Below are 55,270 nucleotides of genomic sequence, written 5' to 3'. Positions count from 1 at the left end.
AACTTTCAGAACTAAAGCCAGAAAATGCCTGAGGAAACCAAGAAAATTGGTCACCCTAGTCATATTTTCTGGGCCAATTCAAGAGCGTTCTGTGTCTCCCTGGCCGCAAGACCCCTGCCTTCCTGCAACAACCAAGTTTACTCTTCCATCTCCTGGGAGCACCCGGAGACCCCCTCTACTCCCTCGGGCCCATAAAAGAAGTCAAAGCCGGAGAAAGTCAAGACGGTGGCTGAACTCCCACGCCTGCTTAATGCGGAGGCTGAGGTCTGGGCTCAGATGACAGGTCCTTTTGAAGAACTGATGGGGACTTGGTCTTGCCAGTGATGTGGGGTGGTGGAGGTGAGTCTTGACATAGCAACGGGGCTCCCATTTTATGAGGCTGGTAAATTTTCACAGGAAACTAAATAACAGGTTAATGAGGGGTTTTAAAAGAAAGTGGTGTTAACTTTAATGGGGAGAAAACACTTTGTAAAGGCCAACCAACGCCCACTGGGGCAGAGATATAAATCTGGGGTAAGGAGCTGCTTCTCTGCTTTGGGGTGTCTGGTCTCAGAGACCTATCAATTGCATCTGAGTTGCAGGGGCCATGGCTTCCAAATGCCTCAAGGCGGGCTTCTCTTCTGGGTCTCTCAAGAGCCCAGGAGGGGCCAGTGGGGGCTCCACTCGTGTGTCTGCAATGTACTCCAGCAGCTCTTGCAAGCTCCCGAGTCTGTCCCGTGGGGCCAGAAGTTTCTCTGCCTGCTCAGCGGGTCTGGGCAGAAGCAGCTACAGGGCTACCAGTTGCCTCCCTACTCTCTGCCTCCCCGCCGGAGGCTTCACTACCAGCTACAGCGTGGGTGGGGGCTGGTTTGGGGAGGGCATCCTCACTGGCAATGAGAAGGAGACCATGCAATCCCTGAACGACCGCTTGGCCAGCTACCTGGAGAAGGTGCGTCAGCTGGAGCAGGACAATGCCAGCCTGGAGAGCCGCATCCGTGAGTGGTGTGAGCAGCAGGTCCCCTACATGTGCCCCGACTACCAGTCCTACTTCCGGACCATTGAGGAACTCCAGAAGAAGGTAAGAGGTTCAGAGTGGCTTTGGATTCCCAGGAACTTGGTGTCACCAGTATTCATTGATAGTTCTGTTCCCACAGGACATGTTGGAAGTCACCAAGCATGTTCACCTCTGTGGCCTCATTTGCTCCTCCCAATAACCTTTTGAGGGAGGTATCATTAGCCCATTATACAGATGAGAACACTGAGGTTCAGGCTGGGTAAGTGACCCAGATGGCAGTTACTGGAGCCAGAGCTTGAACATCGGGTCTATGAATGAACTTTGTGACCTTTGGTACTATTGCCCACCCCTCTGAGTCTTCATTTCCTCTTTTATTTAAAGTCAGGAGATTGGGTTTGATGTATTTAGTGCAGTTCAGGCTTCCCATAAGTAACTCAGGGATGAAAATGCCTGCCAGAGAAATTTCCTTCTTGCCAAGGGCCCATATCTGCTTCTTGCCTGGCCCAGAGTTACAGCTGGCTCCTGTGAGGGACCATTTATGACCACAGAATCCTGGAATACATTGTTGGCAATGAACTTCCCTGGGCCCTGAGTAGGCCTGGGAGACAGGGAGATAGGAAGAAGCTTCATTTCATCATGCCAGGCCTTTCCTGTTGCATTTTCTTTTTCTTTTTTTTTTGAGATGGAGTCTCGCTCTGCCGCCCAGGCTGGAGTGCAGTGGCTGGATCTCAGCTCACTGCAAGCTCCACCTCCCGAGTTTACGCCATTCTTCTGCCTCAGCCTCCCAAGTAGCTGGGACTACAGGCGCCTGCCACGTCGCCCGGCTAGTTTTTTGTATTTTTTAGTAGAGACAGGGTTTCACCGTGTTAGCCAGGATGGTCTCGATCTCCTGACCTTGGGATCCGCCCGCCTCGGCCTCCCAAAGTGCTGGGATTATAGGCTTGAGCCACCGCGCCCGGCTCCTGTTGCATTTTCATGCAGCTATCTAACCTGGGTCACAGGTCACAGACACAGTGCATTGGAAGAAACCCTGGACTTTCCATAGTTGATCCCTAGAGGCTGCCCACAACCCTCCAATACCCATGGACTAGCAGAGGTCGAGGATGGGTGACTTCCTCTCTCCAGAGGCAGCCCTTGTCAGCCTTAGGGAGCTCCAACAAATGAAATGTCCTTTCTTGCAATGAAATAACTTCTTTATATCCCCAGACCCTGTGCAGCAAGGCTGAGAATGCCAGGCTGGTGGTGGAGATTGACAATGCCAAATTGGCCGCAGATGACTTCAGGACCAAGTGAGTTGTCCTGCTTGTCCTGTGGTTGGGGGCCGCTAGAACTGGACACAGGTGATGCCTGGGCTCAGGGTTTTGGCTGTACTCTGTCCCCGAGGCATAAAAGCAAGACTCACAGCACCTGGCCAGTCTGAGGGCAGGCCTGATTTAGATGCAAAAAGGAAACGCGGATGCAGGTGCCCTGTTCTATGCCTGCAGGTATGAGACAGAGGTGTCCCTGCGGCAGCTGGTGGAGTCGGACATCAATGGCCTGCGCAGGATCCTAGATGACCTGACCCTGTGCAAGTCTGACCTGGAGGCCCAGGTGGAGTCCCTGAAGGAGGAGCTGCTCTGCCTGAAAAAGAACCATGAGGAGGTGAGCATGTGGGAGGAGATAAGCATGGTGGAGCAGGTGAGCCTGGGGGAGGAGGTGAACATGGGGAGGAGGTGAACATGGGGAGGAGGTGAGCATGGGGGGAGGTGAGAAAGGGGGGAGGTGAACATGAGGGTGCAGGTGTGCATGGGGAGGAAGAGGTGAGCATGGGGAGGAGGAGGTGAGCATGGGGAGCAGGTGGGCATGTTGAGGAGGTAAGCATGGAGGAGAGGTGAACATGGAGAGGAGGTGAACATGGGGAGCAGGTGAGAATGGGGAATGGGTGAGCATGGGGAAGCAGGTGAGCATGGGGAGGAGGTGAGCATGGGGGAGAGCTGAGCATGGGGGAGAGATGAACGTGGGGAACAGGTGAGCATGGGGAGGAGGTAAACATAGGGGAGGAGGTGAGCATGGGGGAGAGGTGAACATGGGGAGGAGGTGAACATGAGGAGGAGGTGAGCTTGGGAGGCAGCCCTCTGGGAATTAGTACTGACCCTGGTCTGTGCCATAGGAAGTGAACTCACTGCGCTGCCAGCTTGGTGACCGGCTCAATGTTGAGGTGGACGCTGCCCCACCTGTTGACCTGAACCGGGTTCTGGATGAGATGAGGTGCCAGTACGAAACCCTCGTGGAGAATAACCGCCGGGATGCCGAAGACTGGTTTGACACCCAGGTAGGTAAAAACAGTCTGTGCAACAGGAGTACATGGTGGCTCACACGGAGGTGACCCTGGGGCTCTGAATCAAGAAACCTAACTTTGAGTCTCATCTCTGTTTTGACCTTGTTGTGCCACTTGGGCAGGTTGCTGTCCTCTGAGCAACAATGTCCTCCAGTATAAAATAAATGAGTGGGACTAGGGGATTGGGAAGGTCCTTCTTGGCTCATGATTCTAACTGGCCTCGGTAGCTCTCTGAAGCCAAGTCCCCAGTGTTGCTGACCAGGTCCTGTGTATGTATGTTTCAGACTGAGGAGCTGAACCAGCAGGTGGTTTCCAGCGCAGAGCAGGTGCAGTCCTGCCAGGCAGAGATCATCGAGCTGAGACGGACAGTCAACACCCTAGAGATTGAGCTGCAGGCCCAGCACAGCATGGTGAGTCCCAAGGCAGGGTGGAGCTGCCTCTGGACTAAGCCGAGGAGAACACAAGCTCCCCAGCTTCCATGCTTTGACCACACAGGCAGGCTCCAGGGGTCCATGTTCTTGAGCACCAGGGGTTCTCCATGCAGAAAAGACGGAATGAGGGACCAGCCCCAATCATGAATCCCCTAGTGGTAAAAGACAAGAGACCTGTAGCAACTGACATGTCCAGGCAGTAGGTCCCATATTTGTGTAAGCAGATACATCTTCTGAGTAATTATCAGTTACTCAGAGATGACACTAACAGGGAGATACTCTCTAGATCAAAGAAGCCACAGGTGCTAATTAGCTCATCTCAAGTGAGATGTCTGATTGTGGTTCATCCTAGCTCAAACCCTGATTCTCCGAGCCTCTGTTCTTGGATTCTGAGGCCTCACTGAGACCCAGTTGAATCCTCCTTGCTCCTTCTCTGACCTCTAGCCTTTTTCCTCCCTATACAACCCTTGCCCTCACAGAGAGATGCTTTGGAATCCACCCTGGCAGAGACGGAGGCCCGCTATAGCTCCCAACTGGCCCAGATGCAGTGCATGATTACCAACGTGGAGACCCAGCTGGCCGAGATCCGGGCTGACCTGGAGCGGCAGAACCAGGAGTACCAGGTGCTGCTGGACGTCCGGGCCCGGCTAGAGTGTGAGATCAACACATACCGGGGCCTGCTGGAGAGTGAGGACAGCAAGTGAGTATCACTGCATGTGCTCTAGTCTTCTCACTGCAACCTACCAAGTTCTGGGAAGACAGCGCGGTGCCTAGAAAGAGCCTGGCATCCGGAGTCTGGAGTCCTGGTCTTTTAGTTCTGGTCTTGCTGCAAACTCATCACGTGACTCCAGCAAGCCCCCTTTCCTCTCAGGGCCTGTTTCCCTTTTGGTAAAACAAGGGGGCAGGATCAGGTGATTTTTAAGGTGCTTCCCAGTTTGCATAGTCTAGGATCTACGTTGAGTTACTGCAAACAGCAACTGGAAAATCATAGTAATCTGACTGTTTTCTTTTTTCTAGGCTCCCCTGTAACTCATGTGCACCTGACTACTCACCCTCCAAGTCATGCCTTCCCTGTCTTCCTGCGGCCTCCTGCGGTCCTAGTGCAGCCCGCCTAACCTGCAGCCCCCGCCCCATTTGTGTGCCCTGCCCAGGGGGCCGGTTCTGAGAGTGGGTGACCCAGAAGGGCATAGCCATCGTCTCTAGGGCTTGAACTTGGCCTCTACCCAACCTTAACCCTTGTAGCCCAATCCCCTCTCTTCATGCAGAGCCCAGGCCCAGGGTCTGGCCCTGAAAAGGCTCACTGCAAATACGTGCCTTAGTTTCTCAGAGCCTGTCACAAAGGCTGGCTGATCCCAAAGGTCTCAACTCCTCATCATTTCAATGGTGTCTCTGTTCTCAGGCTGCCTCCTGGGTCAGCTTTTCCTTCTGGGTGCTGTTACAGTGGATTCTGAAATGCAGTAGAGGGCTTTTGTTGGCAGAACAATAAAGTGCATTTGCTAAGGCCCCTGATGCCTAACTTGCACCATTCTGGTGGTGTTGGCTTTTGTCTCTGCTGTGTTCAGGGGGTGACTGTTGGGCAGACTCATGGGAGAGGTGTGACCAAGTTTGATCCTTTGGATGACAGGGTCACTGTGCACCTGTTTGGGCAGACTCGTGGGAGAGGTGTGACCAAGTTTGATCCTTTGGATGACAGGGTCACTGTGCACCTGTTTGGGCAGACTCATGGGAGAGGTGTGACCAAGTTTGATCCTTTGGATGACAGGGTCACTGTGCACCTGTTTGGGGTGGGTAGAGGCCTACAGTGAGAGCTTTTGCTTGGCTTCCCCAGTGAAGACCTTTCTCCACAATTCCAGTGTGGTGCCAGGTGTTTCCAGACCTCTCTGTAATCCCTCTTGGTATACGTGGTCACCTGGGGATCCCAGAGTGGGATGGACAGAACTGAGATGGAAACTGAGATCAGCATAATGGGGAGGGTTTTAGGCCACTTTATCAGCCTTTTGTCTGTGGTCCCTGTAAGACCGGTGACAGGGTGTCTCCCTCCCAGGGTACTTTTAGGGGTGCATTTACATCAGCCCCCTTCCATTGCAGCCCTTTCATGCAGCCCTCCAAGTTCAGCAACCCCCTTAACAACCCACAGCCCGTCATAAGCAGATGGAGAGTGCACTCGCCTTTAGGGCTTCCATCCTGAATGCTAAGGCTCTTGTCCTTAGGAGGCTCATGCATGTGCTCCTGTGCTCTTGGCGTCTGGCGAGGTGTACAACGAGCCCTCCTCAGACGGGTGTGAGAGCTCCCAGCAGCTTGACCCAAAGGCTCTCATCTGTGTCCAGAATGTCGTCCCCAGACAGGCAAGGCAAATAGCAAGTTCCATTAATCCCAGTGGGAAAGGGAGAAGGGCCAAGACCAAAGTTTCTAAACTAAAAACGAAGATGTGCGTTCCCAGTTGGCATGTGCTCCTCATAAGATGCTGAGAGTACCTGCTAAGGAGCTTCAGTGATGTTAAGAGAGCTGTAGCCATGTCCAAGGGGAGAGCAGGTGGCTGGAAGATGCTGACCAAGGCAAGCCGGAGACCCTCGTCCCTTAAGGACATCTGATATAGTTCATTCTGATTTGAACACAGAATCCTCTCCTTTCTAGCCCCCTGCAAAGAGGGCCTGGGCCTTTGGTTGCTCCCAGCCACACCTTGCTCCTGGCATCTGGTACCACATCCATGTTGGTCTTTTTGGAATCCCTTGGCTAATTTTGGTGAGGCTTAGGCACCTGAAAGGGGTAGTCACCTGAGGATCATTCACTTAATTCAACGAACCCTTACAAAGCATCCCCCTGTGCCAGGAGGTGTGTTAGCTACCAGGGGAGGACTGGTCTGTGTGGGAGGGGGCCTTGAGATGGGACAGGATGATGCTCACTTGCCACTTTTTTTCTTTTCTATCTCAGTGGTGTCAGGAGACGGGCTGAAGGGGACTTTGACATTAGTGCAATAAACATGGGCTCCAAATGTGGATTCAGATGGACCTGGGTTCAAATCCCCACCCACCACTAACTACATGTGGGAGTTTTAGCAGGTCATTGTCCCTTTCTGAGCCTCAGTAAAATAGAGAACATGACACTGATGCTGTGAAGTGAGACCGAGAATGTTTTGCCCAGCACATGCAGGGCATTTGAAGATGGGTCATCACTACTGACTCTCTCTTCCAGCTGGATGGCTGGATCGCTGCGAGGCTGGCCATCCACATTTCCCTGGCCAGGGTTTCATTTCTGACGTGTCCTTCCCAGTAAACCAAGCCAGCTACAGTGAATATGCAGTTACATGCTTCATTATCTAATTCTAACTCTAAGCAAAGTCAGCGGGGAGCCTTGCGGCCAGCAGCACGTGGATGCTGTCTGGAGCACATGGGCTCCAGTTAACTCTGCTGTGTATAGGCCACGCTGTTCTTTATGGCGTTCTCTGTGGCACACATCCTTTCCAAACCCATCCTAGCTTCCTCCAAGATGTAGCCAACTAAATCATGTGTAATCCTACTTCTAATTATTATTTACTTCATTTGCTTGTGCTTTTAATTATAACGCTGTTTCCATTCAACCACAAGTTCTCAACCTTGCCTGTACATTGGAATGACCTGGAGGGCTTTAAAAAATACCGATGTCTGCTCTGAGCCCCAGAAATTCTGCTCTACCTGGTCTGGGATATGACTTGGTACTGGGATTTTTGAAAGCTCTCTGGGCGATTTGAACATGCAGCCAGGGTTGAGAGGTCATTTGTCTGGTGGAGGACCTTTTGGCAACACAGTTGGGAGTGCAGGGGGCTCAGGGCAGCTCTGACATAGACCCTAGCACCACCAGGTCTGGTCCCTATTATGCTTTTGACTTTCTCAGTTCTGCCATTTATCTCTCTTTCAATTTCAAATTTTTGAACTAAATTTTAAATTTGTTATATTTTTTTCCCAAAAAGTTATTTTTTTTCTTCTCTGTTTGTTCTTGTTTTATAACATTTAGTTCTTGTTTCAAGGCTATAACTGCTATATGGATATACATCTCTCCCACTCTGAGGTTATTTAAAAAAAAAAATATATATATATAGTTTTGGATTCTGCATTGTTTCTGTTTTCTTCAATTTCCTTTTTTACTGTTTTGTTTGTTTGCTTGTTTTACTTTGTCTTTAATATCGGAAACTTCCTTCAAGTATCTGGTCATCCTTTTGTTTATATTTTATGACGAGACACTAAAAAGCTGATAGAAGGTGCTATGTGGATGGGCAGGTTGGCAAACTGGCTTTTTGCATGGTACAACCACCTCAGTTCAGTTTCTGTAAGTCTTTTCTCTGGAGTTTTTTTTTTTTTTTCCCCCAAAGAAGGAGCCTCTGGTTTTCTGCGGGGGAATGAATGGAGGGAGACAGTGCTGGGCCAGGCTGTGACATGCATCCTATCTGCTTTTGTTCAAACAGGCCCTTCCTCCTGGATTCTTTGCATCCCTTTCTCTTCTCTTCCTAAACCTGTTTTCCTGATAGTTTGCTCTGGCCCCAGAGAGGTTGGGGTACTGTGGAAAGTCTTCGAATCAGCCAGACCTGGGTCTGAGAACTGACAGTGCCCCACTTTCTCTGTGGCTAACTTTCCCAGACCCTACTTCTCCATCTGCACGACACACCCCAGATCTGGCATATTGCCTGGAACTGTGGTCTTCTGTGACTTTGGATGCTGCTGCTACTACCTTTATCATTCCGCTGTTATATGAAACCCGGTCCTTCCTTCACAACGGAAAACTCTGCTCATGCGGGCATTTGGGACCTCACCTCACAGTGACAACCTCTCATCATCATCCTGGAGCCCCTGCTCTTGGCTCCTATCTCTCTCCTCCTCATTCCTTCCTTCCAGGATTGTCCTGTGAACTTCAAATCCTTCTCTCCTTTCTCCCTGTGATGTCTTACCAGCCAAATCAGGGCATTGGGGTCCCACCTTTTAACCCAAGATCTTCTTAATGTAGTTTTCTAAGTAAAGACAGCTATTTTTTTCCTGCAAGATGAATTCTGGTGACAGCTGTTAAAATGTATGCAGGCACACTTCGATTTATTGAGTTTCAATTTATTGTACTTCCCAGATATTGTGTTTTTTTAAACAAATTAAAGTTTTGTGGCAATCCTGATTCCAGCAAGTCTATTGGTGCTAATTTTTCCAACAGCATGTGCTTATATGTCTCTGTGTCACATTTTGGTAATTCTTACAATACAAATTTTTTTCTTTTCCTTTTTTCTTTTTTTTGAGACACAGTCTTGCTCTTTCTGCCCAGGCTGGAGTGCAATGGCGTGATCTCGGCTCGTTGCAACCTCTGCCTCCCGGGTTCAAGCGATTCTTGTGCCTCAACTTCCCAAGTAGCTGGGATTACAGGCACACGATGCCTGGCTAATTTTTGTAATTTTAGTAGAGATGGGGTTTCATCATGTTGGCCAGGCTGGTCTCAAACTCCTGACTTCAAGTGATCCACCTGCCTCAGCCTCCCAAAGTGCTGGGAATACAGGTGTGAGCCTCCGTGGCTGGCCAAACTTTTTCCATTATCATATGTGTTATGGTGATCTGTGATGAGTAATCTTTGATGTTACTATTGTAATTGTTCTGGGAAACCCCAAACCATGCCCAGATAAGATGGGGAACTTAATAGATAAATGTTGCCTGTGTTCCGATGGCTCCACCAACCGGCCATTCCCCCATCTCTCTCCCTATTTTGGGTCTACTTATTTTCTGAGACACAGCAATATTGAAATTAGGCCAGTTGATAACCCTATCATGGCTTCTAAGAGTTCAAGTGAAAGGAAAAGGTGCAGGTCTCTCCTTTTAAATAAAAAGCTAGAAATGATGAAGTTTAGTGGGGAGGCAGCTTTCATAGCTAGACAGGAGGAGTCTGCCTTCAAAGGATAGGCTGACTCTTTTGCTAGGAGCTAATGCAGTTGATGACTTCAAGTGGGAAGTCAATGCTCATTCATCATTCCGAATACCCTAGGGCACTTAAGAATGATGCTAAATCTATTCTGCCTGTTCACTACAAATGGAATGACAAAGCCTGGATAACAGTGCATCTGTTTATAACATGGTTTCTTGAATACTTTAAGCCCACTGTTGAGACCTACTGCTTAGAATAAAAGATTCCTTTCAAAATATTACTGCTCATTGACAATGCATTTGATCACCCAAGAGCCCTGATGGAGCTGTCCAAGCAGATTAATGTTTTTGTGCTTGCCAACACAACATCCATTCTACAGCCCATGGATCAAAAAGTAATTTTGACTTTCAAGTCTTATTACCTAAGAAATATATTTCATAAGGCTATAGTTGCCATAGAGAGTGATTCTTCTGATGGATCTGGGCAAAGTAAATTGAAAACCTTCTGAAGAGGATTCAGTATTCTAAATGTCAATATTTGTGATTCAAGGGAGGAGGTCAAAATATTGACATTAACAGGAGTTTAGAAGAAGTTGATTTCAACCCTTAGGGATGATGTTGAGGGGCTTCAGCAGAGGAAGTAACTATAGATGTGTTGGAAACAGCAAGAGAATTGAAATTAGAATTGGAGCCTGAAGATGTGACTGAATTGCTGCCATGTTATGGCAAAACGAATGGATGAGGAGTTGCTTCTTTTTCATGAATAAAGAAAGTGGTTTCTTGAGATGGAAACTACTCCTGGTGAAGATGCTGTGAACATCACTGAAATGGCAATAAAGGATTTGGAATACTACATCAATTTAGTTAATAAGGTAGTGGCAGGATTTGAGAGAACTGACCCCAGTTTTGAAAGAAGTTCTACTGTTAAAATGCTATCAAACAGCATCACATACTACAGGGAAATCTTTTGTGAAAGGAAGAGTCAATTGATGCAGCAAACTTCACTGACGTCTCATTTTAAGAAATTGCCACAGCCATCCTAACTTCCAGCAATCACCACCCTGATCAGTCCTCAGCCATCAACATTGAGGCAAGACCTTTCACCAGCAAAAAGATTACAACTTGCTGAAGGCTCAGATGATCATTTGCATTTTTAGCAATAAAGTATTTTTAAATTAAGTTATATACATTGTTTTTAGACATAATGCTATTATACCCTTAATAGACTACAGTATAGTGTAAATATAACATTTATATGCACAGAAAAACCAAAAAGTTTGTGTGACTCACTTTATGGTGACATTTGCTTTATTCTGGTGGTCTAGAACTGAACCTGCACTATCTCTGAGGTATGCCTGTATCTTCCTCTATCTCAGTGGGTCTCCAAACCACCAGGAGGACATGCTAAACACAGATTGCTGCACCTTAGCCCCAGCCTCAGAGTTTCTGATTCAGCCTGTCTGGGATAAGCCTGAAAAACTGCATTTCTTTTCTTTTTTTTTTTAATTTTACTTTAAGTTCTGGGATACATTTGCAGAATGTGCAGGTTTATTGCATAGGTATACATGTGCCATGGTGGTTTGTTGCACCCATCAACCCATCATCTAGGTTTCAAGCCCCGCATGCATTAGGTATTTGTCCTAGTGCTTTCCCTCCCCTTGCACCCCATCCCCTGACAGGCCCTGATGTGTGATGTTCCCCTCCCTGTATCCATGTGTTCTCATTGTTCAACTCCCACTTATGAATGAGAACATGTGGTGTTTGGTTTTCTGTTCCTGTGTTAGTGTGCTAAGAATGATGGTTTCCAGCTTTATCCATGTCCCTGCAAAGGACATGAGCTCATTCTTTTTCATGGCTGCGTAGTATTTCATGGTGTATATGTGCCACATTTTCTTTATCCAGTCTATCATTGATGGGCATTTGGGTTGGTTCCAAGTCTTTGCTATTATGAATAGTGCTGCAATAAACATGTGTGTGCATGTGTCTTTATAGTAGAAAGATTTATAATCCTTTGGGTATATACCCAGTAATTGGATTGCTGGGTCAAATGGTATTTCTGGTTTTAGATTACTGAGGAATCACCATGCTGTCTTCCACAGTGGTTGAACTAATTTACACTCCCACCAACAGTGTAAAAGTTTTCCTATTTCTCCACAGCCTTGCCAGCATCTGTTGTTACCAGACTTCTTAATGATCACCATTGTAACTGGCATGAGATGGTATCTCATTGTGGTTTTGATTTGCATTTCTCTAATGACCAGTTATGATGAGCTTTCTTTCATATGTTTGTTGGTAACATAAATGTCTTCTTTTGAGAAGTGCCTGTTCATATCCTTTGCCCACTTTTTGATGGGGTTGTTTGCTCTTTTCTTGTAAATTTGTTTAAGCTCCTTGTAGATTCTGGATATTAGACCTTTGTCAGATGGGTAGATTGCAAAAATTTTCTCCAATTCTGTAGGTTGCCTGCTGACTCTGATAGTAGTTTCTTTTGTAGTGCAGAAGCTCTTTAGTTTAATTAGATCCCATTTGCCAACTTCGGTTTTTGTTGCAATTGCTTTTGGTGTTTTATTCATGAAGTCTTTGCCCATGCTTATGTCTTGAATGGTATTGCCTAAGCTTTCTTCTAGGGTGAAAACTTGCATTTCTAACATGTTCCTGAGTCAGGTTGATGCTGCTGGTCTATGAACTACAGTTTGAGAACCACTGATAACACCTTATTATAATAATTATAGTTTTTGGGTGAGAGGATTAAATGGGCAAATTAATGCCAAGTACTCAGCACCATACCTGGTATTCGTATACATTCCACAAGTGCTGGCTACGATTCTGAAGGGTGGCCTGATGAGTCTCATCCCTTGTAGTTGGTATTGCAATCACACTTCCTTCCATCTCATGCTATAATCTTCTCTAAACAGGTAATCCAGACAAGGTACTGGAATTTATAGTTGTCACAGAGAATCAAATTGTGAGAGTATTCAATCTGACCTTTCAATTGGCATGAGGAAACTGAGGTCTGAAGAGACAAAATGACTTTCCCAAGGCCACATGGCAAGTCAGAGGCAGCGTCTCTATGCTCTCCTTTTCTTATGTAATGAATGGGCTGGGTGGCATTTTCCCTTTCCCGTTCTTGTACTGACATTTCTGGGAATATGTGAAACATAAGGCAAGTACTTATACCCCGAAATTATATCAGGAAGATTACTGAATAAAAAAGTGGCTACATAGCACACACATACTAAATGTGAAGCTCACAGGTTTTGCAGCCAGGACTGAAAAACCACTGCTGTAGCACGTTGCCTTCTGAAGTGAATGCCCAAGGCTTCTATAGTTGGGCACATCTGCTCCCTGTCTCCTGGCTTACCTCATTCCAGGGCTACAGAACGTGCTTTCCCAAGGGAGCAGATTCATACTGCTTCCAAGGTCTGAGATCCTGAAGTGAGCCTTCCCCATCCGCCACAAGAGAAAGTAAAAGTAGAACCTGTTGTAACTATTCTATCTCGGTTTGTTCAACAAACAATTATTGAGCACTTGACAACTGTGTATAAGGTGCAGTGATAATTGAGTGGATGGTCCAGAGGGGGTCAAGATAGAGCAGCTGCCACCTGGAGATGTTCATGATATGGACTTTTCCAAGAGAAAGGGTCCAACTGGAAAGATGTACCTGATTCTTAGGCTTCTGTTTGGATTTTTTTTTTTTTTTTTTTTGCTTTTGAAGGGGTGCAGCATTCCTGGAGGTACTGCAATACCAGGTCGATGCGTGGAGTGAACAGCGCAAGCTCCTATTCCATCTCCCTGCTCCAAAAATCCATTTAATATGCTGTCCTCGGAGAGAGGACGTATCAGATATTAAAATGATAAGAACAGATACCACACTTGATCTTAGCCAAAAGGCTGAGAAGTGATGCTGCCTGTGTCTTGAGTTCATTCGCTCCCTACTGATATTATTTTCTTCCCCCTGGCAGGAAGATGATGCCTGTTAGGAAGCCTCTGAGGTTCCTGTTCCTTTCTGCTGGATTTATGCTGCTGCCAGTATCGGGGCAGTTTCTACCACCCACAAATCTCCTTGTTAAATAACCAGGCCTCTTCCCATGGGGAATGCTTTCATTAAAAGAGGCAGCCACTGCTGCACAGACCTGCAGGCTTCTCAGGGCTAAAGCGGGCGGGGGTGCAGTGGGCAAAGCCAATGGAGGCACAGGCTGGGTTGTGGCGGTCTCCTGGGGGGCCCTCCCTATTAATGAGGGCCCAGGCATGCAGGTGACCCTTTGAAGATGTGTCCTGAAGCTCTCTCATGGTGATCAATGACAGGAACCCAGACTTCTGCGTTAGCCAAATGATAAGTTTGGCCTCTTTTATGAGGAAAGGAACTCCTTATTGGAAACCAAATTACAAATTAATTAGCAGCTTCCTCTTGGGCTGGGTGTAAACATCAACACCACCCAATGATGAATTTCTATCATGAGCCCCCTCACTGCAAGGGCATAAAATGGCCCGGGCGGCATGGGGATCTGTAGACATCCAGGCAGCTGTGGCTGAGGAGAAAGGGCCTCCCCAACATGACATCCGCTTGCTGTGTCACCAACAACTTGCAAGCCTCTCTCAAGAGCTGCCCCCGGCCTGCCTCGATCTGTTCTAGCAGCGTGAACTGCCGGCCTGAGCTGTGCCTGGGCTATGTCTGCCAGCCCACGGCATGCCTGCCTTCTGTCTGCATGCCCACCACCTTCCGGCCAGCCAGCTGCCTCTCCAAAACCTATCTAGCCAGTTCCCGCTGGGCAGCCAGTGGCATCTCCAGCTCCACGGGCCCCGGCAGCTGGTACCGCGAAGGGGCCTTCAATGGCAATGAGAAGGAAACCTTGCAGTTCCTGAACGAGCGCCTGGCCAGCTACCTGACGAGGGTGCGGCAGCTGGAGCAGGAGAATGCGGAGCTGGAGAGCAGGATCCAAGAGGCCTCTCACCCCCAGGTGCTCACCATGACTCCTGACTACCAGTCTCATTTCAGGACCATTGAGGAGCTCCAGCAGAAGGTAAGGGCAGCGGTGAGGTGAACAGGCTCTCTGGGAAGGGATCTGGACTAGTCGGCATTCCAGCTTGGAATCTTGTTAGCTTATTAAGCTATGTTCAAGACAAAGAGACCTCCCTAGGGCATAGGGTTATTTTATAATTTGGGCACTCAGCCAGAGGCTTTCATATGGAGAGATCTGGGATCTAGTCTTGGTTTTACTATTGCCTCATTGCATGACTTTGGGAGGTCCCATCCCTTCCACAGGCCTCAGTTTTCTCATCTGTAAAACAGGGATAATAATGGTCGTTATCTAATGGGGTTGTCAAAAGGATTCGATGAGATGATGCAGGTCAACTGCTTGGAACAGCCCCTGGTCCACGGGGAGTTTTCAGTAAATGTCAAAGACCCTTCGAACTGTCACATGAGTGACTTCAGACATGAGATTCTTTCCTTCCACATTGCTCGGAGCATCCAAAATGGGGAATTTGAATTTATGAAGCTCCAGTTTCTTAAAAAATACATCTCAAGTTCTCCTAGGACTAGCAATTCACTAAATATCTCCCAGAGTTCCAGGGAAGAGGAACTTCTGCAGGGATGGCTGCAGGGCTGCTGGATCCTACCTTTGCTGCTGTCTTCTCTTCATTTGGGTTCTTTTTCCTTCTTCTCATCCTGAACTAACCCTTTCCATGTGCCTTGGCCTACAGATTCTGTGTACCAAGGCAGAGAACGCCAGGATGGTCGTGAACATTGATAATGCCAAACTGGCTGCTGATGACTTCAGGGCAAAGTGAGTTTGGCCAGGGGATTGGAGCGGGGGAGGTACTGTCCTCATAGGCTCTGGGGCAGCTTTCCATTAGTTTCACGGAGGGTTGGAAAGTGCTGGCAGTTTAAGGCCTTCCTGAGTTCTGCATTCAGTTCCACCCTCGGTTGCTGACCCTGTCCTTGTGCAGGTATGAGGCGGAGCTGGCCATGCGGCAGCTAGTAGAGGCTGACATCAATGGCCTGCGCAGGATCCTGGATGATCTCACTCTGTGCAAGGCTGACCTGGAGGCCCAGGTGGAGTCCCTGAAGGAGGAGCTGATGTGCCTCAAAAAGAACCATGAGGAGGTAAGGCTGGAAGTCCCGCTGAAGTGGCCCCAGGAAGCAGAGGGGGAAGAACGTGGGGTATGGGGTTGGATAGGCGTGGGTTGGAATTCCCAAGCCTGCCACATGTTGTTTCAGTGACTTTGCCCAATTTATGGAATCTTCCTGAGCCTCCTCATCTGTGAAACAGGGACAACACTCTCAGGCAGGGTTATTGTGAGGATTTAACAGATAGGATATCCATCATGGAAATCCTCAAGGCATGGGTATGAAACACCTGCCACTTGGTCAATGCTCAGAAAAGTAGCCCCCTTCCCTTCTGCATTTCCTGGGCTAGTGTGACTGCCAAGCACTCACTAGTGGCGACTGAATTTGTTTTCTCTCGAGAGCCACACAGCAGAGGTAGAGTGGTGCAGTGGTGCCAGGGTGAGTTATGTTCCAGATCTCACGTCGAACGGCCTGTCCATCTCTGCCCGGCTAAACTCTCAGAAGCAGTACTACCTTTTCTGAGAGGGAGTAGAGCTGCAGTGGTCTCCTCCTTTTGCCTCCATCCTTATTTTGTCTTCTCTTCTGTTTGTATATAAAATGCTCAAGCTGAAGCCATAGGCAAACCCTTTACTTTCTGATTTTTCCTATCTCCTGAAGTTTCTCAGAGGGGAAGCCCTCTGCTTTGGGCACCTGTGTGCTGCCAAGCCCACCTGAGCCATGGTGTTTTTTTCCCTCCTCCCTGGTTGACTCTCAACCTCTTGACTTGGGATTTGAATGGACAAGTGTTTCTGAATCTTGGCTGGGTTTCCTCAGGCTTAAGTGTAAAGTAACAATCAGTCACCACATACTTACCAAGCACCCTCGGGTGCCTGACTCATCTCGCTCAAATCAGAGAACTGGGAATGGCACCAAGAAGCCACTAATGAGAAGTTATCACACACCCTGGCAGCCTCAGTGACAACTTTCCCTCTTTGGCAGCCAAGCCTGGGAGACAGCTGCCCTAACTCGGGCCTTTAACTAGTCAAGCCAGGCTCCTGCTACCCTCCTCCCAGGATGAACACAGGCGCGGAGGGTGACTGGGAATACTAGGGGGACTGGTTTCCCATTTTAGCCCAAATGCATCAAACAAACCCGGGTGCTGCTCTTGGATTCTGCCAAAGTGGTAGGAAGTGTTGTGTTGCAGTAAGGTTTCCATCACAGGGGTATTCAGCTGGAGTTTGAAGAGCACTGGGATGCTGCTGAGTGGACGGCAGTCCTTGGGGGCCATCTAATGTTTCAATCTTTAGCAACTTTTGTTGCATCTTTTCATGTCTCCCTGGGGAGGTAAGCTGGGCTCATAGGATTGTCGCACTTGCCTGGAGCTCTTGTGCCTTTTCAGGAAGTCGGGTCCCTTCGATGCCAGCTTGGGGACCGTCTTAACATCGAGGTGGATGCCGCACCCCCGGTGGACCTGACTAGGGTGCTGGAGGAGATGCGGTGTCAGTACGAGACCATGGTGGAGGCCAACCGCAGGGATGTCGAGGAATGGTTCAATATGCAGGTGAGCCTCTCACAGTGGGGGTGGCCTCCTCCATGTCCCCAGGAAGGGACTCCAGCCTTCTCCTTCCCCCCACTGCAGATGGAGGAGCTTAACCAGCAGGTGGCTACAAGCTCTGAGCAGCTTCAGAACTACCAGTCAGACATCATTGACCTGAGACGCACGGTCAACACGCTGGAGATTGAGCTGCAGGCCCAGCACAGCCTGGTGAGAGCTGCTGGGTGGGCACCCTCCCTCTGGATCCCAGGCAGCACTGAGCATAGATGCAGGTCCCCAGGAAAGAGGAAGAGGAGGCCCAGATTTTGGCCACCGTGGATGCTCATCCTGTTGACTTTTCCTGGAGGGAGGTTTCTCCCGAGATCCAGCTCAGAGATCAAAGAGGGATGTTTCAAATCAGACATGGGTTAGGTGGACACTGTCAAACTCAACTTCACAAGAAGGCTTATTCTGTGCTTAGCCTGCCCTTCCAAACCTATGGATCTCAATATCACCCATCCTGATGCTCAGGTTCTTCTCTGGACCAACTGAACCAGAGTCTCTGGAGGTGGGGCCTGATCATGGTTTTTTTTTTTTTTTTTTGAGATGGAGTTCCACTCTGTTACCCAGGCTGGAGTGCAGTGGCATGATCTAAGCTCACTGCAACCTCTGCCCCAGCTGGGTTCAAGTGATTCTCCTGCCTCAGCCTCCCAAGTAGCTGGGATTACAGGCATGCACCACCATGCCCTGCTAATGTTTGTATTTTTAGTAGAGATGGGGTTTCACCATGTTGGCCAGGCTGGTCTCGAACTCCTGACCTCAGGTGATCCACCCACTCTGGCATCCCAAAGTGCTGGGATTACAGGCGTGAGCCACCGCACCTGGCCGGTCATGGGTATTTTTTTGAGGGCTTCCATGTGGCGCTAATGTGCAGCCAGGTTTGAAAACACTGTTTTAAATGATGCCAGCAGGGAGGTACTTGGGAAATCTCAGATCTAAAGCCTGAAGCCAGACAAAGGTTGCAGAAGGAAGGAGGGATTTAGAATTAGATTTACGAGTAGAAACTATGGTTCCATCATGTACCAGCTGTTTACCCTTGAACAAGTTATTTGACCTTTCTGGGCTTCCGTTTCCAAAGTGACTGATGTAGGGAGGGCTCATTCCCAGTATCATGGGAGATTTGGCTCTTCTTGGTTCTTTCTGAAGCAGGCCATGGTAAACAGCTCCCTTCCTCATAGTTATGTCTTCCGTTGCCTTAGAGGGACTCGCTGGAAAACACACTGACAGAGAGCGAGGCCCGCTACAGCTCCCAGCTAGCTCAGATGCAGTACATGATCACCAACGTGGAGGCCCAGCTGGCTGAGATCCGGGCTGACCTGGAGCGGCAGAACCAGGAGTACCAGGTGCTGCTGGACGTTCGGGCCCGGCTGGAGAGTGAGATCAACACATACCGGAGCCTGCTGGAGAGCGAGGACAGCAAGTATGCAGGCCCAGCTGAGGCTCACAGATATGTGGGCAGGGATTCTGGGAGGTTATAGGAAGCAACTGGATCTACCCTTGAGGGACCATCAGCTTCGAACCCTGTCCTGACTATGGAGCCATTAAGAAGCTGGTATGCTCTGAAGGAAGTCAGGCAGTTGTGTTCATGCTGCCATCCTGAACCAGACCCCTCGGAGACTACTCTGTCTCATTAAGTACCCACTATGGGGCAGGTGCTATGGAGGGCACCAAGACAGAGGAAGACAGGGCATCTGCCCTCCCATTATTTCCATATGTTTAGGGAGATAGGGAGACAGGTGGCTGGAGGTCATGGCATGTCGGGAGCTTAGGATGAAAAGCAGCTTTGTTAATAGGACCTGCATGATCCTGCTCCTGCCTCTTACCCTAGCCTCACCTGATAGCTCCATTGCTCTCCGAAGGGAGATTTTGGCATGTCGGGAGGACAATAGGAAGCCTTGTGTAATTGAGCCCTGCTGGGGAGCAGGACAGGCAAGATCAGCCGGTGCCCACTTATGGAGAACGACATGGGTCATGCTGGGAAGGGAGGGTTTTATTTTATAGGCGAGTGGAAGGCCTTACTATTGTTTTGAGGAGGAAATGAGAGAATTTACTGCATGTCTTCTCCACTAGATGGTAGACATCTAGAACGCAGAGACATTATAATACATTTTTATTCCTTGTACGTGGCACATAGTAGATGCTCAGTAAATGTCTCTCAAGCTCAAAGCTGTTCTTCAGAAAGATGGCCCTGATAGCAGCAGGAAGAACTGAGTAGAGGGAGGGGAACCAGGCAGGGAAGCTGTCCAGGAGGCCCTGGCCACAGCCTAGGTAAGCAATGGGGAGGGCCTGAGTTAGGGCAGCAGAGGCATCAGCTGTAGACACTGTGCAGGTAGAATCAGCAGGACTTGCTGGCTGTCTGAATGCAGGGTACCTCTGGGCCGTGGACACCCAGTGGGCTGACGACTGTTGTAGCTATTTCTTATTCCGCATTTGGCTTTGCTTCTCTGTTATTCAGAATCTATAACTTCAGGGCAAGTGTTGTGTCAAACATTTGCAAGGACCAGGCCATTACCATGCATGAATGACATGGGTCATATGGAGATGGTGGAAAGGCAGAAAGCTCTTGCCTTGTCCAATCCAGGCAGTGGCATGCCCTCAGGGCCACTTCTACTGTGTGAGAAGCAGGTCCAGTATTGCTGATCTTCTGATAGTTCCAGGGAAACTGAGAATCTGGATTTTTAAAAATGTCAAATTCTCCTGATTCTTAAGTATTTTCAACAAATTAAAGAAAATATATACTGCCAGGCAAATGGAACACATTTCAGGTTGCACGTGATCCTCAGGCCTCCCGTTGGTTCTGTGAGCTACTGGGTTTCCATCCAGCATCCAGTGTGTTGGTCCTGGTTTTGAGCGCATGCCTGTCAGTCTCTGAGATCATCCTTTTTCCTTTCACCATATATTCATTCTTCATTCATTTATTATTTTGTCTGATCCAAATATTCTTATTAGGTGCCTGTTCTATGCCAGGCATGCAGGGTGGGCATGTGTCTCTGGCTGCTGGCCTCACTGCTTGGCAGGGGAGACAGACCATAATAGAATGATTACTAATCACGATGAAAGGAGTTACATGTACCATGGGGGCTTGTCTCAGAGAGGCAGGGGAGGCTTCAAGGAGGACGTGACAGTTGAGTTGAGCTCTTAAACAAGAGAAGAAATGTAGGTGAGTGGAGAGGGAAGAGGGTTCCAGAGATGTATGGCACAGGACATAAGGCCTGTGGCCTTAGCAGCACAGTCCCTGCAAGGAGCTGGAAGAAGGTCAGAGTACCTGCAGCTCCGAGAGCAACGGAGCTATGAGGTGAGGCTGGGGCAAGAGGTGGGAGCAAGATCATGCAGGTCCTATTAAGGAAGTTGCTTTTCTTTATTTTATTTTATTTTACTTTAAGTTCTGGGATACATGTGCAGAACTTGCAGGTTTGTTACACAGGTATACATGTGCCATGGTGGTTTGTTGTAACTATCAACCAGTCATCTAGGTTTTAAGCCCTGCGTGCATTAGATACTTGATTTAATGTTCTCCCTCCCTACTCCCGTCACTCCTCGACAGGCCCCAATGTGTGATGTTCCCCTCCCTGTGTCCATGTGTTCTCCTTGTTCAACTCCCACTTATGAGTGGGAACATGCAGTGTTTGGTTTTCTGTTCCTGTGTTAGTTTGCTGAGAATGATGGCTTCCAGAGGAAGCTGCTTTTCATCCTGAGCTTAAATGGAAGCCACTGAAGGTTTTAGGCAGGGGAGGGACATAACTGGATTTGTGACTATAGAAGATTGCTGTGGCTACTAAGTGGACAGTGGTTAGGCAGGGCCCAAGCTGGCTTGGGGAGATCAGTTAGGAGGCCATGAGGTGACTCAGGCAAAGATGGCGGAGGTTGGGACCAGGGAGGCTGAGCAGAGGAAGCATGGTAGATGGGGTTGAGAGGCATCCGAGGGGAGACTTGGCAGGACCTGTGGCCGAGTGGGCCTTCTCTACTAATCCTGTCCCTCTGTGACTTTCTCCTGCAGGCTGCCCTGTAACCCGTGCTCCACTCCTTCCTGCACCCCGTGTGCGCCCTCCCCATGTGTGCCCCACACCGTCTGTGTGCCACGCATCGTCGGCGTGCCTTGCTCACCCTGCCCCCAGGGCCGCTACTGAAGCCCCTTTGTGCTGGTGGATCCTGGAGGGCCTGGGGCTGGGCAGCCTGGTATTCAGTGGCCACCAAAAGAGCTGGGCCAGCCCCGGCCAGCAAGGAAGACCCTGAGCAGGACCGTGGATCACCTGCAACAAGCTCTGATACTCCAGCGGGTGCTCAAGCCCTCATCACTTCAAAACTGCCTCTTTTTTCAATGGGTGAACTGTCCTCTTTGGTGATGTTTCTGGTTGTCTGTGCTGCCTCAAAGAGCATGTGTTGTTAGTTAACTGGCAAATAGAGCTGCACTCAATGGCCTTGCAAACATGTCTGTCTCTCTTTGTCACTTACGTTGCTGCATCCACAGGCCAATCCTACTCAATTGGGCTCAAGAGGAAGGGGCAAATTCTATATTTATTTTTATGCTCCTTCTGCTTCCATAGAGGCTTGAGAAGTGTACACTAAAAAGGCCTCATGCCATAAACCAGTTAAAACTAATCAATTACTCTAGAGCCAAGTAATAAAAGAACAAAGAGAGGAGGGAGATAATCATGCCAGAAACCTAGGCCAAATTACTGTAATTGAGAATCATACCGTAATTAAACCCACCCCTAAATCTCATTACAGCTGGTACAATGGGATCATTCATTCTTTCAAAATATCTTCAATAAGCAGCTACTGGGTGCAGGTTCTGCATTAGGGGCTGGCTAGTCCAGGGGAGAGCTCCCAGACACAATGTCAGTAATGCCTCATTTAATCCTTGCAACAATCCATGAGAAAGAGACCATTATTTCATGCACTTTGTAAATGAGGAAACCGAGGCCCAGAGAAGTTAAGAAAATCGCCCAAAGTCACACAGCTTGTAAGTGGCGGACCCAGGACTGAAATCGAGGCCTTTGGGCTCTAGAGATTCATATTCACAGTCCTCACTATTTGCAAACTACAGCTGAGTGCAGGGGGTATAAAAAATGCACGTGATGACCACCATTCAAACACTTGGAATTACAGGAGGAGCTAAGACCCGTGTGCATAAGACCCCACTGCTTTCTTCATAAGAGCCATATAATAGTAACAGTAATAATAATAATAATGGCAATGGTTACTACTTCTTGAGCACTTATAATGCACCAAGTACTGTGTGGAGCATATTACATAAATTAACTTATGCGGTTTTCATGACCATCTTGTAAGGTACGCATAGTATCCATTTTAGACATGGAAGTGGAGGCATAGAGTGGTCACGACAGTTGTTGAAGGTTACATGCAAGAACAAAGACTTAAACCCAAGTCTAGCTGCACAGCAGTGTTATTTTGACCATTCTAACTGCCAGATTCCTACCTAGAAAGAGTAAACACTAGTCAAGATTGGGAGAGAGTCTTAGGCTGAGAGGATCTGAAAGGCTTCTTGTAGCTGGTGGCATTTGAAATGGGTCTTAGAGGTTGAATAGAAGGTCTACAGGGCACCAGATAGGCAAGTAAGTGCGTGGGGATCTTCAAGAGAGCAGGGGTCACTCTTGGAAGGCCTTGAGGGGTCTTGCTGGCTGGAGCAGTGGGTTCCTGTGAGAGGCTGATGGGGATGAAGCTGAAATGGTAGAAAGACATCAGATGGTAGGGGGGCCTTGGGTACCCCACAAACAGCCTGGACTCTGGACTCTCTCCTGAAGGCAGTGGGAGGGCTGCTGCAGGATTTGAGCCCAAAGAGACTGGAGTGGCATCTTAGAAAGTTTCACCAAGTAACACAGACAGGATGGCTGAGAGGAGGGGATAGGCTGTGGAAGAAGCTAACGGGGTCTCAGGTAAGACAATGTCAGGGATCATGGAAAAATAAGGAATCAATCTAAGAGACACTGTGATGGACCTGACTTGGCAATGGATTGGCCATGGCAGGTAAAGAGGAGAGAACTGGGGACAGGAATCTTGAACACCTTTCTGAACCTCACCCTCCAAACACACAGTTCTTCCTTAATGAGCTGAGATAATGTTTCTATTAAGTATCCTCCCTCTGGCCTTGCCAAGAAATGATGAAAAATGGATTGGATCCCGAAGCTGCCTGCAGGCTCTCCAGACATGATCCTGCAGGCATCCCTGGCAGACAAGGTCATTAGCTTGACAGCAGGGACACGAACATACTGCTCAGCAAGCTGTGGTTCCTGGTTGAAGGGTGGGTCAAATTTCAAGAAGCTGAAATATCAAGAAAGAGGGGCTAATTGGATTTTCTGACTGATTGGATTTTCTCATAACTGCGTGCAAACCAACAATCTTTAATTTCAACCCCGGTGCAAAACTTTTCTGGAAAGTGCTCAGCTTGATAAACAACACACTGAACAGATCAAATCTTTGGTTCTATAATCCTAGACTTGTTCTGTCCAGTATGGTAGCTCCTAACGACATATGGCTGCATACACTGAAATGTTCACCTGAGTTGCACTCGTCACACGTGGCTAAGTGGTAGTAAATAGGACAACACAGTCATGAACTACAGAAAGTTCTACTGGACAGAGTTATCTTAGACTGTCAGAACTAGAAGGAGCCTTCCAGATGATCTGACCCTGCTTTCCCAGTTTTACAGAAGAGTCATATCAGACCCAGAGAGGTGGAAAGATGTGCTCACAGATGCAACCAACAGGTGGGAATTGAAGTCAAGGGTTTTGACGCCAAGCCTCATAGGTCTCTCCAAGCTCTTTATGCTTTCTCCAAGCACCCTAGGTTTATTATTATTTCAGGCTAATACGCATTTCCCCTTTCCCTTTCTTCCATTTCCCAAAGAAGGGAGACATTTTCTCTGAGAAGCTGAAACTTCTTCCTGGGAATACAGTTCTCTTAAAAAGCATCACTAGCAACTGCCAAACTCAGAATCTCCTTCTCTGAGCACCGGGCTCAGTAAGATCAAAGACCTTGAGCTGTGGCCCAGAGCCTCAGCAGCAGTGATTGCACAGGAGTTGTGGGCCTGAAGTCCTGGACCCTGGAGCCCCTGGGGACTTCCAGAGTCTCCGTTTCCCCAGTGCATATTGTTCCAGTCCACCTGGGTCCCCATTCCCACACCTGTGTGTCCCTCCCACTTGCCAAGACCTGTCTGACTCCCCAGATGCCTGTTAAAGCTTTTTATATGAAACCAAGCCCCACAGTCCAGGGCCAGGAGTACCCCCTCTGCTGGAAGTGATGTCCATCATCTTCTATCTCTGGATGGTACTTCAAGCCAGATGTGTCACGAGCTACCCTCCTGCCTAGCCTGTATCTTATTTGATGGATGAAGCTGTGGGCATAGACTTTGGGAGATATTTATCCCCCACCAGCACCAGGATCTCCTGGGAACTGGACTCAGTGTACCACGCATGGAGATTCTCAGAGGAACTTTCTCCTCATATCAAAGCGTTTGCATCTAATTAACTCTTTATAGGGGAAGAGTTTATAGGGAAATGTAGGCAGGACCCTGGTCAAGTCATAAAACCTCTGTCATGTTTGATGTTTTGGAGAAACCCTCACAGATATCAGGGATCCTCTCTGAGTGGGACTGGAAAAAATAGGTGAGCTTTTCAAAGACACCACTTTCCCCGAGGCTATTCAAGAGTCTGGGCCTCACCCCTGCTGCTCACTGCCCTAGTGGAAAGCACCCTCTTCTGGGGGTGGGAGTGAGGGCCCATGGGCAGAACTGCCATTCAGGGAAGACTGGCCAGAGGGCGACAGCTTCCTGAAAGATCTAGGAGTCAGGTTTGGCATCTGGGAGATGGTGCCGTGTGTGGACTCTGAGTTGCACTGAATGAACCTTTCCTCACCACTATATTAGGTAACCTTTTAGAGTGTGATCAAAAAAAGAATATGCCTCTTCCAGGCTATAACCAGGAAAATCATTAATCATAAAATAATATTCTTTTTGTATTTCATATATTTTTTTTTGGAGAGAGAGTTTTGTCCTGTAGCCCAGGCTGGAGTGCAGTGGCGTGATCTTTGCTCATTGCAACCTCTGCCTCCCGGGTTCATGTGATTTTCGTGCCTCAGCCTCCTGAGTAGCTAGGACCACAGGCACATGCCACCATGCCTGGCTAATTTTCGTATTTTTAGTAGAAATGGGGTTTCACCATGTTGGCCAGGCTGATCTCGAACCCCTGACCTCAGGTGATCCACCCGCCTTGGCCTTCCAAACTGCTGGGATTACAGGAGTGAGCCACTGAACCTGGCGTTTTTGGGTATTGAAGGTCAGTGGAGAGGACGATTCATCTTAGAGCCAATGCCACTCCTAGAGAGATGCCAGATAGTCACTCAGGGAACAAAGCCTAACTTTTCAATGGGGCATCTCTAAAGAGAAAACATTTAACATTTCTTTTCACAACAGAAGGCAGTAAACAAGAAGTCCAAAGTCAGCCCTTTCTTTCATAAAGTGGGGAGCTACTTCTGAGGACTGAATAAATGCTGATGGGTTGTTCTGATGGCAGAAAAAATGAGGATTCACTGGGGGAAAGCTCCTATGACAGGTGAATAAAAGCTCTGGGCAAGGAAACACTCGCACCTGAGCACTTGGCCCTTGTCACAAATCTGCAACTCAACTTTCTAGGACCATGGCTTCTAGTTAAAGCAGAAATCCCTGCTCTCCAAGCTTTGGCAAGAACTCTTTGAAGGCTCCTTGCTCTAGGCAGACTGTGGCCAGCAGCCACTCTGGAAACTCTGTACCCAATGTCTGTAGATCCCAGCACTAAGACTGGGGCCCACCTGTAAGAGAGTCACCAACTTAGTAGCCATCTCCTTAGAACCTGTGGCTCACGGTCAGTCCAGCCTGGCCCTGCCAGCAGTCGCTCTGCCTGTCCTCTGCCAGGGACCAGGAACATCCCTGCTAGCATGGGCACCTGTGGCTGGTTCAGTGAAGACATCCTCAGCAGCAGTGGGAAGGGGATCATGCAGTTTCTAAGTGAGTGCCTGGCCAACTGCTTGCAGAAGGTGCAGCAGCTGGAGCAGGAGAATGAGAACTGGAGGGGGAGGGGCGGTGCTGAGAGCCAGCAGTGGAGCAAACGGCAGTGCCCTGACATATGCTCCAATTACTGCTCACACTTTGAGACCATTAAGGAGCTTCAACAAAAAGTAAGATGAGACCTTGAGCTCTGGCATCAGTGGCATGGAAAGAGAGGGCTGAGGACCGGTGATGGGAGAATTGGAGGGGTTGCCTGGGGAGATGGCATTCCATGAATATTCATGAAGATGGATTGAAGGTGCCAGAAATCAACTGTGATGTCAAGGGCCCAAGCACTTCGTTCTACAACCAGCTCCATTCAACAAGCATCACTGCTGATGACTGTGACGAGAGGACTGCGAGTGGGATATGGATTTATTTCTTCACAAACCAGATCCTGCCTTATTTAAGGACATGCCACCATTCACTCACTAGTTATTGAGCACTAGCAATGAGTGATCGCTGTGCTGGGTGCTGGGGAGCAGACACTACCTATAGGATGAAGCCTAAGCTCTTTGTCCTGGCATTCAAGTCTGCTATGTTCCCAGCCTCACTTTTTTTTTGTAGCTTACCTCCCTCTAATCTTCTGCAAACATCCTGTGCTTCTGTCAAACTGTGTTGTCACTCACAAAATGTTTGTTCACATGTGTAATGCTCTCCTTCGCATCTTTGCATGGCCAAATTCTAGCTGAGCTTCAAAAGCCAGGTGATATTCCCCACCTCCTGGAATCCTTCCTAGAGGTTAATCTTCCTGGGATGGGTTTTGGCTTCCACAGAATAACCTACAGCCCCATATTTGAACATCTCTTATGGCATTCTCACCTTTCTATTTGTTTTGGAGTTCCTGTGCTGTACAAGGTGGTGGAAAGGATGAACAACCTAACTTCATTTAAAAAATTAATCACATTTATTTAGTATTTTCCACTAAGTGCTGATATTCAGCTGGGATGTAGCAGTCTGTCTCTGTGGCTGTTTCCTTGTCTCCTTTTTGATTGCTGCCAACAGTGGTTATAATATTTCCAAAATCACCCTTGATTCTACTAGATGTCAAACCTGAACAAATTAACATATTCATCATCTCACATAGTTACCCATTTCCTGCCCCCCCACCCCTATGGCAAGAGCAGCTATAATGTACAAATTTAGCAAAAATCCTGAATATAATACTCTATTATTAACAAGAGTCCTCTTATGCATTAGATCTTTAAACGTGTTCAGCCTACATATCTGCTATTTTGTATCTTTTGACTTGTGCAGTGTATTTAAAACTATGGCTATGACTTATGAATGGTCTCTGAAGTCATTTTAGTGGATTTTGATGAGCATAAGACAGATAAACACGTCTGGGCGCGGTGGCTCATGCCTGTAATCCCAGCACTTCGGGAGGCCGAGACGGGCGGATCATGAGGTCAGGAGATCGAGACCATCCTGGCTAACACAGTGAAACCTCATCTCTACTAAAAACACAAAAAAATTAGCTGGGTGTAGTGGCGGGCACTTGTAGTCCCAGCTCCTTGGGAGGCTGAGGCAGGAGAATGGTGTGACCTCGGGAAGCAGAGCTTGCAGTGAGCCGAGATTGCACCACTGCACAGCAGCCTGGGCGACAGAGTGAGACTCTGTCTCGAGAGAGAGAGAGAGAGAAAGAGAGAGAGAGAGAGAGAGAGAGAGAGAGATAAACACTATACAAAGACCAATGAGTCATGAGAAAACTTGGTATTCAGAATTTTTTGGATTTCAAAATTGCAGATAAGGTCTTGCAACCCTGTACTGCTTTATTAAAAGTAGTTTTATTAGCAACTGATGACTGCTTTCTGGAGCGTAAATTCTCCCAAATAATTGCCAGGGTGGGTTTTATAATCCTTATTTCCAATAAAGGAAAATAAAAGCTCCATGGCTTAAAAGAAAATAGTAAAGCCAGAATCTGCACTCTGACCCCAAAGTGCTGCTTTTGAGTGTATCACCTTTCCTATCCTTTCTTTTCTTGTTCGTCTAAGTCATTGCTTCTCAACCATGGCTGCTCTTTGGAACCGTCTGGAGAGCTTTACAAAACAGTGATGTTGGGCTCCACCTCCAGGGATTCTGGGGCCATCGGTCTGGGTGTGGCTTGGGCATCAGAAGTTCTAAAAACTCCCCAGGGGATTTTTTTTTTTTTTTGAGATGGAGTCTGGCTCTGTCGCCCAGGCTGGAGTGCAGTGGCGCTATCTCGGGTCAATGCAACCTCCGCCTCCTCAGTTTAAGTTATTCTTCTGTCTCAGCCTCCCAAGTAACTGGGATTACAGGCATGCACCACCATGCTCGGCTAATTTTTTTTGTATTTTTAGTGGAGATGGGGCTTTCCCATGTTGGCCAGGCTGGTCTCGCACTCCCGACCTCAGGTGATCCACCCGCCTCAGCCTCTCAAAATGCTGGGATTATGGGCATGAGCCACCATGCCTAGCCTTTTTATTTTTTAAATAACAGAATAGACAGTGCACCCTGAGAGAGGATTCAGGGTGGGCTCCTTGTAAGGATGAGACAGCCCCCTGGGGGATTCTGATGTGCTGTCAAAGGTAGAAGCCGTTCTCAACTGGTTTCCAAGGGGGTGTGAGGGGAGGGGAAGCCTGTTTGTCCCAGACGTTTCTAATCACTGTGTCTGGGACTATTCCCTTTTCTTAGAGCAATGGTTATCACGTTTGAGCATTCTTTAAAATCACCTGGCTTGTTAAAACAGATTGTGGCCGGGCATGGTGGTTCACACCTGTAATCCCAGCAGTTTGGGAAGTTGAAGCGAGCAGATCACTTAAGCCTAGGCATTCATGACCAGCCTGGGCAACATGGCAAAACCCTGTCTTGACAAAAAATACAAAAATTAGCTGGGCGTGGTGGCATGTGCATGTAGTCCCCTCTACTGGGGAGGCTGAGGTGGGAGGATTGCTTAAGCCTGGGAGGTTGAGGCTATAGTGAGCTGAGATTGTGTCATTGCACTTCAGCCTGGGTGACAGAGTGAGACCCTGTTTCAAAAAAACAAAAACAAAACACACACACACACAAACAAGGGAAAACACAGATTGCTGCCCCCTCCCTTGTACCCAGAGTTCCTGCATTCAGTAGGTTTGGAGTGGGCATCTGAGAATGTGGATTTCTAACAAGTTCCTGGGAGATACTGATGCTACTGGCTAAGAAACCAGACTCTGAGAACACTGCCCTACAGGCTGACATGACCAGCTTAAGAAAATGTCCAGAGAGTAATTTTTCTCAACACAACATAAAAACCAACATAAATCTATACAGTTTTCTTTATCAAACGTCGTCTCCTCTGTGCTGGCTTATCCCTGCCTAATGCTTGCTAAGTGCCTCACTTGGGCTTGTACCTGTCCTCGGTCAGCGTCACTATCTGAAAAAGGGTTGAGGGTGACTTGAGAGAAGCATCCTGCATGAGCAGAGAAGGGTTGTTCCCAGTGATGTGCAATTAAACTAGCTGGTTCTGCCCTTTCCAGAGGCTGCCTGAGTTTGCAGCTGGGACTGTGGGTCTCTGAGGGGAACCAGAGCGTCTCAGTGACTGGTGAGATGATGAAGCAGTTGTGGGTGGCACCATGACCATACTGCCTTCCTCTCTTGCCTGTGTCATCAAATGCGATCTACCTTTGGTTTCTCTGTAGGATTGATCAAAAAAATTACTATGTAAGAAATGTATTGTCATGATTTTGGCTTTAGAAAGTGGGATCAAGTGGTATGCTGGAGCTAACTCTTACTAACTTACGAGAGCTGATTTTTCACATCTCTTTCCAACTCCACATTCAGTGACGTCGTATTGTTTGCTTGAAGTTGGCTATCGTGGGAGTATTTACACCACAGAAATTGGCCTACACTACAAACTGGAGGGGTTTCCCCCCAGAAAGCTAAGTTGCTGGCATATCTCTGGTTGTGTATTTATCCACACTGCTTAAGAATCTATAATTTCACTTCATTGGTTCAGCATACAAATGTCTTTGCTTGGTCCTACTATGTTTCTTATTACCTGCTTACATAATTAAACACACATGGATTCAGAACCCTACTCTGCAGCCAGGCTCTGTGCCAGGGTCTGGGGATATGGAGATGAAAGAGGAAAAAGCAATGAGACAAACTCCCTGATGTCTAGGAGATCCCAAGTCCATGGTGGGAGGCTACCACCTCTGATACAGCTACAGTTTCCCAGGGTGGGAGGAGTGTGTCAGCAGAGGGAGAGCTGCCTACCTGGGAAGCCAGAGAAGGCTTTGCAGAGAGCATGACTGAGCCCACACAGCTCAATCTATCTGTGTCAGAGAACGGTCACTGAGCTGTTTCAGACTCAGGATATTTCATAATCATGGGTTTGTAATGAGCAACAGAAAGCAGTGTTTTCAATATTTTCCACCATGAGGATCTTTGACCTGTGCCAAAGAACTGTTTTCACTCTGGCCAAAACAGAATCCTATATTTTCTTCCCTTCTTACAGTCTTGCTTCTCAAAGATTTTCCAACTCTTTCCAATTCATCTTCTGGAATCTCTTCCCTCACCATTGCTTGCCAGGGCAGTGTGAGCCTCCTGAGCTACTCTCCAAGTGCGTCGATTGCAGTGAAGCCTGGAGCAGCAAACGATGCCATCAGAGGCAAGTGTGAGGCTCACAGGTCCCAATGCATGGGCCCCAGTTTCTGTGCCTATGTGCAGAGGTGGAAGCTCGTGATTGTCATTCACAGGAAAGGATAGGACTTGTTTCCCACACTCTTGCCAACACTATGTGCTATTATCCAACTTATCAAAACCTGATAAGAAAACAATATCTCTTTAGTTTGTATTTCTTAATCACAAATGAGCATACATTCATATATAGATAAAATCATATTTAATTTGAACAGAAGGGTGCCTTTTCCATTCATCAAAGCCTCAGGAGTTGGATACCTAGAATAATAAATTTATATGCTCAGCCTCTTCTCTCAAGAGTCTTCATGGTTTCCTGATCTAGGATTGTTTGGGACACCATTTTCTAACACCCTGGAGATGTGGCAGCACTAGCTCTACATATAGTACTTGTCATAAATCTTTACATTCACTGCAATGTGTGATGGGTGATGTTCCCACACAGGACACAATTCCCTAGATGCTTCCCTGCATGTTCCAGCAGTAGAAGCCATGACACAGAAAAGATAAGCTGTGAGTTAAGCACAATCTCCAGGTGCTAGCCTACAGCTCCGCACCTTTCTCTCCCACTGGTTCAGATACGCCCCTATGTATCCAAATTAGTGAAAACGGCATTCCAAGACCACAGCTCCTCACCTCCATTTGCAGTAGACTTCATGCCTCTAGAGACTGGCATGTGTAAAGTCAGAATCCACGCAGAGAATGTTGTGCACACAGGTGAATGAAGGAGGGCGGCAGGCTCCCATCTCTCACACTCTGTGTTCATCACTTCTTGTTACTGAACCTGGCCTCGTATTTGGTCACCAGGGGCACAGGGACTCTTTTTAAAGAGTTGGGAAGAAACAGAGTCTTAGGATCCCCACCCGCTCCTTCACCTCCTTTGAGAAAATACAAGTCAGTGGAACCAAGCAACTTTACAAAGGGCCACGCCACATCAGTGTCATTATGCAAAACAGTACATGGTAGAAGCCCAAGCCAGGACCCAAGCCAGTGAGCAGAGTGGGGTGTCATCTGGACACACAAGTCTTCAGCAGTGATGTTATAAAGTAACTAACAAGCGTCATGTATTGTGAATGGACAAAATCATGGCTTTTAGCCCATGGAATGAATCTGGACAGAGGATAAAGCCAAAAGATGGGCGCTACTTAGCAAATCAAAGGAAATGACTTTAAAAGTCTGGCTCTCTGATTTATAGAGATGCTTGTTGCTATGTGATGAGGCAGAGGAGAGTAACAAAAGGGTGTTTGAAGATGTAACATATGCAGATTGCACCCAGTGGCCTCTGGAGGATGGGACAGCCTGCCCTGGTGATGTCTCCCAATGATGCTGTCTGTAAAGGGTTATTGATTGGTGAGCTCTGACTAGAAACCCAATCTGGACTGAATGCTCAAATTCTGTTTTTCTTCTTGATAGAACTCCAATAGCCTGTGTTTCACGTATGCACATCTGATCCCTATAGAGATGTATGTTCAGCTTTTGTTCAATGCTCAGGGGACTTGGCAAAAACTCATTTTCCGTAACTTCTAGTTATAATCACTTTGGATTGTTCCACATTAGGTTTTTCTCAGTCTCAGGGGTCTATGTATCTACTGTCACAAATTTTGGAAGAAAACTTTTGGGATCTCAGCAGTCATGTGTCTTGGATCCCTAGTACCAAGAACTATCTAAATGTGGAATGTGTAATATAACCATTTTAGAGACAGGGTTTTCCCCTGGCATATTCTGATTTAGCCCTTGGAGAAACTCTGTTTTATTGTATCAATACTTCCACATCTGAGGTATTTTCTGAGATACAAAGGGAAAAATACACAACGTCAGATTTTTGTTTTACATCTTCACTTCAACTTCTTGCCCGGTTTCTAGGCCTTTGAATCCTTCTTAGTTCTAGCAATGACACAGTAGTTATCCTTGGGGGTGGGAGATTTGGTGGTAGTCAAGGTGAAGAAATAGCTTCTGCAGTTGAAAGAAGCTGATGTTGAGAATAGGCTTTATACTTTATAGTGAGGTTGATCTTAGAAAAATGACTTCACATCTCTTGTCCTCAATGGCTTATTTATTTATTTTGTAAAATTAAGAGTACCCACCTCCCAGGTTGGAAGTAAAGATTAAAAGGTATCACTGCTCAATCCCCTACCTCATAGGGTGAAGGCTCATGACGGATTTTAGAATCAAGGAAGCAAGGTATGAAGAGAGCCCACAGAGGCTCTGATCACTCAATGTTCTTTGGCTTTCATGAGTTCTTTTCTCAAAGTTCTTATTTGAGGTTCAGTAAGATTATTGCTCATTTCTTTTTGTTTTTTTCTGGCTTCTTGAGCTTGCCTTCTTGGTCGAGATAAACCATGGTTTTCGGAGTCATCCTCATTTTCATGAGCTTCTCAGATACCTTGTTTGAAACATCACATCTATCCAAGTTACAGTTGTTCCCCAATGACAGGAACTGTTCTGTGCTTAACCAACTATATGTCAAGTGTCAGCAAGGTGCCTGACAAATGGGACATAGCCAGGGGATGTGTGTTGAGTGAATGGATTCATCTAAGTCTTGTTGCTCCTCAAAGTGAGTCTGAAAGGCAACCAATTAAAGAAAGAAGACATGTAGGACTTCTTGATAACCCAAGGCCATAACATCCACCAATACCAAGACTCAGTTTCTTCCCTGGATAGGGAAGGCTGGTTGAGTCTTAACCCAAGTGAGAACCATTGCCATTACAAGGGTTAGTCCTCCTGCTACACCACTGACCAACAGGAAAGTTTGTGTCTCCAGAGTGGACACATCCATAAAGAGGCCAAACCCAGTCAAGGTCTAAGCATCTGATGGCTAAAATAACTTTGCTTCTTTGAAAAATAATAAAAACCTTCTGACCTCCCATCAGCAGTCAACCTGATTTCAAAGAGTCAAGAGGCATCTCAGATTTGTCAACGTTCCTTTAATGAGCTGAGAAACTTTTCATGGTAAACTCAGCAGCTGAGTAACAGGATGATGGCACCACAACAGGTAGATAATCAAGGCAGGAGGTCAAAGCATTGGAGCCAACACCCACCCAGGATCGGGGTATAAAAGGGCTGGGAGGAGAGGAGGCCTCAGTCTCAGTGGCTCGGCCTTCCCAGCTGATCTGAAGCTCCTGTGCAGTCTCAGCCCTACACCATGACCTCCTCCTACAGCAGCTCCTCATGCCCTCTGGTTTGCACCATGGCTCCTGGAGCAAGAAATGTCTCTGTCTCTCAAGCATCGACGCTGGGTGCTGCCCCGCAGAGGGCTAACGCTGCCCCCATGTGCCTTTTGGCCAACGTGGCACATGCCAACCGAGACCGCGTGGGGTCGACTCCCCTGGGCCGCCCCAGCCTCTGTCTGCCCCCAACCTGCCACAATGCTTGTCCCTTGCCAGGGACCTGTCACATTCCAGGCAACATTGGAATCTGTGGTGCCTAAGGGTGGCACCACCCTGAATGGCTACAGAAGAGACCGCGCAGTTCTGAACCATCACTTCACCAACTACCTGAGAAGGTGCTACCAGCTGGAGCGGAGAACGCTGAGCTGGAGGCCACACTGAGAGGACAGCGCCACGAAGTCCACTGTGTGCCCTCGGACTATTAGTCCTACTCCGGGCACTCATCGCAGGAGCCCAGCAGAAGGTGTGAGGTGTGGATCGCTTTGGGTGTGCTGGGTCTGAGGATGGTGAAGCCTTCTGCGAGGAGGAATCCACATAAGGTCCAGAGAGCTTTGGGTTCTTGGTTTCTCTTGGACATGAGGGTAGACACCACACATGGAGTGGGAGCTTAGAGTATGATGCTTTGTGTGTGAACCGTCTTTCTGTTTTCCTCAGATCCTGTGCAGCAAGGCCGAGAATGCCAGGCTGATTGTACAAATTGACAATGCTAAGCTGGCTGCCGATGACTTTAGGATCAAGTAAGTCAGGTGGAGGAGGTCCAGGGTGACTCCCTCCCCACCCTCCATCCCAGTGCCCAAATACTTGTTGAGTGAGTGAATGTTTGTCCTGTCTTCCTTGCTAGATTCTCCACAGTAAAATTTTCATTACAATCAAAGCTGATGAAAGATGGAAGGGAAAACTCCTCATTAATCCAAGCATATATGTTTGTCCTTCTTCATTTATTTCCCTAAAATGGAGGATAAGGGAGCCTGAGTTCATTCACCAGGAGCAAAATGAGGGGATTTCAAGGATGAACTGAGCAAGACAGCCATTGGGTTTCATATATAAGTCAGAGAAGTCGTTTACAGATGAGTCTTCGTTCAGATTTAATTATGGAGCCCTAGGGTACCAGGCATAAGGTACCTAGGCAAAAATGAGAGAGGGGAAGACAGCTGAAAAGTAAGGCATAAGGAGCCGCAGATCACGATCAGGCACCTGGCTATTGCTTATCTTCGGTAACTGACAGTCCCCGCAATGGCACGAGTGTTGGTCCCAAGATGCATGATCTTAGGCAAGTCAGTTCATCTTCCTGAACTGCAGTTGCCACAGAATACAATGGCAAAAATGTATATTGTGCAATGTAGTGTTGTGATTGCTTCATTAGACCATGAGCTCTTTGAGAAGGGGGGCTGTGTCTAATTCACCTTCGAGGCCAGAGGGCTAAACAGTGAACAAATGAGGATCCAAGGTGGTGTGGGAGGTAGGAAGGCAGGGCAGCCGAGAGGGGCTCTGGGGCATTCTTGTTGACCCTGTACCTCCCGTGACGGAAGGCTGGAGAGTGAGCTCCCCACCATCTGGTAGAGGGCGTGACCAGTGTGGACGAGAAGCTCCTGGATGACGCTGACCCCTGGCCAAGGCTTCACCTGGGAGGCCCAGCAGGAGTCCCTGAAGGAGGAGCAGCTGTCCCTCAAGAAAGCAAATCCATGAAAGTAGGCAGGTGGCCCCTCTGGCTGCTCAGACTGGGAGGGTGCTGGGCAGTGACAGGGGAGCTCCCTGGCCCCGGGCTCTGTGAGCATTGTCTGGGCCTGCCATCAGGATGCAGGACTGAGGTGAGTCTGAGGGTGCAGTGGTCCTCTGTGCAGACTTGCCTTGGGCACGAGGGAGGTGTCCAGGGTGGCCTCCCACTGCACTCCCTCAGCAAGACTTCTCCCATTTGCTGTGTGTGGGACTCCCTCTCCTACTGCTTGCAGGGTCAGGGTCCTGGTGCTGTCTGCCCATCAAAGGCCCCTCTCACACAGGCTGTCTGTCCCTTCCTCCTTCTGCAAGGAAGCAAGATTCTGAGAGTCAACTGGGGAGAAGCTCCGGATCGAGCTGGACATTGAGCCCACCATTGACCTGAACAGGGTGCTGGGGAGATGCGGGTCTGGGGCACGAGGCCATGGTGGAGACCAACCCAGGATGTGGAACAGTGGTTCCAAGCCCAGGAACGGAGGAGGTACAGAAGCAGGGGGTACCGGCCTCCCATCTGGGCAGGGAGGACTATGTCTCTGAGGCTCTAGTCTGAAGGCATCAGCCTGCAGGCCATGTCCTGCCCGGAGGAGCTGCAGTGCCAGTCGGAGATCCTGGAGCTGGGAGATGCACGGGTGAATGCCCTGGAGGTGAGCTGGGCCCAGCACACCTTGGTATGTGTCCTCACCCTCACTGCAATTGCAAATGCCTCATGTAAGCAGCGCCCAGTAGCCTTTATTTTGGGAGGTCTCACCCCAGGTTTCTCCCACCTGTTATCACCGCCATCAAATTGGGCATGTAGTGGCTCTGGGCCCTTTGTACATTTTATCCCCTTTTATTTCCCACTACAGAAGGGACTGTCTGCAGAACTCCCTGTGAAGCTGAGGACCGCACAGAGCTGGCCTGATGCACTCACCAGCAAACGCGGGAGGAGGAGCCGTCCGAGATCCTGGCTGACCTGGAGCGCAGAACCAGGAGTACCAGGTGCTGCTGGACGGAAGCCCTCGCCAGAGAACAGGACTGCCACGATCGGAACCTCTGGAGAGCCAGGGACTGCAAGTACGCAGGGATCTGGGCAATCTCGGCCAAATCTATTACCCACCTCAAGGAGGTCCTCAGGGCAGCAGAAGGGCTGTCTCTACATAGAATGACCATCCACTGTTATTTTGCAGTAGGGACCCCTTCCTTATGCCCCCACATGGCACTGAGACCCCATTCCTTCCTTGCCTCTCACTTCCCTCACCTTGTTCTCTCTGCAGACTCCCCTGCAATCCATGCTCCACGCCTCCCTCCTGTGTGACCGCCCCCTGTGCTCCTCGCTCAAGCTGTGGCCCCTGCACCACCTGTGGAGCCAGCACCACTGGAAGCCGATTCTGAATTCCTGTGGACCCGCAGGGGCTGGCTAAGGCGAGGGATACCCAAAGAGAGATGCTTGTTATACCTTTAGAAAATTTGGCTTCTAACTTTCTGTATGTATAGGCCTGTCCAAAGGCTATGAGATACCAGGGATGGTGGAATCTTGATGAAAATCCTTCCTTTCCCGCTCTTGGTTTTCCCAGGTGAGCTCTATGCCCTCAGTGGCTGGATTGCAGCCACTCATGGTGGCTCAGAATATCTGGATTGGAGAGGCATAAGGTTGAAAAGCAATTTGAAGTAGGAATACGGCATGATTTAAAATTGCACTTGCACTTCAAGAACACCAACTTTAACTTGAATTTTTTTATAGTTTATGACAAAGGAAGTGAAGAACAGACTTTACTGTCTGAGATTCCCACATTTCTTGGGTTGTTTCTAACGTTGCCAGCCTGGATTATGGCCCCAGGGAGAGGGAAATAGAACCAGATTTGTACCTGACCCTGTCTTTTCTAATTCCCTTCTTCTATCGTCCTGCCTCCCTACCTTGGAAGCTGATTAAGTGGAAACTTTCCTTGTATCAAATTCTGAGTCTTTCTACTTCAGGGGTTCTAGCTTTGACAAAGGACCAGGCTTGCCCCTTCTGTGGCAACACAGCCTCTTACATATGGCTTCCATAGCTTCTTTCTATGTGAAAGGAACGTTCAGATTAAGAAATTTTTCTTTTTTTGTCTCTATAAATTCTGATTCTCAAGACTTGTCTGGCTATAACCCCTGTCCCTGTCTAATTCTTCCAGTCTAAAATCTGAACAATGACTTCATTTTTTTCTAGTATTTTCTCCTGAAGTATTGAAACCTATTGATTTATGGGTAGAGATTTGCTAAGTATGATGTGCTTCCACCTCTTGTCTTCATGCTCTCTACCTTCCTTACCACGATTCAACCACACTGGCCTTTCTGTTCCTTGGACATGCCTGGAGACCTGTCCCTGCTCTTCGTTCCCTCTGGGGTGCTCTTCCCCCTCCTTATAAATGTTCAGGTCAGCTGAAAGTTTCTTTCCTCTGAGAACTCCTGTTTGGTTACCAGCCTAAAGGACTCACAGCCCTGGCACTCTGTCCTGCTCATTAGCAACGCCAACAGCTGAACTTGCCTCTGTATCTATTGTTTTCCCAATCAAAATGCTTACCCAAGATTAGCAATTGTTCATTTCTGCATCCCCAGAGCCTAGCCCACTGCTTGGTACACAATAGATGCTTAATAAATATCTGTTGAAAGAACGAACACGTCTAGTCCTGACTTTATCTCTGACTTGTTGTGGGATTTTCGAATCATCACTTCACACACCTAAGCCTCAGCATTTTTTTTCTCCTGCGGTAAAACAGGGATAATGTTATTGTTCATACTTATATCTCAGATCTGTCATGGATTCTAAGATAACAGAAATAAAAATACCTTGAAAAGGAGAAAGCACACAAAGAAACCTCACCTGGAGCCAGTATTGATTGTATAATGTTTAAGGAGTGCAGAGGCTGACCCACATGGCCAGGTTTAAGGGCCACCCGTAACCTCAGGCTTCTTCGTACAGGCAGGTAAATGAATTTCCTCTAGCATCTAAATTTAATCAGAAACAAAATGGTGCACATAATAACTTGCTTCCCAGAGCAGACTGTATTTGAGTATTTGCATTAGGCCAAAGAATGAGAAAACTTTGCTTTGAGGGGCAGAACCTTCTTAGCAACTCCTTTCTATTGAGACCATCCAAGGGGAGAGGATCCACTTTCATGGGTGATGTTGTTTCCATTTTTCCCCTTTGGGTTCACCAGGGTTAAAGTGATGGGAGAACACACCTGAGTCTTGTGAGGCACTCAGTAATTCCAAGGGCCATTATGATCCCTGCAGAACTTCAATTTGGAGACTCCGGGGGAATGCAGATGAAGCCCATTTGTGGTCCTGATTTCTGAATGCAATTACCAGCTAGTTTTCATTGGAAAAATAGCTCTGAGTTTAGTCTCACTCCTCATCACGTCTTGTAGCTTCATCGGAGAAAAAGCAACCAGGGGAAATGGAGAAGTGACATGGACCGCTGATGTCAGAGTAAAGGCATGGTTCAAGCCAGCCTCCTTTTCCTAGGGAAGGAACTGTCTAGTTGCATTGGGGGGCTTCAGCTTGAAGTGCTAAACGTGGGCCTGGTGGCAAGGCGTGTCCTTCTGGAAGACCCTCTCATGCTACCAAGTCATTTTGTCTGAACCTGACTGACTAGGCTATGTTATGAAGCAAGAACAAGAATCTTTCAGGAAACTGGCTTTTTTGTTTCTTTTTTCTCCTTCATGATCTGAGTTAGAAAGCTTCCTCTACAGGGGCGACTTTTTCTGAGAAGAGAAGCAAATGAACACGGGACCTGTGGTGTTGATGTGTCTCTTGGAGATGCTGCTTTTTAGAAAAGCATCTCCTGCTTCAGGCCAGCCTCTGTCTCCTGACTGTACCTGGTAGATTTCCTGCCTTACTACCAACAGCAGCATCTACATCCCTTGAGGCCTGCTTTTGCTTTCTTTCTCTTCGATTGTTAAAATAAACATTTGAAAGTAACTGCACAGTTTTCAAGTGGAGTTTTATGCAGCAGTGGTTTCCTCCTGCCTGGCGTTAAAGGCCGTCTCTTCCCTCTGAGAACGGAGTGCCGCACTACAGCACTCTCGGAGGGCAGACATCAGAACTGCTTCTGAAAGATGAAGCTCACAAAGGTTAAATAACTTGACTGAAGGTACGCATTTAGCAAGCGTTTGAGCCAGGACTTGGACCTAGATTGCTCTGGCTGCAAATCAACTCTTACTGTATGACATCACCTGAGTATCTCATCCGGGTTCCTTCAAGTGGCTCTAAGCTGCCTTTTAAAGGGAGATCCTGCAATGTGAGCCTTGGATGCCCCTGTTTCTCAGGGTCACCGACACAGTGTGATTTGGAAAGGAGACAGACGTGGGTTTGTTTAGAGCAAGATTTATAGAAGGACAGTTATAAAAGTCAGTTTCCTAAACCAGCGACCCTGCCCTGAGTTCATTGCTACCCAACTGTTGCTAAGTCTGTGTTGAACATTTTAAGGGTCAGTATCAGTGTCTGAGAAGCGTTAAACACTGACTCTTGAAGGCAGAGTATGTCATTAGCAGAGAAGAGCCCTTCCCAGTGATGTAAAACCAAATGAACTGGCTCTTCTCTTTCCAGAGATTGCCTGCACGAGTGGTGGGATGAAGCAGTTGTGGGCTTTAAGGTGGCCAGACAGCCAATTTATATAATTCTCTTCTTTTCATAAAAGGACATGGGATAAATGCAAAGTTAAATGTGATCTACCTTTGAATGTTCTGTAGGACTTTTCATATAAATATATTTTTAAATGAAAACAAGTCTTGCCTTAATTCTGACTTGATTTAGCACCACAGAGTTTAGAAGTCGAGGATTTTGTATCATTGGTGCAACATGCTACGGTTCGGCTTTATGCTATGTCTATTCATGCACGCATGCAGGCGTTCCCTCAGCACACAGTTACTGAGTATCACCATGCACCGGATGCGGCGAAGGATAAAACTGAGTATGATTTGCTCCAGAGCTGAGCTCCTTTAGTCACTTCTGTTTTTATTGATTGAGTGCTTTGTTACATCAGATGATATACTGGGAATTACAGAGACGAACAAGACAAAAGCAGTAAGTAAGATAAAATTCCTGCTTCCAAGGGATTTCCAACAACACTAACAACAGAATGAAGAGGGTTACATTCAAGGTAAACTAAGGGTCAGTGTGAGTAGAGAGAAGAGGAATTGATTGAATGCTCAGCGATGCTGGAGAAAGCTTCCCCTTGAAGGTATCTCTTGAGCTGAGAAACATAAACTCTCAGGGATAGACTTGACTTTCAGAACCTTTCAAAATCAGAGTATTCAATACTACTGGAATTTTTTTTTTTTTTTTTTGAGATGGAGTCTTTCTCTGTCGCCCAGGCTGGAGTGCAGCAACGCTACCTCAGCTCACTGTAACCTCTACCTCCTGAGTTCCAGCAATTCTCCTGCCTCAACCTCCGGAGTAGCTGGGACTACAGGCATGTGCCACTATGCCCAGCTAATTTTTGTACTTTAGTAGAGATGAGGTTTCGCTACTACTACTACTGCTACATGTTGGCCAGGCTGGTCCTGAACGCCTGACAGGTGATCTGCCTGCCTCAGCCTCCCAAACTGCTGGGATTACAGGTGTGAGCCACCAGGCCCAGTCACAATACTATTGTATTTTTAATGAGGAAAATGAAACAGCGTTGTCAGTATTTCCCTATTTTACTGCGCATAATTCATGAAGTGGGCCAAATGAATAGTTCTACAATGACTTATTCAGAATTTAATATTTTCCCTAATTCCTAAATCATTCACTCTTCAGGTTCCTATGATTGTGCTTTTCTCCTTTCTACTTACTGTACCTTTGCCCCATGACCATCTACAGCTTAGCACCAGTAGAAAATGGTCCCCTGAAAGACACAGAGGAATGGACTGAGGGGACATTGAGGGGAAATCCGTAGGCTGAAGGGGGGCACAAAACAGTAGAGATGGTTTCTGGCCTAACACACCAAGGACTTCTATAGGTTACCCTTATACTTTTTATCCTTATACTTCTGTCTATGTAAGTACGTCTATAGGATAAATTCCTATAGGGGGAAATTATTGGTTGATAGTGTATGTCCGGGCACAGTGGCTCATGCCTGTAATCTCAGCACTTTGGGAAGCCGAGGCAGGTGGATCACGAGGTCAGGAGATCGAGACCATCCTGGCCAACATGGTGAAACCCTGTCTCTACTAAAAATACAAAAATTAGCTAGGTATGGTGGTGAGTGCCTGTAGTCCTAGCTACTTGGGAGGCTGAGGCAGGAGAATTGCTTGAACCCAGGAGGTGGAGGTTGCAGTGAGTCGAGATCATGCCACTGCACTCTAGCCTGGCAACAGAGCGATATTCCGTCTCAAAAAAAAATGCATTTGTAATTTTAACAGATACTGCTGAACTATTTTGTAAAGAGGTTATACAACTTATTTTCCCCCTCAACAGTGTATGAAAGTGCATGTTTTCTATATTTTGCTACAATCATGACATTAATCTATTCTGTTTTATTTTACTTTATCATAGAAAGAACACCTGAGAACCACCCTGTTAATAAAACTTTAGGTGTACAATAAATTTCTATGGACTCTGGGTGCAATGCAGTGCAGTAGAGCTCTAGGCCTTACTCATCTCACTTGCCTGGAACTTTATATTTATTGATTAGTAACTTTCCATTTCCCCTTTTCCCCCAGTCTCTGGAAACCACCATTCCACTCTTTGATTCTATGAATTTGCCTATTTTAAATACCTTGTATAAGCAGAATTATGCAGCATTTGTCTTTCTGTGATCGGTTTATTTCATTTAGCATAATGTCTTCAGGATTGAATCAAACTATTTTAGATACCTCATATAAGCAGAATCGTGCAGTATTTGTCTCTCTGTGATTGGCTTATTTCATTTAGCATAACGTCTTCAGGGTTTATTCACATTGCGTATTGCAGAATTTCCTCCTTTTTAAGGGCTGAATGGTAGTCCAGTGTTTGCACATACCGGTTTCTTTTTCTATTTATCTGTCAATGGACATTTATGTTGTTTCTACATTCTGGCTGTTGTGACTCCTGCTGCAAGGACGACAGGAGTGTTAACTAACATCCCTTTGAGATCCCGATTTCGATTCTTTTGGATAAATACCCAGACGTGAGATTGTTGGATCATATGGTAATTCTATTTTTAATTCTTTGAGGAATCTCCATACTGTTTTCCATAGTGGCTGTGTCATTTTACATTTTCCCAACAGTGTGCAATGGTTCCAACTCCTTTATATCCTCACTAATACATGTTGCCTTTTTTTTTTTTTGATAGTAGCCATCCTGAGTGTTGTGAAGGGATGTCTCATGGTTTTGATTTGCATTTCCCTTATGGCTAGTGACTTTGAGCATTTTTTCATATATCTGATGGCCATTTGTATGTCTACTTTAGAGAAATGTCTGTAGAAGTCCTTAGCCCATTTTTAATTAAATTTTTTTTATTTTTATTTTTTACAGTTGAGTTGTAGGACTTCCTCATGTATTTTGGAGGCTAACCCTTTATCAGATATATGATTTACAATTCTTTCTCCCATTCAGTAGGTTGTATTTTTACTCTGTTGTTTCTTTTGCTGTGCAAAAGTTTTTTAGTAAGACTAAACTTCTGATCTTTGCTAACTTAAATAAGTAAAAAATAACTAATTTAATAAGCATTTTTGAATTATGAATGGTGTAAGCATGTAAACACACCAGTAAAATCCACTGAAAAACACAACACTTATTTAGTGCTTACCGTGTACTCTGTGCTAGACACTATTTTACATGATTTACAGGTATCAATTTTTTAAAACTTAAATCCATTAGCTAGGTGCTATTGCCACTCCATTGTGCATAAGCAGAAATTGAGGCACAGAAACGTCAAGTCACCAGCCCAAGTTCACACAGCTAATAAATGATAGAACCAGAATCTGAACCCAGGCAGTCTGGCTCCAAAGTTAATTGTCTTAAACCTCTACTATGCTGCATTAAAGGATTTTGTATTAGGTCTTGGTATGAGGTAAATAAGGGGAAATGTCCTGTGCTAGCATGTCGACAAAGAAACTCTAGGATCAGGGAACAAAGGGGAGGGAACATGAAGATATTTTTCTCAGTATTTAGTCTCTGATGACCTTAAGACCTGGGATAGGAATAAAGCAAAATAGGCAGGGTGCTGTGGCTCACTCCTGTAATCCCAGCACTTTGGGAGACCAAGGTGGGTGGATCACCTGAGGTCTGGAGTTGGAGACCAGCCTGGCTAACATGGTGAAACTCCATCTCTACTAAAAACACAAAAAATTAGCTGGGCATGGAGGCATATGCCTGTAATCCCACCTATTCAGGAGGCTGAGGCAGGAGAATCTCTTGAACCCAGGAGGCGGAGGTTGCAGTGAGCCAAGATCAGACCACTGCTCTCCAGCCTGAGCAACAAGAGCAAAACTCCATCTCAAAAAAAAAAAAAAAAAAGAAAGAAAGAAAGAAAGAAAGAATAAAGCAGAATAGCAGAATAATAATTTAAAAAATACTTAAAATCAAATCAAAGTTTCCCAAGTAACTAGATTTTAAAATCCTATTGAATAGAAAAGAAAGTAGTGACTTTTTTTTTTTGTTTCAAAGCCTTATGAGGTGGACTTTTGAAATCATAAAGCTGTTTCGGGGTATCCTTCCTCAGACTCTGTTCTCACCCAGCATGTCTGAGAGCCTTGCAGGCACAGTGGTATCAGGACACACCCTGGTCGTGGTTTGCAGGTGTTTTCCTGGCGTTAATTCACATCAGGATGCGGTGTGTGGGTAGCCCTTGTTTCCTTAGGTGTCTTCAGAATTTTTCCCCTGCAGCTGGAGCAGGTGGCTGCAGATCAGACTCACACCCTGTGGGCCGCCCAGTGCCTCTGCTTCTCTCTCACTCAGAGATGCATCAGAACAGTCTCTGAGTTCTGCACCGTGGCACCAAGTGATGCTGTTCTGAACCCAGTGTCTCCCCTCTGCCTGAAGACAGATTATAGCTCAAAATCTTTTACTCCTTAAGAGAAGAGGTGGCCCCTGTGAAGGAAGGAGGGCTGCAGGACTACCTCTCTCTTCTCTCTTCATTTCTGATACTTCCCTTCATATAACTTGGCATATATGTTTGTTTTCAGGGGCCAGGAGCTCTTTTTAAAGAGGAGCAAAAGGGCCAGGTGCAGTGGCTCAAGCTTGTAATCCCAGCACTTTGGGAGGTTGAGGTGCGTGGATCACGAGGTCAGGAGTTCGAGACCAGCCTGGCCAACATGGTGAAACCCCGTCTCTACTAAAAATACAAAAATTAGCTGGGTGTTGTGGTGGGTGCCTGCAATCCCAGCTACTCAGGTGGCTGAGACAGGAGAATCATTTGAACCCAGGAGGTGGAGGTTGCAGTGAACCGAGATTGTGCCATTGCACTACAGCCTGGGTGAGAGAGCGAGACTTTGTCTCAAGGCAAAAAAAAAAAAAAAAAAAAAAAAGGGAGGAGCAAGAGGAGGCTCAGCTGATCATCTGCAATGTCAAGGATGGGCTCTTTCCCACCTGCACAGCTGAGTATATCCCAGACACCTGCCTCATGCTTTCCACCTACTGCCAGTTCCTCTGAGACCAAAGAAAATCAGAGGAGCCCTCTGCTTTACAAAGGACAGGCAGTGTCAATGTCATTATGCAAAATGGACCATGCAGAGTCCAAGCCAGAGACAGAAATCAAGCTTTGGAGAGGCGTGTCAGGACGCAAAGGATGCAAAACTTCAGCTGTGATGCTTAAGAAATAACTAGTGTCATATGTTCTGAGACAGAAGGAACCACGATTTTAGCCAATGGGATAAAATCCTGCCAGAGGATAGGGTCAAGAGACGGTTCCTATTTAGCAAATCAAAGGGAACAATTTTAATGCTTCAATTATCTGGATTATAGTGATGCTATGTGTTGAGGTGGAAGATAGGAACAAAGGGGTCTTTGAAGATGGAAAATGCAAATTTCACCCAGAGGCCTCTGAGGGATGGCCTGGCAGGGAGAGGCCCTCTAAGGATTGTCCCAGTAAAGAATGAGTCATGGCTGACCTCAGGGCCACTGGAGCCACAGTTGACCCAGAGTGGGTTTTTCTCTTGGGAAGAATTCCAGACCCCTTATATCTTCTTGAGAGAATTCCAAGAGCCCAGGTTTCATCAACACCCACATCCCCTGACTCCCTTGTGGTTTTCATGGGGATGCTTGTTCAACTTTTTCTCAGAGCAAAGATGTATTTACGCTCTTTAAAAATATACGCACACAGTTTTATATATAATGCAGCATCACACCTTGTAGGGCATTTACTCTTATTTTATGCATTCAGATATGTTTGTTTTTTTTGAAACACTTCTTAAGCTACACAACAGAACATAGAAAAATAAACAGGAACATATTCAACAATTACAAAACATGATATGATAAAGAATATAAAGTACTAGTTTCCTTTCAATACTTCAAAAGATATGTATATAAACTTTAAAAAAAATGCTCAACATCACTAATGATCAGGGAAATGCAAATCAAAATCACAATGCGATACCACCTTGCTCCTGCAAGAATGACCATCATCAAAAACTCAAAAACGGTCGATGTTGGCGTGGGTGCGGCGATCAAGGGACACTTCTACACTGCTGAGGGGAATGGAAACTATACAGCCACTATGGAAAACAGTGTGCAGATCCCTTAAAGAACTAAAAGTAGATCTACCATTTGATCCAGCAATCCCACCACTGGGTGTCTACTCTAGAGGAAGGGAAGTCATTATGCGGAAAACACATACTTGCACACACACATTTTAAGGAGCACAATTCACAGTTGCAAAATCGCGGAACCAACCCAAATGCCCATCAATCAACGAGTGGATAAAGAAACTGTGGGCCGGGCACAGTGGCTCATACCTGTAATCCCAGCACTTTGGGAGGTCAAGGTGGGTGGATCAGCTGAGGTCAGGAGTTCAAGACCAGCCTGGCCAACATGGTGAAACCCTTTCTCTACTAAAAATACAAAAATTAGCCGGGCATGGTTGCAGCACCTGTAATCCCAGCTACTCGGGAGGCTGAGGCAGGAGAATCACTTGAACCTGGGAGGCGGAAGTTGCAGTGAGCTGAGATGGTGCCACTGCACTCCAGCCAGGGTTACAAGAGTGAAACTCTATCTAAAAAAAAAAAAAAAAAAAGGAACTGTGGTACATATATATGATTAAATACTACTCAGCCATAAAAAGGAGGAATTAATGGCATTCGCAGTGACCTGGATGAGATTGGAGACTATTATTCTAAGTGAAGTAACTCAGGAATGGAAAACCAAACATCGTATATTCTCACTGATATGTGGGAGCTAAGCTATGAGGATGCGAAGGCGTAAGAATGATACAATGGACTTTGGGAACTTGCGGGGAGGGGAGCGGGTGAGGGATAAAAGACTACAAGTAGGATGCAGTGTATACTGCTTGGGTGATGGGTGTACCAAAATCTCACAAATCACTGCTAAAGAACTTACTCATGTAACCCACCTATACCCCAATACTTATGGAAAAAAAATACCATCACTTATGGAAAAAAGACCACCTGTACCCCAATAACGTATGGAAAAAACCCTAAACTTTTTCTTTTACAAGTAACATAACAGATGCTCACATCTTCACATGCTTTTAAGTATTATTTGTACTCAGTGTAAGGCTATTATCATTTTTCATACATAAAGTTTTTTTTAGCTGTGTAACAATGCAATTTGTAATCCATTCAAGTAAATTCACCCCCAAAGTTGTTGCTTCCCGGCATTAAGACCTGCACCCGCCGGGCGCGGTGGCTCAAGCCTGTAATCCCAGCACTTTGGGAGGCGGGGCTTGAGGCGGATCACGAGGGTCAGGAGAATCGAGACCATCCTGGCTAACACAGTTGAAACCCCGTCTCTACCCCAAAAAATACAAAAACTAGCCGGGCGAGGTGGGGAGCCTGTAGTCCCAGCTACTTCGGGAGGCTGAGGCAGGAGGAGTGGTGAACCGGGGTGAGGGCTTGCAGTGAGCTGAGATCCGGCCCTGCACTCAGCCTGGAAGACAGGCGAGAGACTCCGTCCTCAGAAAAAAAAAGACCTGCACCCACCCCTCTTCTAAGATTTTTCTAAAACTTGTAGAAGTGTAGCTGAAGGGAATGCATATTTGATGCATATTTGGCTACACTATTTCTGTTTACTGTATTTTGCTTCCTATTTTATGTCTAAATCCTATTAGTTTCATTTAAAATCTTAATAATGGCTCATTTCCAGTATGTCAATTTCAAATATTTAAGGTTTTGCTACTAGTATCAGCCATTTACTTTCCCACTTATTGGGATTTTTTAAAAAGAGGTTATTTATACCCTTTTAGAGTTTGTCCCATTGTCCTTCTGGTTTCCCTCTACCACTTGGGAGGGATGACTCCTGGCCACCCCGTCATTGGTTGACTTGTTCTCCAGCTCTACTGGAGATCTCTGGGATTGGGGATATACAGTCAGAATGTTTTTGTCAATGACAGATCAGATATATGGGCGGTGGTCCCACGAGATTATAATGGTGCTGAAAATTCCTATTGTCTAGTGATGTCAAAGTGGTTATAATGTTGTAGTGCAATGCATTACCTTTTCTATGTTCAGCTACACAAATACTACCGTGTTACAGTTGACTGTGATACTCAGTACAGCAACATGCTGTACAGGCTTGTAGCCAGACACTATAGGCTGTACTGTATACAGTCTGGTGTGTAGTAGGCTCTACCATCTAGGTTTGTGTGAGTTCACTCTATAATGTTTCCACAATGAAGAAATCTCCTAACAACACATTTCTCAGAACGCACCCTGTCTTAAATGATGCATATGTTACAAACTAGTGTAACTTTTTTTTTTTTTTTTGAGACAAAGTTTCACTCTTGTTGCTGAGGCTGGAGTGCAATGGCACAATCTTGGCTCACAGAAACCTCCACCTCCCACCTCCCGGGTTCTCCCGGGTTCAAGTAATTCTCCTGCCTCAGCCTCCTGAGTAGCTGGGACTACATGCATGCACCACCATGCCCGGCTAATTTTGTATTTTCAGTAGAGACCAGGTTTCTCCATGTTGGTCAGGCTAGTCTCGAACTCCTGACCTCAGGTGATCCGCCCGCCTTGGCCTTCCAAAGTGCAGGGATTACAGGCGTGAGCCACCGTGCCCGGCCTCATTTAATTTTTTGATGTGCATTTCTTGTCCTCACTGCCATAGTATTTAAATCTTTTCCTTTGCTGGAACACAAAGACCTTCAGTAATTTTCTTTTCACCACAATTTCTCGCCCAGTAACTAAGCCTCTTCTTTCCCTCCCCTTAGACCCAGCACTGACGGGGCAATGACACCGTTGTTCTCACGGGGGGCCATGGCGAAGTGAAAAGAGAATGAGCCTAGCAGACATGAGGCTGAATCGAGCCTTTGATGGTTCACTAACTGTCAATCAGAAAATGTACTTCACTCTAGTTTTCTCGTCTGTGCATGGAGGCAATGAGTAACCACCTCATAGGTGGTAAGGGTTAGATAGGAAAGGACACAGTAGAAGGCCTAGCACACCTATGCACTCAATCAGTGTTAGTTCTGGACCTTTCGTATGAATACTGCTTGAGCTCTGTGCCCAATCTCCCTTTCCTGGATCAAATAAGATTTTTGTTTGTTTGTTAGTAGTTTTTTTCTAGATTCATCCTTGGCCAGAACTATAGATCCCCTGTCTTTCACTAACTCTTGTTGATGTATGGTTCTCATTCAATTTTGTGTAGAACACCCAGACATTTCAGTGGCATTGTTTACTCCTGATGAACAGGGGACACTGCGTGTCCAGCAACCAGAACACTGCCTGAGTTATGGTGGATATTCAGGAAACATGCTGAACAGATGAATGAATGAGCAAATGAATGAATAGCTGATTCTGACTAGTCAACCAAGACTTAGTTAGCACCAATGCTTCTGGATGTTTTATTGCTTCTCAGGGGAGTATGCAATGTGAAAGAAGAAAGAAAAAAAAGGCGCCTCTCAATCGTCAAATATCAGTAGATGCATTGGTTTTATTAACTGATATTTTCTCTTCAAAGGAAAGGCTGATTGAGTCTTGCACAGGCGAAAGAGCCACTGGGTCCCATTGGTTCTCTGTCTCTCCTGCTGCACAAATTACTGACGGAAAGATTTGGGCCTTCATTGTGACCACATCCACAGAGACCATAGTCCAGAGAGAGCATTTGGGGCCTGAATCAACTGCTGCTGTTTGTTGAGCAGAAACAACAAATCTCTGACTTCCCACCAACAGCCAACCTGATTTCAAAGAGCCAAGAAGCATCTCAGATTTGTCAACATTCCATTAATGAGCTGAGAAACTTTTCATGGTAAACTCAGCAGCTGAGTAACAGGATGATGGCACCATAACAGGTAGATAATCAAGGCAGGAGGTCAAAGCATTGGAGCCAACACCCACCCAGGACGGGGTATAAAAGGGCTGGGAGGAGAGGAGGGCCTCAGTCTCAGTGGCTCACGGCCTTCCCAGCTGATCTGAGCTCCTGTGCAGTCTCAGCCCTACACCATGACCTCCTCCTACAGCAGCTCCTCATGCCCTCTGGTTTGCACCATGGCTCCTGGAGCAAGAAATGTCTCTGTCTCTACCATCGATGTTGGGTGCCAGCTCGGGGCAGAGGCCAACGTTGCCCCCATGTGCCTTTTGGCCAACGTGGCACATGCCAACCGAGTCCGTGTGGGGTCGACTCCCCTGGGCCGCCCCAGCCTCTGTCTGCCCCCGACCTGCCACAGTGCTTGTCCGTTGCAAGGGACCCTGTCACATTCCTGTAGCAACATTGGAATCTAATGAGACTATGGCAAAACACCCTGAATGGCCATGAGAAGGAGTCATGCAGTTCCTGAACGACCGCCTGGCCAACTACCTGGAGAAGGTGCGCCAGCTGGAGCGGGAGAACGCGGAGCTGGAGGCCACACTCCTCGAGAGGAGCAAGTGCCACGAGTCCACTGTGTGCCCGGACTACCAGTCCTACTTCCGCACCATCGAGGAGCTCCAGCAGAAGGTGAGGTGTGGGATCGCTTGGGTGTGCTGGGTCTGAGAAGGCAGAAGCCTTCGCAGGAGGAATCCACATAAGGTCCAAAGAGCTTTGGGTTCTTGGTTTCTCTTGGACGTGAGTGTAGACACCACACACATGGTGGGAGCTTAGGTGTGATGCTTTGTGTGTGAACCATCTTTCCGTTTTCCTCAGATCCTGTGCAGCAAGGCCGAGAATGCCAGGCTGATTGTACAAATTGACAATGCCAAGCTGGCTGCTGATGACTTTAGGATCAAGTAAGTCAGGCCGAGGAGGGCCAGTGTGACTTCTCTCCTGCTGTATTTCCAGGGGCCTGCCCCATTACTCAGCCTATATTATAGGTGTTCAAAAACAGTTTTTGACTAGAAGAATATTTCTCTCCAAACCTTAAATTAGCCTATTGCTAGAAATGGTCATTATATAGGAGGAAAGAGAATATAAGCATTAAAAGAAAAAGAAGGGCTATAGTCTAGATTGGTTAGAACCTATGTCATTTTCTCCTACATCTAGAAGATAAGAGGATTTTGCTTTTCAATCGGAAGTAAAATTGAGTCATCACAAAAATAAACTGTCAATGCGTAGGTTGTTGCTAGACTCACTGACTCTTGGCCAAATCCATCAGCTGGAGGAATTGTCATTGAAGCTCCTTGGTAGCAAGAGTTGGGCTTGAATGAATGGGAAAAGCAGGAAAACAATGAGAAATAATGAACTAAAGAGGAAAAGCAGCAAACTGAAGGTCCAGAGTCTTATTTTTAGCCATTCTTTTTTCCTGGCCAAATGACTCCCATTATGGCAGAATAAAGGCTGCATTTGAAGTCAGAACACTTAGGATGAGTCCGTGCATTTACTATTAACCGGGCATAGAATTCTGAAAAACTCATGTTTTGCTTCTGAGACTCAGTCTTCCATGTAGTCAATGGACATAATGTCCTGACTACAAACTCTGTAGCTACAGGGTTGAGCATAGTGTATATTGCCCACGTGAACAAATGAGGATCCAAGGTGGTGTGGGAGGTAGGAAGGCAGGGCAGCCGAGAGGGGCTCTTGGGGCATTCCTGTTGACCCTGTACCTCCCGTAATGGAAGGCTGGAGAGTGAGCGCTCCCTACGCCAGCTGGTAGAGGCGGACCAGTGTGGGACGCAGAAGCTCCTGGATGACGCGACCCTGGCCAAGGCCGACCTGGAGGCCCAGCAGGAGTCCCTGAAGGAGGAGCAGCTGTCCCTCAAGAGCAACCATGAGCAGGTGTGGCCCTGGCTGCTCAGACTCCCGGGGAGGGTGCTGGGCAGACAGGGGAGCTCCCTGGCCCCGGGGCTCTCAGAGCATTGTCTGGGCTCAGCTGGCATCAGGATGCAGGGCTGAGGTGAGTCTGAGGGTGCAGTGGTCCTCTGTGCAGACTTGCCTTGGGCACGAGGAAGGTGTCCAGGTGGGCTCTCCCCACTGCACTCTCAGCAAGACTTTCCCATTTGCTTGTGTGTGGGACTCCCCTCCTACTGCTTGCAGGGTCAGAGTCCTGGTGCTGTCTGCTCCATCAAAGGTCCTCTCCTCACATAGGCTGTCTGTCCCTTCCTCCTTTCTGCAGGAAGTAAAGATTCTGAGGAGTCAGCTGGGGGAGAAGCTCCGGATCGAGCTGGACATTGAGCCCACCATTGACCTGAACAGGGTGCTGGGGGAGATGCGGGCTCAGTATGAGGCCATGGTGGAGACCAACCGCCAGGATGTGGAACAGTGGTTCCAAGCCCAGGTGAACGGAGGAGGTACAGAAGCAGGGGGTACCTGGCCTCCATCTGGGCAGGGAGGTGACTATGTCTCTCTGTGCTCTAGTCTGAAGGCATCAGCCTGCAGGCCATGTCCTGCTCCGAGGAGCTGCAGTGCTGCCAGTCGGAGATCCTGGAGCTGAGATGCACGGTGAATGCCCTGGAGGTGGAGCGCCAAGCCCAGCACACCTTGGTATGTGTCCTTCACCCTCACTGCACTGCAAATGCCCCGTGCCATGGCCTAGTAGCCTTTTATTTTGGAGGTCTCACCGCCCAGGTTTCTCCCACCTGTTATCACCATCAAAATTCGGGGCATGTAGCAGTTTCCCTGGGGCCCTTGTACATTTTATCCCCTTATTTCCCACTACAGAAGGACTGTCTGCAGAACTCCCTGTGTGAAGCTGAGGACCGCTTCGGCACAGAGCTGGCCCAGATGCAGAGCCTCATCAGCAACGTGGAGGAGCAGCTGTCCGAGATCCGGGCTGACCTGGAGCGGCAGAACCAGGAGTACCAGGTGCTGCTGGACGTGAAGGCTCGGCTGGAGAATGAGATTGCCACGTATCGGAACCTTCTGGAGAGCGAGGACTGCAAGTACGTGTAATCTGGGCAATTCCTAAACCACACACATGACTGTCAGGCAATTCCTCAGAGGTGATGGAAGTGCTTGCAGAAGATATCATCTTAATAAACAAGCCTTCCTGTGCTTTCCTGCTCAGTGACTCATTAACCTCTCCTGGTCTGTGCAGACTGGATTATTGAGAAAATGTTCTCTAAATGGTAGCCAGGTCCCTAAACCAAGTCTTCCCCAAGGACTCCTGGATGTGGAAAGACACAGATGAAAGAACTGTTGGTATAGATTCTCTGGTCTGTGTGCCTTGTTGGTGGCAGGCCCAGCCTTCACCTGGTCTTACCCTTGTCCATCAATCACTGAAACATCTTTTTAATGTAACTCTTTTTTTTTTCTCTCCCTGCAGACTCCCCTGCAATCCCTGCTCCACGCCTGCCTCCTGTACTTCTTGTCCAAGCTGTGGCCCTGTCACCGGTGGGTCTTCCTCTGGCCATGGAGCCAGCATGGGGAGATGATTCTGAAGGCCTGAAGTTCCTGTGCAGGAGGTTGAGACTGGTTGCACTGGGGTCAGGAGTGCCTTCACCTTGCTCAGTCTTCCTTCCAGAAAGACCAGACTCACTGAGGCATTTTCCCTAAATCAACGGGTAGCAGACACTTCCAAGGAGTGTCTCCCTGCCTATGCCTCTAAGCTGTATTTTTTGTTGTTGCTGAAATGTTGTAATTATCTTCCATGAAAGTGATTCTTTTTCCCAGTGTCTCTTCTTGGTCCTTTTGGTTCTATTCCAGTGTTTCAGAATCTCCTAAAATGTCACTGGGTTCCCTGCATTAAATGGTCAATAAACCTCTTTCCTGCACCAAGTGCTGTCCCCCTGGTGTTGGTTGTGTGTGAAGTGTCAGAGAGTCCTGGTCGTCAGGTCCTGTGTCCTCACTGGCCCTGACATCTTGCTTCCAGGAGCTCCTTGCGGTGCTCTGGGGCCTCTGGATGAAGGTCCTTTCCTGACATTGGATGTGTATTCACCTTGCCCAGGGATCCCTACAGACTGGTGGAAGGAAGTGATGCTAGTTGCCAAGTTTGAATTCTTTCAAAACAACTCAGAGCTAACATGTCCCTACCATGATTTTGGCATCTTCAGCCTCTTGGTATTTTGTCCAAGAGCAAAATCACATCACTTAGCGTTCTAATCTTGTCAAAGGAAGGTCGTGTTGAGAATTGCCTAGGCCAAGTTGCCAAGTTTTTCCTCTCACTCCAGTTGGCCCCTTTCACGGAGCCATGGAGTTCCCGCCCACTCTCCCAAATGTAGAGGCCCAGACTGGGCACTGGAGACTGGGGTCTTGGTCTTGGGTCACTTCCAGGCTGTAGTTTTCTCTAGAGAGACGCTGCCACTGATATATCTGCTGTCTATTCTGCTGCTGTCTTGGAGGTGCTGGCAGTGAGGGCTGCTGCTGCCATTAGAGCACTCCAACTCCGTGCCTGCCTCTCGGATGTGGCTCTGGCACAGGCCGCGGTGGTTCACAGCCAGACGCGGTTATGAGCAGGTGGAGGAGCAGCCCAGAGAGGCTGCTGCCTCCCATGCCATGCTAGTCAGTTTACGGCAAGCACCAAGTATGTCCAGAAGAATGAAACTCTTGGGTCTCAGGTCATCCATGTGCCCTGGTGCAAAGAGCAATGAAAAACTGGTCCTTCTTCATGGTAGCATAGTGTGGTGGAGGTGGATCTTCTCTAGGGTCAGGGAAACTTGGATTCAAATCCCACCTTCGTGACTCTGAAGTGAGATTTGAACCCACCTTGCTGAGTGAAGTTGGCCAGGTCGCTGCACTCTCTTGAGACCTATTCCTCGTTTGTGGAAGTAGGATAGTTGTATTTACCTCTCACTGTGGTTGAGGGGTAATGCATCTAATGTTCCTGGCATCTAGAAGGTGTTCAGTGGATGTTGGTTTATTGAGGCTCCCTGGGAACCAGCAGGTACAGTCTCTCCCTCCCAGAGAGAAAAAGGAGCTGAAGAGATAGTAGCAGAACCCACTCTCAGCATCGGGGCCCTAGATTTCTATGTTGGTGGCTGGGAAGTTTGGTCATACTCCTTGTTCATGTATACGCAGTA

General features: G+C 47.4%; 4 protein-coding genes and 1 non-coding gene across 5 annotated transcripts; 4 read left to right on the top strand and 1 right to left on the bottom strand.

The window, feature by feature from the left end:
- Positions 1 to 246: 246 nt before the first annotated feature.
- On the top strand, positions 247 to 5,246 carry KRT35 (keratin 35). The gene is made up of 7 exons (XM_009190616.4): positions 247 to 1,057; positions 2,201 to 2,283; positions 2,479 to 2,635; positions 3,144 to 3,305; positions 3,596 to 3,721; positions 4,222 to 4,442; positions 4,760 to 5,246. Exons 1-7 carry the CDS (start codon positions 587 to 589, stop codon positions 4,905 to 4,907), a joined length of 1,368 nt encoding a protein of 455 aa, XP_009188880.2. The 5' UTR covers positions 247 to 586; the 3' UTR covers positions 4,908 to 5,246.
- Positions 5,247 to 13,318: 8,072 nt separating this feature from the next.
- Positions 13,319 to 13,509, bottom strand: LOC116271169. Its single transcript, XR_004179604.1, has one exon. It is a non-coding gene; the product is annotated as a U2 spliceosomal RNA (small nuclear RNA).
- On the top strand, positions 13,340 to 24,287 carry KRT32 (keratin 32). Its single transcript, XM_003912997.3, has 7 exons — positions 13,340 to 14,627; positions 15,310 to 15,392; positions 15,556 to 15,712; positions 17,055 to 17,216; positions 17,295 to 17,420; positions 18,449 to 18,669; positions 21,247 to 24,287. The coding sequence occupies exons 1-7, from the start codon at positions 14,160 to 14,162 to the stop codon at positions 21,374 to 21,376; spliced, it is 1,347 nt and encodes a 448-aa protein (XP_003913046.2). The 5' UTR covers positions 13,340 to 14,159; the 3' UTR covers positions 21,377 to 24,287.
- A 9,310-nt stretch (positions 24,288 to 33,597) lies between these two features.
- Positions 33,598 to 37,252, top strand: LOC101021109 (keratin, type I cuticular Ha8). Its single transcript, XM_031656965.1, is given in 14 exon segments — positions 33,598 to 34,351; positions 34,353 to 34,443; positions 34,446 to 34,564; positions 34,749 to 34,835; positions 35,624 to 35,695; positions 35,697 to 35,752; positions 36,092 to 36,203; positions 36,205 to 36,245; positions 36,247 to 36,288; positions 36,346 to 36,451; positions 36,721 to 36,763; positions 36,766 to 36,829; positions 36,831 to 36,860; positions 37,061 to 37,252. Coding segments are annotated over 14 exon segments (1,263 nt in total). The 5' UTR covers positions 33,598 to 34,069; the 3' UTR covers positions 37,179 to 37,252.
- A 12,570-nt stretch (positions 37,253 to 49,822) lies between these two features.
- On the top strand, positions 49,823 to 53,720 carry LOC100999656 (keratin, type I cuticular Ha7). The gene is given in 9 exon segments (XM_031657081.1): positions 49,823 to 50,633; positions 50,636 to 50,662; positions 50,665 to 50,837; positions 51,024 to 51,106; positions 51,935 to 52,091; positions 52,429 to 52,590; positions 52,671 to 52,796; positions 52,974 to 53,194; positions 53,578 to 53,720. Coding segments are annotated over 9 exon segments (1,347 nt in total). The 5' UTR covers positions 49,823 to 50,344; the 3' UTR covers positions 53,687 to 53,720.
- The last annotated feature ends 1,550 nt before the right edge of the window (positions 53,721 to 55,270 follow it).

This window comes from Papio anubis, chromosome 17 (assembly GCF_008728515.1).
Source record: "Papio anubis isolate 15944 chromosome 17, Panubis1.0, whole genome shotgun sequence".
Lineage (NCBI taxonomy): Eukaryota > Metazoa > Chordata > Mammalia > Primates > Cercopithecidae > Papio > Papio anubis.
This window is presented reverse-complemented; position numbering and strand designations above follow the sequence as displayed.

Bases quoted from the DNA above. Each gene is read 5' to 3' on its own strand.
- KRT35 (XM_009190616.4), top strand. From the start codon at position 587: ATGGCTTCCAAATGCCTCAAGGCGGGCTTCTCTTCTGGGTCTCTCAAG. The intron at 3,306-3,595 runs GTAGGTAAAAAC...TGTATGTTTCAG, and splicing joins AAGACTGGTTTGACACCCAG to ACTGAGGAGCTGAACCAGCA. The intron at 3,722-4,221 runs GTGAGTCCCAAG...TTGCCCTCACAG, and splicing joins TGCAGGCCCAGCACAGCATG to AGAGATGCTTTGGAATCCAC.
- KRT32 (XM_003912997.3), top strand. From the start codon at position 14,160: ATGACATCCGCTTGCTGTGTCACCAACAACTTGCAAGCCTCTCTCAAG. The intron at 15,713-17,054 runs GTAAGGCTGGAA...GTGCCTTTTCAG, and splicing joins TCAAAAAGAACCATGAGGAG to GAAGTCGGGTCCCTTCGATG. The intron at 18,670-21,246 runs GTATGCAGGCCC...TTTCTCCTGCAG, and splicing joins CTGGAGAGCGAGGACAGCAA to GCTGCCCTGTAACCCGTGCT.